This window comes from Wasmannia auropunctata, unplaced genomic scaffold (assembly GCF_000956235.1).
Source record: "Wasmannia auropunctata unplaced genomic scaffold, wasmannia.A_1.0 LD336116.1, whole genome shotgun sequence".
Lineage (NCBI taxonomy): Eukaryota > Metazoa > Arthropoda > Insecta > Hymenoptera > Formicidae > Wasmannia > Wasmannia auropunctata.
Genome location: NW_012026774.1, coordinates 2,868,905 through 2,930,058, shown reverse-complemented (window position 1 = coordinate 2,930,058; position 61,154 = coordinate 2,868,905). Strand labels below are relative to the sequence as shown.

Sequence of the window (61,154 nt, the reverse complement as noted above, 5' to 3'; positions counted from 1 at the left end):
CTCTCTTTCTCTCTTGAATTCATTAACGGCATGGCGGGCCACACTAAAACGCATCGCGTAAACGCGCAATTCAAGCGCGCGCGCGCGCTGACGACATTGACGTTAATTACTCCGACGATGAGTGAAAAGAACGTCGATTAATCGATGCCTTAACGCCGTTCAGGTACTTTAAAAAATCACTCGCGAGTACCTGATGTTTCGAATAAAGAAAGACGAATATAATCTTGTTTGCGCAGAAGAGATGCGGTACCCGAGATATTTAATCATTTCCTCGGCACAAAAAGAGACTATTTCTAACAGAGAATGTTCCTGTTGCCGTAATTAAAAACAAGAAGATACACCTCAAAGCGCTTTATATATACGTTCTTTGTTCTCTAACGAAGAGAACATTTTATTTAAGAGAAACATTTTGTATCTTTATATATCTTTCACGAAAATTTGAGAAAAATGACGAAATTTGGTAATCCGAGCTATCGAAATTAAGGTCGATCGGAATTTCGGTACGCGTTTATCATACCGGAGATCTGTTAAGTACGCCGGCGAATACGCGGGTATTCGCGAGATGCCAGCGAGAGATTTTTTTGCCGAGCGAACGGGCGAGCGAGCGAGCGAGTGAAGCTGCAAGAGCGAAGCGAAGCTAATTGATTCCTCGCATTAATGGCCGGCGAAACGCACGTGAGAGAGCCACGCTGCATCTGTACCGCGCGGCGGCGTATGCGTACGCACGTACACAGACGCATAATACGTAATGGTGTATGACGAATGCGGTCGTCGGTATTGGCATATACACAACGGGCAAACGGGCGTTGTGTTTCGCGAGTATCGGTCATTGTTTGTTATTTCTGATATCGCGGTTTACTTCGTAATAATAGGTAATTTGCGACATTCGTCCCACATGCATACGCACAAGGGAATTATTGGAATTATTTGACAGCTGCCTCTGAAAGTATTATTTCTCTACCCCTCAACCAGTTTCTGCGAAACGTATATTGTTTTAACAACCGTATAGCGTTTTAACAACGTATATTGTTTTATCGCATAAAAGCCCCATTTTTGTATTAACATTTTATCCTCTCGTACTCCGATTTAATAAATAACAAATCAATCGAGATCGACGACAATATTTTATTGTATTTATTTCTCGATGACGATATACCGAGGTGCTTTTCTTTCCTATCTATATTTCCCTATATTTATTACAGGCTAATTATTTGCGTAATTACATTGATCGGTTTTCACCTTTTCAATAACGCAGACGCCAAAAATCGCGTCACAGTCCTGCGCTCACGTAGCCGGTCGCGGACAGGTATCCCGAGGTTGTGCTGCAGGTAGGTACTACGCTGCAGGTCCACGCGTATACGCACGCACGCATGCACGCACGCATGCACGCACGCGCGCACGCACGCACGCACGCACGTAATGTACGTATTACACGAGTGCACACACGAGGCGATTCGCGAACTATAGGCACCCTTCGGGGCCGAAGGAATGCCCAACCAACCGGTGGTATAGTTTATGCATTGACCACATTCCTCTCCCATGCCTCGAACTCTCCTCTTCCTTCATCCCTTTCATTTAACGCACACCTACGTCCGGTTGGCCGGCCGTGTACACACGCGCGGCCCGCCTGTTCCTATAGTTTCGATTTAGGCACGGCTTTGCCCCTCTCCCTCCCCCCCTCTCTCTCTCTCTCTCTCTCTCTTTCACCCCCTCGCTCTCTTCTTCTCCTTATTGCACGGACAAAGGCACGTATACGTCTCCTCACGCCACGATATTGGACTTAATCGTTCTCTCTCTCTCTCTCTCTCTCTCTCTCTCTCTCTCTCTCTCTCTCTCACCTCTTTCTCTCTGCGAGAACTCAAGCCCGAGGTGGTTAACAAACCCGAGCAACTTCGTTCGCTGCTAATCGCTCCGCGCGGTCACGCTGCGCGTGCGGATTATGCAATTAGTAGCTATTCAGGATAACGATTACGCGCCTAAGCGATGTCTGTTACACGCGCAAGATATGAACCATCAGCTACGCTACGATATGTTGGATTCATCCTTTTGCTCTCTCTGATCTTCGATTGATTGAACCTTAGATCGCTTGTCACGAAGATGTGTGGATATAATCCAGCGTACATATAATTACGTTTTAAAATTACTAACTTAATGTAACTTTATACTTCTAATTTTATCCTTATAATTCGAGTCGATTTCGCACGCGGAAGGAGAGCACTCAATGAGCTGGAAAGCGATAAGCATCTAGGCTAATGATGGATATCCGTGGCAATAAAATGCACTAACGAGCGGCAAGATTAGTAGATCGGAATGGCAGACTTAAATAAACCTGCCTGCGCGTTCAAACCTGTATATAAGCTTTAGACGCACGTATACACGAATTCCTTCGACGAGTTGTACCAGCCTGTTGCTGCTGCGATTGCACTTGTAAAATTAAGGACACTCGAGCAGACGGACCGGCAACTCGATGCGCGTTAAAGGGAAACATTCAATTGCGAGAGGAAAGTGTGTACCAAGAATCTATCGCTGCCTGTCGAAATACCTCTTATTCAGAATTTTATTCAAGATCAACGAACTGAATTATTAGACATAAAATGTTTGAAAAACAAAATCGAGTAAGATTGATTTATTTCTTATGCCAATAAAGAGATAAAATGCTGCACAATAAAATTGTTTGATATATTTAAAAAATTTCGAAAATTATTTGTTTTTCAAATGTTGGTGTAAAATGTTATGTTCAAAGGATGATGGAACGATTCGCAAAAGTGTCGAAAAGTCCTATAAAGAGTGACGACGGAATAAGTGCTGCAGGAGCCGAAGAAAAAGACGGGAAACTACTAGAAAGACGAATCCGAACAGAGGCTCGAGACCGCTGAGACGGTGGTGGACCCATTGACTCGGAGTCATTGTCGGCAGCCGAGCATTGGTTTGGCCACACACACACATACATACACACGCGCGCGCGCGTGGACACGTACACATATACCTGGCGCGATCGCATGCACGATGTCAGGCCGAGCGTATAGTTAAATGTGGGAGCGCCTTAGGTCAGACATAATAGTGTGTTGGACTGCAGGTTAAACTGGCGGCGGGCAGGCAGGTTGGAACGGGCAAAGGAATGCCGCGGGATTAAAAGAAAGCAAAAGGACCACCGCCGCCGATCTCTCTTCTTTTTCTCTCTCTTCGCCCCCCCCCCCGTCTCTCTCTTTCTCTCACTTCATCGCTCCCTTCTCTCCCAATCGCTCCTCTCCTCTTCCGTCGTCCTTCGTCCTCACGCGCACGGAGCACGAGACCGACATATTCGTGCTCATCCTCTCTCAGCTGTTCTCTCGTACGCCTCTCCACCCGTTCTTCCCGCTTCTCCCGTCTCTTTCCTCCTCGACAAGAGCCCGGAGACTTTTCGTCACACACCGCATATCCTCCTCGTCCTTTAACCAGGCACTGCCGAGCATTCGGCCGCTATATACTCTTTCGCTCTCACGCTCGGAGAACGGCGAGGAGGATGATAGTGAGGACGAAAGCGAGAGGGAGAGAGAGAAAGAGAGGCGCAAATATTTTCGGAATGCGGCCCGCGAGAATCCGTTTCGATCCGTTCGTTACTTGTGTTTTATTACTTTTAATTAAACGCAGACTTAGATGGATAGCATACTGAATAATCCCACTTTGCGCGTTAACAGCAGATTCTTCGCCGGTCTCGAAGAGAAAGTCGTTTCCCCCGAAATTCGGACCGTAATCCCAAAAGTATTTTCTCAATGCGCCGAATGTCGTTTTAAAGTTTTAATGCAGAGCTAAAGCGAATCCGCCGTGAAAAATCGAGGAAAAGCCTTTCCCTTCCCCTCTTCTTTATCGGAAATTCTCCGCGCTCTCAATAGCCAATATATGACTTTCTCGCAGGTCGCTTCGTCACACACGTTGCGCCGCCACTTGTTCCTCCTTTTGGCATCCTTCGGCCGTTGCACTCTTACTCTCGCGTTCGAGAGAGGTGAGAGAAGGGAGGAGACACGGAACGGAGGAAAGAAACACGAAAAGTTTCTCGGGATATTAGTCATCCGGTGCAGTCGCCTCGAATTTCATTGTGATTCAAATGTATTACAAAAAGAATGCTTCTGCAACTTCGGATATATTTTCGAAACAGATCTCAACGGCACGTACGAGGAATCATTTTTTATTTCTATGCGTTCGGCATAGATACGCTGAGTTTTCGGCGTCGCTCCAAGCCGGCGACAACAAAGGAATACCGTAAAGAAAACCGCAGTGGAAAGCGCTGCTCAGGAAGGGACATGATGCACACCATTCAGCCCTATGGACTCTTCCCTCTTCCGCCCTTCGCCACCTGGAAATCCTGGCGGCTCTTTCGTCAGCCGACGGTCTTGCCTCGCCGCCCGCGTTGCCGAACTCGAAGGGCGCAGGGAGGGACGAAGAAGGAGAAGAGATAAAACAGGTGCGAGGCAGGGAGACCGGAAGATTTTTCGGGGTATTAGTCATCCGAGACACCGCATACATTTCCCCCCCCCCCCCAATCCGCGCGCTAGACGTTCGACTTTCTTTCTCGTATTATTTACATCGGAATCCTGATTAATTCCCGGCCGACGAGGTGCCGAGTGTTTCCCTTCTCAGGAATCCACCCTTGCCTGCCCGCCAGCTTTTCTATCCTGAGAGATCCTGACGAAATCTCCTGACTGTGTTATCCGCGAGGATATCTCACAACGTCGAGAAGACAGATACTCCCGCTATAAATTCATAAATATTCATGCACGTAATTGCGTATGTATAACGCATAGTATATGTAACATCATGTTTAACGCATTTCCTTAAGTGGCTACTTCCACTTTAATAAATGAACCTTTCGGGAAAGACCGTTCACTTAATCTCCCTAATTTTTCCCGGGCTTTCCTACGCGGCTACTTGTATCGAGAGTGTTTTGAATTTCGTTTAGCTTTTCATCTTTAATCCATTCCAAATAAAATATATATACGTATTTAATTACTTTATCTTAATTAATTATATATAAAATACTCTTAATTAATTGTTTCATAGAAAGAACGATTTGGCTGAAAGGTCTAAAAAGTTTGATCTGACAATAATTTTGTTGGACTGGTAAAATAATTTCATTGGAAACTCAAAAATGATAAATACTGCTGTAAAACGTTTTAATATTCTAACAGTTTGAATTTCCAACAAAATTATTTTGATGGCCCAAGAATTACTTTCATTCATTTAATTCAATTTCAGATCTGTATCCAGCAAAATTTTCCAGTAAATCTTCCAGTAAAATCGTTCTTTTCGTATTATTTTACTGCATTCTGATAATTTGATTATTATACGCTTTGTGTCTTATGGTTACTTGTTACACGCGCGCGTACAATGCAATTTACACGTATAAAAACTTTCCTTTCTCACCCCTATGTAAAGAACTGGTGCACGTCGAGACGTCACGAATTCGCAATACTCGAGTCCGTGGCGCGACACGGAACTCCATCAGAAATGTCATACATGACGTTATGAGGCGACGAGATATCCCCTTACGAATGTCCGACATAGCCCGACGATACGTTGCGACGACGCCCGCATGATATGCTTATGCGATCTGTTATCAATGACGTCGAACAGTGAACCATTGATCCTGGTATAATTGATTCAAGATGCATTCACATCCTGATATCGCGGGAACGATAGCCATTGGGAGGCAAACCGAGATGAATTATCGGTTGCATTTAAATAATAATGCAACGTACCCGTATCTCTAAAAGGAAATATGCAGCGCAGATGCAATTGTCCCTGCTCACGTTCATTATTCACCATCTTCAGTCGCGCTGATAAATAAATCCGCGATAAAGATCTCGGTTTTGAGGACACACACGGGCTCCTTTATCCTATCGATATTTAGTATCATAAATCTATACACGCTCATGAATTCCTTAGAGACCGAATTATAGATCTGTAGATTAATAATGAAACGTATGGGCTTTCTACCTCTCCTCTCTATCCTGGACGAGTCTTTTATATTATTTATACAGCTTGTCCACATATGTACATATGTACTAACGGTGTATGTACATTGGATTATTCCGAGCGGTACTTTTATTCCCGATGCTATCAATCGTTCGCGTCGCTCCCCGACATTTCTAGACTTTGCCGTAAATAATGGCAACTCGATTACGGATTGCGTGTGCACGTGTAGTTGCTAATTCGCGTTTGCGGAAAGCGATGAATTACTGCCGCGCGGTGTTTTTCCTATAATGACTTCGGCGCTCTGAATCCGAACGCGAGATACAATTTGTAATGCCGTGCACACAAGTGGCGCGGGGTCCCGGACAAAGAGCGTATTTAACGCGCCACATTGTGTTGTGACGCGCGCCGGGGAGAAGCGCGGAGGAAAGTCCCGCGAGACATATATCTCGCGACGCGAGCGCGAGCGACTCGCGAGGCGAGGCAAGAAGAAGGCTTGCAGGGTTCCTCCGAACTAGACTAGTTCGCGAACTTGGACGCGGGACTAGTTACGCGATTGTTAAAGCGTGCAAAACGACGCCTCTCCAACTTCGCCGACGCATCTACGCTACCTAGACTGCACGTAAGGCAGCGAGAGAGAGAGAGAGAGAGAGAGAGAGAGAGAGAGAGAGAGAGAGAGAGAGGGCGGGAAAGCGTGCTATATCAGCGAAAAGAAAGTTACGTGATGAAAATATCAGTCGTCCTCATTCAAATGGAGACAAAGAACATTATCCGACGAGAATCTTCCTAACAATGTCAAAAAAAAGTTAAAATAGAGCAAAATGTATAACACGAAAACGGGGAAAATAATCACGCGCACCGAAGTAAAAAAAAAAAAAAAAAAACTAATTTAATGCTAACTTTGGATATACTGATCAATGACATTGATTATCATTTGCATTTTATTGCAGGTAACAACGATACCGGACGAGGGCGAGGACAATTTCAAAATGCCCAGGGCTTCCGTGGTGCACATGACGTCGGCGGCGAGGCCGCATCACATGTCACAAGTACGTATCATTGATTATAGAGGTGTCACTAGTCCATTAAGTTTACGCTAATAATAAATGATCATCTTTATACCGATTAAGTGAAATTAGATAGTTCTCGTATATGCATGTCTTCGGCCTAATTGCATGCACCAATGTTATTCTGACTTTAAGCGAAGCTTTATAAGTCTCCATATTTCTCTCTTTGTTTTAAGATTTTAAAGAAAGACAGAATTTTAAGCCTCACTTAAAATCAAAATAACGTTGGTTGGCAATCAGGTCTCAGAGATTTGTACGGCGAGACATAAGAATGACGACGAAAGACCAGCTCGTCGGAAGGTGCGACTTAAATCTGTATATCTTTCGCAGCTATCAAATTTACAACAATCACGGGTATACTTTTTATATTCGGCGAACGCGGCGTAACCTTCGGAGCAATTTGTGCTCCTCCGCCATCGGCAAAGGCACGGCGGTTCTTAAATAATCGGCCGGTGTGGTGCGACGAATCTCTTTTTATTTCTGCTTGGCAAGGGGCCATATTGATATGCAAACACCGAAGATAGCACCGAGGCGTAATTGAGTGGTCCGGTTTAAAATGGATATCGCGTACGGAGGACGAGGGGAGGGGAGGGGGGGGGAGAAGGGTGCTTCTCTCTTTCGGAAGGGCGGGTGAAGACCGCCGTCGTTACACCCACATACACACTGAGGGACGCGCACTTAACACACAGCATCCGACCGACCATCCTCATAATCGTATAAGCGGGGGACGACTTTTAAAGCTCGTTTTTCCTCTCCCTTTCTCTCTCTCTCTCCGCGCCTTCACCCCCGACTAATAGTTTTAAGCTAATGGCTCCCCCGGCTAACTTCGACCCCGGGACGGTCTGACGCACATGCCCCCGCGCTTGCGGAACTGCTCCCGAGCATTTCGCACGGCTCGATGCAAACGAGCTTTTAACGCCGTGTCCGAGAGTGAGAGAGGAGAATAGGCGGAAAGAGAGGGAGAGGAGGCGCAAACGAAGGGTGGTAGAACGCGCCCAAAAATAATATCGCATTAGAAGCGTTTCGGAGCGCAAATTTCTTACGTTCGAAAGGAAAACACGCTCTCGTCGCGCGAAAATACGTATGTGTCTTTTTAGCTCGTTAAAATCCCTCGTGTGTGTGTGTGTGTGTGTGTGTGTGTGTGTGTGTGTGTGTGTGTGTGTGTGTGTGTGTGTCATTAATAGAAACCGTTCGCCTTACACATTACAGCGATATCGCGGATCGCGGACAGATAAACGCGGTTCGTATGTGCCCTCTTAACGCATAACTCGTAAACCGTAATTAATATACCAAATTCTCCATAGCCGCTCTGTAAGAAACGGGAAATGTATCGGCGCCTCGTTACCGTGCGCCCGTGCGTTTTCCAGTGAATGCGCTATTCATCGCGCGGCCCCCGATAATTAGTCGAAGAAAGCGACTCAGGCGAGCGCGCTCGTAAACTCGTGTTCATTACCGCCGTTGCCGCTCGCGCATACCGTATTATACGAATAATTAAGATTGACGGCATCCGACGTGCATTCTCCGCCCGGTACGGCTCGAAGTCTCCGGAGACACCTTCCCTCCCGTCTCAAAAAAATCGATAGCGCAAGTCAAATAAAGTGAAAATTATTAGAGAGATTAAGAACACCGCGGACTGATAATAGCTGATAACAAAAATCCAAAAAACTGCGCACGCAATGCAATTCGCTTTTCGCCGCGAGGCAATTAAATAATTCGAATTCTCGCGACACGTTGGCCGTACAGCTCGATGTACTATCGTAATTACGAATCTCGATAGCACGGAATGGAAAGCGGTAATACAGTCGTAAATTCGCCCTTCCCCTCCGAAGTCAGGACTTTATAACCGTATATCAATTAGAATTAATCGGTATAAGGCGCAGCGGAATTATGTCTCGGATCGCATTCTCGTATAATTTTCGCGCGTAGACGCAAGGGAAGAAGAGGTCGGAATTGCAAAGTGGCGCTTGAAGCGACCCACGCGTTATTATCGTCCTCAGGAGAGACAACGGTATCGTGCGCCTCTCCGGCGAGACGATAGAAAGGTTGCACATGGCGACACGTCTAATCGCGTAATACGACTGTTTTACGCTCGCGCTGCTCCTAATGGCGCGCGCGAGAGAGAGAGAGAGATAATTGAAAGTGCATGCAAATTTATGTGGGATCGGCGCGGCGCCGCTTGAAATTCCTTATCGAATACGCCGGTTCGTCGTCCCCCGCTCGCCATGGAATATGAATTATGACGGGTCATCGCGCATTAAAACCGAACTACCGGCACTTTCGTTGTTCGCATTATGCTGTAAATTACACGCCGGCGAGTCGAGGAAAGGTCAGAGTTTAATACGAAATATCGGCGAATTTTTGTAACGATTATCGTGGCTTTATGGATCAACGCGAGCGCGTTATGCTTTGTGGAGCAAGATAAATGAGACTAAGCCGGCTAAACTAGATAATAATGCAAATTAAGGAAACTAGAGTTGCGTCTAAAAGAGAGGACGAAAATACTTTCGAAGAAATTTTTGACATTGTAAGAAATCGAGAATATAAAACGAACATCTCTTCTCATTTATCGCAATTCATTCTCGTAGCATAAACGAACAGAAATTACATAATATTTTAGCTCTGTATTTGTATGAATATATACCGCCGTTGTCTCGTAACAATTTTCTCATTCGTGGGGCTACATATCTCTAACGAAAAAAAATGAGAACCGGGATATCAATAAGACAGATTTTGTCGCATTCAGATTCGGAGATTCGTGCACCGCAAAAATTGCACGTAAAGATACCTATTGTGCACAAACAAACAACATAGACGGACAACCTACGCGCAGATATTCTTACGTCATCAACTCGCCGTAAGATCGCGGATCGCTGAACGTGCATGCGGTGACGAAGATAAGACCGGAAGGATTAGCTTTGACGTTGAAACTTAATGAGTCAGTGAAAAAAGTCATGAATTTGTAGCCGTAGAAAAAAAAACCACTGCCATTGGATATCTTTACTATCACTATATAAACACGTTTATACAAAATACTAATCTCGTATACTTGCACATGTTCCAAAATTTTCTTCGCGCGAGTTCATCCCTCGCAAAGTTGTATACCGTTGTTTAGAAAAGCGATACGCGTCCGCGCGGCTGCAGTAGAGAATACCCGCGAGACGAACTTACGTGCGTCCGTCGTCGAGCGAAGGATGCGTATACAGCGTCGACGTGTACACGCCGTCGCGGTACTTTGAAATTGAATCTGTGTATACGTTGCAGACGTGTACATATGCGTGCACATAAATGCGGGGGCCACGGCGAAATGTTTAGTATTCCTCGCGAGGGGCCAAGCCCGGCTTTCAATTTGCGGCTAGCAATTTGTTCGCCGGTTGCACCCCCCGTGGCAAGCACAAATGCGCGATGCATTCGCTCTATAGATGTACATACGTATATATGCATTACCGGAGCATCATGGTGCGCGCGATGGACGGATTTATACCTAGTGTTACGGTTTCACCGCCTATTCAGAGTGCCTTCTCGATTAGGAGACGCTCGCAGGATGGAGGATTTCGACAAAAGAGAAAAGGAGTTCCGATCCATGTTTATGTATATATCGATAGATTTTCGATAATGGCGTATCACAGCGAATCGAGACAGATACTTTTAAATTAGAAACGTGCGCGTAATGCAAATAGAAATATCTCACGAAGCTAGAATGTAGATCGTCATCGGAGTTACGACTCTCCTTTGGACGTCTCACCGTCAGACTCTATGATCTTTATTATAGAGCTGGTATGCGCACCTACAAAGAACGGCGGGGAATACACGGGCGTAAATTTCAGTCACTCGCCGACGGGTAAAATAAACAAACGTTGACGTTCGCACCGGTGTGTTACAACCACGCGTACACGCGCGCGCGCACGCGCGCGTTCCTGCATAAACTCTTTTCGCGTCAGCGAAATAAAAAGACCATTTTCACGCGTGAGTTCATCAGAGCCTGTTTATCTGGATATAGGTACTGGCGACCCTGGCACTGTCTATGGGAACACTTTCCTCCGGTTTGGCCAAGGGTTACACCTCGCCCGCGTTAGACTCCATATTGGATAATCAACCGCCTCATCTCTATCAGTCGTCCAACAACGAAACGTGGTAAGAATTTCTTTCGCGTAACTATTATCATTAATATGAGAGAATACATTCAACTATTCCGTGTGGCACGGATAAATATACAATTTGTCACGTTAAATAATATCGGATTTCAATTCGAAACGTGTCGAGAGCCGTGGACAATTATATCCCACGCCGTGTGGCTTATTCGAGTGTCACGTTCCCGGTTGCTAATTCCGGGATGCGTCTACTGCGACGGCAACACGCGGACTTCTACTGGGAAGCTGTTCGCAAATAATACTCGACAGTCGAGACGCGCGGCTGCCAAGAGCGATTACATTTGCACCTGACGTCTGGGCCCGGCGCTCTTGGGGAACAATACCCAATATATATCGAGAGTGTCCCCCTGTCACGCGCTCTTGGATTATACCGGGATTATGCCCCGGAGCGTCCAGATACTTATAAATACCGCGCGATCCTAATCGCGCTTATACGGCTTGTCCGGCAGGTTGGCTTTTTCGGTTACGCAACAGGAAGCCTCGTGGGTCGCGTCGCTGTCCATGCTGGGCGCGTGGTTCGGTGCCATGATCGGCGACTGGATAATGCGGCGAGGTCGTCGGGTGGCCTTACGCATGACATCCTTGCCGCTGGCGGCGGCCTGGGTCCTGACGGGCGTCGCGCCGTGCGTGGAGTTGGTATACGTCACAAGCTTCATCGGCGGGCTTTGCTGTTCGGTCATCACCATGGTGGCGCAGGTAAAAAAATTTAAAAAAAGAAACAAGAGCGATTCGATTCGATTGATTATTAAATATTGAATCTCGGTCGACGCATGAGCAAATTTCTCTCGACAGGTGTACATATCGGAAATCTCGATGGCGGGCATCCGCGGATGCTTGTCGGCGATGCTGAAGGTGCTCGGTCACGTCGGTGTCTTGCTGTCGTACATAGCCGGCACATATCTGAATTGGCGGCAAAGCGCGCTACTAGTGGCCGTCGCGCCGTCGATGCTCTTTTTGGGGACCCTCTTTATACCCGAGACACCGTCGTATCTCGTGCTAAACGGCAAAGATGACGAGGCCGCCAACAGTTTGCAGTGGCTGCGCGGAGAGCACGTCGATATAAGGCACGAGCTGCAGGTGATTGTCGTATAGAATTTTATGATAAACGGATAACTTTCGGAATAGAGCGGCTTTCTTTTCTCACGTATCACTCGCGACGCGTAATCAACGAGCGTCTGATCGCGAACGAGGTTCGATAATTGCTATAAATTCGCGACGTTTAACGACGTGCCTTCAGGTCATCAAAACAAACATTCTGGCTTCGAGGGCTAAGCAGTACGAGCTGACCTTCAAGAACAGCATGTTTACACCGAGGCTGTACAAACCCATCGCCATTACGTGCGGCCTGATGTTCTTCCAGCGATTCTCCGGCGCGAATGCGTTTAATTACTACGCGGTACTCATTTTTCGTCAGACCCTCGGCGGAATGAATCCTCACGGAGCGACCATAGCGATCGGATTTGTACAGCTGTTGGCCTCTTTACTGTCAGGTACGTTAAGCAATGATATTAAGCGATATAATATTCAATAAAATTAAATTTCATAATTAATCAGATTATTATATCGTAAAACAAATTATTATTTCTCTTATTAGAGATATCGCTCCGCGTTTGTCATATTTAAACGAAATTATATCGCTCGCAGGATTTCTGATCGACATAGTCGGCAGACTGCCGCTTTTGATAGCCAGCACGGTTTTCATGTCACTGGCGCTCGCCGGTTTCGGCAGCTACGCGTATTACGTGTCGCAAACGCAAAATCTGGGCTACGTGGACTCGGCGGTGGTGGGCCAGCACGACTGGATACCGCTGCTCTGCGTACTCGTGTTCACGACCGCCCTCGCCCTGGGCATATCGCCAATTTCTTGGCTATTGATTGGCGAACTATTTCCACTGGAGTACCGCGGCCTCGGCTCCAGCATTAGCACGAGCTTCAGCTACTTCTGCGCGTTTTTCGGGATCAAGCTCTTTATGGACTTTCAGCAGGTGAGCAGATTTTCTTTAAGATACTAACGAGTTGCCTGGATTATGAAGGCAAAGTTTCGAAATTTAACAATAAGTTCGAGATTACAAGAAGTAAAATTTTAAACGAGAAAATGTCCATGGAAACATTGCATTTTGTTTAAGTAACAATATTATTTTCTTGGAGTAATTTGTTCAGATATAAAATTTTCAAATCTCGTTCAATTTAATATTCAATTTAATATTTAATTAAATTTAATATTATTTCCTATAATTCAATAATGACGTTAATCTTGTAATAAATAATTTAAGTTGTACGAATTTCTAATTTTAGAGTCTCGGTCTACATGGAGCCTTTTGGTTTTACGCCGCCGTGGCGGTCTGCGGGCTATGCTTCGTAGTTTGCTGCGTGCCCGAGACGAAGGGCAAGCAGCTGGACGAGATGAATCCGGATTATGCGCAAGCACGGTAGTATAAGGCCTCGCTGACGGGGGGTCTCTCGAACTTGGAGAAGGCGAACAAGCCTTTACCGGGAGGCGCTTATCCGAACGAGCACGATCCGCGGGATGTCTACCGCCACGATCCGCCAATCGCGACTTCCAGCATCGCGATGCCCGCGATGTCCGCGCGCGTCGCTCATCATCGCAAGTTGTCGGATTACTGCGGCATCTTCGCCGAGAAGACCAACAGAATCGGCAGGAACGTGGAGAGCTTCATGCAGTCCCGCGGCCTGCTGCCGATTCGCCGCTCGGTCGACGAGACGTCGCGTCGCGACGCGCTCGGAATTAACGGCGACGTGATCCGGAACAACCCTCCGCCGCGAGCCGAAAATTGGGAAACGTACGAGCAACGTCGTTGCCTGCAGCTGCACGAGATTCGCGATTACGAGCGGCCGCGGAGGAACGGCGGTCAGAAGAAACGCGTGGCGTACTCCAACAGCATTTATCCGCGGAACGCGACGCGAGCCGACGCGAGTTACGTTCGTCGTTTCAACGGGACGGAGCCCCGTCGCGCCGGCAGGCTCGAGTACGCGGAAACGGATTACGACGCGGCGGCGGCGGCGGCGGCGGACACCTGGAGACGGGACCTGGACCTCGCGAGGGGTGGTCCGCGCGTCTCCAGGCCGATTCTGAGAAACGGCATCAATCACGGCGGCGCGGGGGACGAGCGGCAGTATTACTCGACCCTGCCGCGGCGCAGCAGGACCATCAACTTCAAGGATCAACCGCGCGACTCCCCGGAGGGTGGACGACCGCGCGCGTATCCGAAGAGCCTGCAGGATCTAACGGATTTGGAACTCGACGACGTCACGTATCTGCCGTCCGCCCACGGCGGCGGGGCTCGAGAGCAGCGGAGACCCGACGACAATTACCGCGGACGTAACAGGTATCGTCGAGAGGAGGACGAGCCGCCCTTCGACGACGATTATCTCAAGCTCTGTAGAAGCCTGTCGAGATTAGACAGCTATTCGCAAGACGGTAGATACCGACCGGGCCAGGTGCACTACGAGAGGGAATGCAGAACTTTCGGCAAGGACACGGTCGCCTTCATCTACTACAAGACGTGCTATTTATGATTTAGAAGGAGACGCGATACTAACGAGCGGTCGGGAGTTCTCTCATCGATAGACCGTCCATCGATACGCATGCATGGCTCACGATCTCGAGCAGAAATGCGCGCACGGCTGCCGACTGGCCGTCTCGAATCTCTTCGTTTCGGACGCGTTTAACGAGCGGAAGCATTTTCTACTCGCTAAAGTGGCTTAGATTTTTTGCGTTAAGTCGATATAATCGCAAGATTTATCAGCAGTAGAGAGCGTGTTACAAAAATTCCCTTCCTCGTCAGATTCATATCTCCTTAACGACGACATATCTTTATCAAGATGAAAAGAGCACACTCGCGTGGGGAAGAAGAAAGAGAAAAAGATCTGTACAAAGAAAACGACCGAGCAACCGAGTCACAAATTGCCTTCACGTCTGGCTTTAATAATTAAATCGTTTCTCGACTGATAATGAAGTTATATCATCGAGCGTTAAAATAGTTGCTCTCACGTAACTTCTCTAAAAAAAAAAGCGTGATATCCCTTTTTTCCTTTGAGAGATCAACTTACAGAGCTATAGATTAATTTTTGACTTAGTATACGACAAAGATTGTTATGCTCATTCCGCGCTATCTAATTACTTAGTATCTCTTTGAGAGACTAAAAAAAAAATGCAAATAATAATTGTAAAAAAAAAAATGATCAAAAACGATACCAAATAATACCTAGCGTCAGATTATAGATTAACATAAAATCTGCACAACGACATGTAAACTACTTTACGCTTGTCGTATTAGCTGCTTTATATTAATTTCCGGAGATACGGAAATTACTTTCTCCATTCAGATCAAATGATATTCTTTCCTAATAAGTATTTGATAAATATTCAAAGCTCATTCGCGCGGCAAGAGGCAAACGCTCTCGTATAGCGTATACTTTCCAAGTAAAGAAAACGCGACAATATCTTACGTGAATAAAGAATGTGTATACGTATGTACACCACGAGTAAAACGATATTAAGGGAGTCCTTAGAATAGGCTCGACATAGACTGCTCGTAGACTGCCAAGCTAGTCTTTCCGTAAAGTAGTCAATATACGCAATGAGTTTGCAATAATTTCCGCTACCTATATATTTTCAGCCGTCAATGGTGATTCGAGCACCATTTCTTTCGAGGAACAATCGCGCGAACGAGCCTCGGGAGAAAAGGTGGAAGCGAAAATTACCAACGCTAAAAACGACGTTTTTACTAGCTAGTGCGCTGGCACAGTGGGGCATTCGAGGTTATTAAGAAGGATGCGACAATATTGTAGTATTTAGAGTATATACTTTTTAACGGACGTAAGAGCAAAACGCACGGTTTTGCTAAACTCAGAATAATCGAGGCGTCTCGTTGCGTAGCACAGGCGCCAATGACTTACCCACGACAATATATCGATTTGTAGATATATCTACATATGTTTCATATAAGATGCGCATATATATTGTGTACATTGGTTATTGTATATTGTATACATATGTCTCTATCGTGGAACTTACGCAATTAGAGCGACGATATACGGTATGCGATATACCTATATATACCTAGCCGATAAACAAATTCTCGACAATATACCACAAATTGCATTGATTTCGCGAAGCCGGTAGGAGCGAATTATTCGGTACTATTTAGCTTTTATTAAGATATATCGAATGCGCATAACGTACCACGTGTAACGTTGAAAGCAGCTACTTACTATAAATATCCGCGGATGCGAGGACGCGAGAGTCCCTCATCTGTGTGAACTAATCGTCATTATTTCTCCAAGTCTTCTGCTTTCGACGATTTCCTGCATTTCTTAAAAGTGTGCGGCCAATCGAATGGCGAAGTCGCGATCGGACGAAAGTCTCCCTAATGATGTACGTATTTTATATTTTTATATAGTTTGTAGAATAGCTTCGAAAGAGAGACAGAGAGGGAGATCTTCACGACGGAGTATTTGTTAGAGAAGTTAACTACACTTTGCGAATCACAGTTTGTATCTGTGATAATCGTCGCGGGAGAAATTTCCTTAAAATATCTTTGATATTGAACCTATATATTATAAACGAGAAGCAAAATATATCGAGCATAATGAATTGAATCTGAGATAGACAAGTACGATACGATGAGGAAATTTTTCGTCGCGCCGGATCGCGCAAACAGAAACTGGTCACATCTGTAATTATCTATATCTTACCCGTGAGTCATATCCCTGCCATATCCTTATACATAACGAGTTATATGTATGAAAGTCGCGCGGAAGCACATATTAAATCCCTGTACTTAAATATTTTCGCGTGTTTCTGTAGACAGTGATCGATCGATGCGAAGGGGAAGGGGGGGCAGAAGAGAAAAATCTGCGTTTGCGCAAAGCTATATCGATTCGAAAATACATTCCATTTTTTATATATATACATATAAATGGTGCGTATGTGATACGCGAGAAAAATAATATCGCCAACGTCGAAATTCGGAGAGAAAAAAAAACCAACATATCACGTAAATGAGATATAATATTTCGGTGTATCGGCATTACTGTCTACAAGAAGCGAGTATACACGCACCTTCCTATATACAAAAGATATCTTGCTAAATATGTTGCGTAGAGTGTCCTCTGAAAAGATATATACCAGCGCATCCGAATTAATACTTTGTCGTGAAAAATTTACGGTACGATTCGATTTTTCGGTTTTATTATATTAAGCGTAGCCATTGGTAAATTAAATCATATTTTTGCTACAAGAAATAATCGATTATCTAAGCTATACGGGGTATAATTTGAGAGTATAATTTGTCGAGTGATACATTTATAAACGTTTAAGCTAGCCAAAAGAGGACAAGACGTTACAGTGGTATATATATTTTCAAAGCACTGTATATTTTATGCTCAAGGGCTACAGTATGGATGACGTCTGTAATTACTTAGTTTTAACTGTGCGGTGCAATGCTCGTGAAACGAGCGTAAACGTAGAATATATATATGTACGATCGACTCTTCCGGATTTTACGTAAATTGTAAAAGTTCTCTAATCAATAAGATTATCTCGTTCTTAGTAATACCGCGCCGAATAAGCGAGCTTTAAGTACTATTCGCCGAGTGGCATATTCGAACTATTCGCAGCGACCACATCGCGTCAGATCTTCCATGTAATAAGCATGACGAAAAAAAAAGAATCTCCTCTCCTTTCCCCCGGTAGGTATGTTAAACTGTATAAAACAAAAATCTGCACTGTGCACTCTCGTGAATTGAAAAAAATTTGTCGTAATATATGTAGCGGTAACGGTGAAATTCAGGATCAGATTTCGCATTACTGCACGTTTAGGAACACGATAGTCCGGATAAATAGAATGTGTCTGTATCGCGTATATACGCGGACATGTGTGTGCTCTCTCGTATGTGCGGAGAAAAAAAAACTCGTGGATGAGTGTGCGTGTAATTGCGGGTAACGATGACAGCCGCTTTTAGATACGTATATATATATATGCCACGGATATGTAGATCTATCCCCTTTATCCCTTTACGCAAAACAGAAAAAAAAATGGCAAAAACGTTTAGCGATCGGCGGAAGACTGTTGTAACTCGAGACGATTGAAATATTAATCTGCATTAGCGAATTAAAGATGCATATTTAGCGCGTTGCAATCAGGTTACAGAGCAAATATAGGGAGATTCAATTAGAAATTCGAATTTATATATTACAACAGAATATACTATATCTGATGACGTGATGAGAAAGCTTTTACGAAAAAAAAAAACGAATCACGTTATAATTACTACTTCTTATCTCGACAATAAATTCACTATACAATTTATTGACAATAAATAGTTCAAATGGGAATTAGCGCTGGCCGTCGCTAAGATAATTAAATCTTATGTGCATATTATATCATCATGGATAATAAAATTACAAAGACGTATTTTCAATGAGGAAGAGAGAGAAAGAGAGAGAGAGAGAGAGAGAGAGAGAGAGAGAGAGAGAGAGAGAGAGAGAGAGAGAGAGAGGAAAGAGAACAGAATAAATAAAAAGAAATAAATATATATATACACACACACCGATCTTGTTTATACAAGCCACGTTTAGCTTCGCTTGCTAGATTTAATATTTTTGTAATGACGCCTAGGAATAGCTGGTGTATTTGTACCTTCATAGAATTAATATTTAGACTGTAGTACTGCTCTACGGCCACTACAGTTGGTGCAGCATCCAAAAAGTTAAATTGTAAATAACAATAATAAATAAGAGAAAAAAAAATGTCACGGAATAAGTCTGTAAACGGCCAAGCAACGGCCATCTGTGCCAACAACCACGTACTAGCTGACGCCACAGCCGAAGCTCGTAGACTCGGAAACTTGCCGAAAGTTTCGAGTCCGCGTTAAATTGCACACACGAGAAAAACGTGCACTTACCAAGCTGCGGCACCGACATGTACGTCTCGCAATCCACCAGGAACTGTCCCACCTGCACCGCGCCGAGGGCGACGATCCTCTTCGTCAGGAACTCGATGGTCTGCGGCCCGGTCCGATTCTCGATCATCGGGTACTGCTGCAGCCTGTCGAACATGCAAATGCCACTCTTTCACTTCCCGCAGGTGCAGCCCTCGGACGAGCGTCGCCGATCGCCCGGTCGCGTGTCCGCGACGACCGAGGAGACGGCACGTGCGACATAACCTCTACGCGTCTGCCGGCGAGACGCGCGACACGCATTTTGCTTCACGCGGTCGCGCGACGAGGAATCGTACGAATCGCTTCAGAGACGCGAATGCTACTTACACGGTGACGCCCATCCTGCGTGCGGCGCGAACCGCGTCGTCGCTACACAACGAACTCCGAATTCGGGACGAACGTCGCGATTACTCTAACCCGGAGTACCCGGCGAACACTTGTCGCGTCTGCTCGCTGCCGTAACTCTCGCGCGCGATTTGAAACGTCCGCTGCGCCGCCCGACTGTCCTATCGGCAGGTGCACCAATTAAATTGTAGAACTGCAAATGCGATGCTAGATAAAATTTCATGAGGAGACCGCTGATATTACTAACTTCAGCTATTATATTTATATATTTTTTATTATTATATTCTTCTCTCTTCCATTTTTTTTCAATACGTTTGCACTTTGCATAAAAACAAAAATGGAAAATATTTATATATATACATATAGGTAGTTAAAAAAAATAAACAAATAAAATTATCTGGTTACCCGTTATAGCACGGAATAGAACCAAATAATATAATGGTAACTTGAAATCGACATATGGTAACAACATGGGAACACGTTGCAGGTTGTCGATCTATTATCTGCCGGGTATATTCGTGGCCGCATATGTATGTAGTTTAATCGTGCGACGTTTTGTGGCGCCAGTAAACGGGTCTCCACATAAACAAACAGAATCAGCAGCGCGCTTTAACAGTTCCGCGACGAATTAACGAGGAATGGCGGTCGATCCTCGTCGGTCTGCCGCTGTTGGATGCCAAACGCCAGCGTGGAGCGTGGAGTCGGCGGAATAGCGACTTGCCCGGTGACGTTCTCGACGTGATAGAGACATGGCTGCGAAGGAGCCGATCGTCGTCGAGTCGATCGACGACGGCGGTATAGCCGAGCCCGGAATCGAGCCCGGCGCTTCCACGGAGACGATGCTCGTCACCACCGACAGCTTCGACGAGTACGAGCAGGAGATGAGCAGCAGCATCGACGGTGACAGGCAGATTAAGGAGAGCAGCACCATCTCCGAGATCCAGGAGGACGCTGTGCAGGACAATTCCGCGACCCCCGCCGTCGCCGCCGCCGCCGCCGTCGTCGCCGTCGCCGCCGTCGCCGAACCGCAGGAGTCGGAGAAAACCCTTTCCCTCGACGACGCGGAGATGGTTAGGCCTCTATGCGAAATCACCTCTGTATTTTCCATGAAATTCGAGGGTGCCTGATATCGTAAAATTGCCCACGAACTCGTTTCGAACGTAAACCGGATGAATTGTCACATTTTAGGATGACGTCGCACACCGTTTGGGCCAGAGTAACCTAGACGGGGACCCGTTGCGTTGCAAAACGTGGCTGGCGCAGAAGAAGCATATCTTTATCTTGAGTCAGGCGGGAAAACCGATATACTCTAGATACAGTTCGGAGGACAAACTAGTCACGGTTATGGGAGTCATGCAGGCTTTAGTGTCGTTCGTTCAAGCCGGCAGCGATATGATCAGATCGGTGCACGCCGGCGACACGAACTTTGTTTTCGTCGTGAAGGGTCCACTGATCTTAGTGGCGGTGTCCAAGACCTTGGAAAGCGTACCTCAGCTCACTTTACAATTAACGTACATGCTATTCCATCTTTGAGATAATATCCTCGCTTTCTAAGTAAGATATCATATCTGACATTTGTGCATATTTAATTTGCAGATATGTATATAATCAGATAATCTCTGTGTTGACACAGTCGCAGTTAAATAGAGTGTACGATCAAAGAAGAAACTTTGATCTACGACGGTTATTAAGCGGTAGCGAAAGACTGATAGATCATTTGTTAAACTTTATGGACAGAGAGCCCGCCTTCTTTCTGGGAGCCATCAAATGTTTGCCCCTACTACCTTCTATGAGAAGTTCCATTACGCAGACCATCATACAAACTTGCGCTAAGATTAAGGTACAAAGCCAAACATATGCTGAACGTTTGCGTAATCGAAATGAATTTAAGTATTCGCTTTATTAAAAGAGAAAATCTATGTCTTTCAGAACTTAGTATTTGCCATACTCCTAGCTAACAATCAGTTGGTTACACTAGTTAGAATGAACAAATTTTTCCTACATCCAATGGATCTACATATAATACAAAATCTGGTGGACAGCTCGGAGTCGCTCAAAACCGCCGAGAGCTGGACGCCGATATGCCTACCGAAATTCGATTCCAACGGATACATGCACGGTCACGTGTCGTATCTGGCAGAAGATTGCCAGGCGTGTTTATTGCTGCTCACAGTTGATAGGGATGTATTTTTCGTGCTATCGGAGGCCAAACAAGTAAGAGTTATTGCGGAAGATAAAATCGATTGAATAAACAAGAAGTCGTTTGTACGAATGTCAATTTATTGATAAATATTTGGGTAGAAAATCGTGGAGAAATTGCGGCGAACAAATTGTCTGGAGGCGATAAACGAGTCTATGAATAAACCGACGATAACAACTGCCGACATTGGGTTACCTGAGATGCGTCACGTATTGTACAAATGCAAAAGCACCGCGCAATTCTGGAGTCCTGGACTTCAACCACCTTACACGACGGACGAAGAGATAGAACGGTAAAAATGTGAATTTTTTTCAATATATGACGTAAAATACCTGTATAACATATAATAAAAATAATATATATTTTTTTAGATTATTAGGGCTTTATCAGTGTTTGCATCACAGATTGCATTCTCCTAGTCGGCCCTTGAAACTTATATTTCAGCAGCTAGATAAGGAAACGATGTTGGCGTGGGTGAGTAAAAGTTTACGTGCAACTTGAGATCGCGAAATTTTTTTTTCTTTAATTAAAAAAGGTATCTTATTTTTCTAGGTGGCTTCTGGTTTCGAATTATACGTAACGTTTGAGCCTCTGGTAACGAAACCAGATGCCATTGAGGCAGTGAGCAAGCTATTAAAGTGGATAAAGAAGGAGGAAGAGAGATTATTTATTCTGAACTCGCCTACGTTTTAGACATTGCCAAGTATTTTTGTTTTTATAAAATATATGAGAGAGAATATATAAAACCGTTGTAGAGACATTTGCCGACCAAATTTCGAAAATGTGCGAGATGCATCGAAGGATTCCGAAGTAAGAACATCGTTATAAGTTTCGAAAGGCAGGTATAACAGTTATTATTATTCGTCCATTATTATGCATCGATGTCGCTATTTTTTTTTTATTTAATAAAGCAATTGTAATATAACGTAAATAATGTGAAAATGTACATACATTTGAATATGTTACAAGGGATTTAATTCCGTGTTGTAATTTTAATACGAAATTCTTATAAATGTCATATACTGACGCTAAAAATATACGAACGAGAGTATAAGGAAAAATTGAAGAAACATTACCAATTGGTCTATCTCTCTTTGCTATTCGGGTTTATATAAATTCGACAAAAACACACTTCAATGTCTAGCTCTATCGCGTTCTCTTCTACGATCTCGCTCCCTTTCTCTTTCCCGTTCTCTCTCCCTCTCTCTGTCGTCCCTTCTGTGACGATCCCGGTCCCTCTCCTTGTCTTTGTGCGACGACGAGTGCGATTTCGGCGATTTGCTGCGTTTACGTTCTCTCCTGTCCCTATCTCTGTCCCGCTCCCTGCTCCTCGATCTTTGCTTCTCCTTGTCGGACTTCTTCTCGGATCGGGAATGCCTCTTATCCCTGTCTCTGTGACGGTCCCTGTCCCGCTCGTGGTCGTCCGGCCTCTTGCGCGGCAATTCTTTAACCGGTGGAATCTCCTCTTCCTCCGACGATTCAATACCGTCATCCATATCGTCCTCCAACGCCGATATCTTCCCTTCTGTGTAACATCAGGCAATATGTAGTAGAAAAATAACTGAGTAAAAGTAACGTATCAATTTCCAGAAAAATCCCGAACGTACCTAGCTCATTATTTTCCTCTAAAACGTGCCTCTTTTGTATCCTCGGTAAGATAACGTCGCAACTCCGCTCGTCCCTGAGAAGATTGTCAATGAATTCGTCCATGTGTATGAGCTCGAATACGCCCTGTTTGTTCTGCATTCTGAGCTTTCTGTTGTCATTGAATAACGGTTCGAGATACTTGTAACAGTCCAGGGAGGAGCCGGTCAATCTCATGTACAGTGCACCAAGCGCTCGAACATATTTGAACTCTTCGTTCTTTATAAACTCGACTATGATGTCCTTCTCGGGCTGTATCTGGAGCATTTTCAATATGAGACAGAGGAACGGCGTAGGCTTCACATTGCCACCGTACACTCCTCCTATAAACCTAAAGGGATAAAAATAATTAATTAGAAAAAAGTTTTTATACATGCTAACATTTCTTTCCATAAATGTATCCGTTAGATGCATAAAAAAAGAATGATTTTATCGGCAAGGAAAATTATTGTAGAGGTTATGTTTTGTTTTCACTAACCTCAACTCCATCGCCTTGTCGACCAGCAGTTCGGCTGTCAGGGCGAAACATTCTTCTTTCCAGTATTTAGAGTCGTATATCCGAGATCTGATAATCTTCTCGATCAAATATTGCGGATTTGTTCCGCGAATAGATTTAGCGTCTTTCACCGTGCGGTTTGCCATTTTCGAATTTTACTCTGTGAATTGTCGTGAATCTTCAGTAGCAAGTCACCAGAGGACGCCGATTCGCTGGAAATGCACTTTACGCGATCGATAAAAACTTTACGTCAAAAATTTGACAGGTGACAACACGCGAATCAGCTGTAATCTCTTTGGAATCAGCTGAAAGCTGAATGTGCTGAAAGAGAAAAAAAACAGTACACAGTAATTATTTAACGCAAAAACTTGGTAAAAAATATATTTTTATTAATACACAGTAATTATTTAACATAAAAACTTAATAAAAAAAAATATTTTTATTAATATATATAATTATATTTCGAATATTCTCTATATATGTATAGATATTCTATATATAACTCTGTATATAGAAAGTTTTAGTAGAAAGATGTTAATTATATCGTATTTTTTATGAAAAATGTAATATCGATGTCTTTCGCTCTTAAAACTTTCAAACACTACACGGAGAAAATTTTTTTTAATTTACTCTGCAAATCATGTTAATTATGGGACAATATAGTATTTAAGCAAATTTTACTGTGCATAATAAATTTTACTACATTTTACTGCTGTAAAATTTAATGTAGTGCACAGTAAAATTTGCCTAAATACTATATTGTCCCACAATTAACATGATTTGAAGGTAAATTTAAAAAAAATTCTTTCCGTGTATTAATAATATACTTACAAATAAAAATCTAATATATACGTATGTTTTATATGCATGTACATACATATGTATACATGTACACAAGGTGTCACAAATGCTGTGCATATTTTTGTATGTACATATAAAATAATTTTATTTTTATATGTACATACATATGTATATTAATATTATTTATATGTATTTTCAGAGAAGACGTATAGAATTACTTTCTTTTCAATGATATCTTTATGTCTTATGATATGACGACTCATTAAAATACCCAGAAAATAATATTAATTCGTTAATAAAATAAGGAATATATATATACACATTTTTTGTTAATTAGAAAAAATAATTCGTACTTCGAGACTTGTAAGTCCCAACGAATAAACCCGTTATGTCCAGACGGAGAAATCCGTTTCGACAAAGCCAATAACACAGCGGCGTGCCACCTTTTCGGTGTCACCTTTCTCTTCGCAGCCGCCTGGGGTCCGTGAGGGTCCCCTGACGGCGGTCTCCTCTCTCCCGAGTCTCTCTCCGTCCTCGTCTTTCATCCTCTCTTTTTCCCTCCTCTCGCACATTCACCTGGCAACCTGGCTCACCTGAAACGGCCATCTTGAAGCGCGCCGTCGTATCGCGCTCCTCGTCTTTCCACCAAGTCGCATTTTCCGCCTGTCCTTGTAGCCGGCCGTGCCGTCGCATGTGCCGTGGCCGCATGTGCAATACCTCGCGACGTGCAGCAAGGCACCAGCGATCGCGCCGGGTAACATTCGCCGTGCTTCAATCGTGCCGTCCACCTGGCCCGCGTCTTCTTTTCCTTCGCCGCGCATTCCGATGAGGTCCTGACGTTGCTGACGTCACTGGTGTTCTCTTTGGAATTTTTTCAACATTCCCGAGGAAGTGCCGCTTCCGTTACGGTAAGTCGCATTTTCCGCCGGGTGAAGATTCGCACGCGGCCAAACGTGGTTTACTTTTAATCGTCATTTGTGAATAATCGCGATTATTCTTCTAGATCTAGATTAGATTTTTGGCGTATTTACATAAGAGAAAATATTTTCTTTTATATTCAAGATTCGAATGAATAGACCTTAATCAATGAATTAATATCATAAATCAAATTTAAAAAAATCTCTTGTTTAGAAGGAGCTATTCGTAAGTCTTATTTCGTCCACAGGTCACTCCGTTCTTATCTGTGTTCGAGCGGAGGAAAGGTACTCACGCCTAACAACGTGGGTGAACGTGCCTGAACGTAAATGTCACGGACGGCGCAGCCGTTGGTTCGACGCGGGTACGAGCGTGCGATCGTTTTGCCAGTCCCGGGCGCACAGTGCGACCGGCGATGTGATTAAGAGACGGGCTGGGAAGTGAATAGAAGAGTCTATTGTGTAAACCAAGAAAAGAAGAAAGACAAGTTCCCCCGAATTTCGGAGAAAATCCACCGTCAGGATTCGCGAAGGGAGCGCGACTTAATCGCAAAATCGTCGTGCCTGCGCAGTGCGCTCGTTAGCGAAAGTACGGTTCTTTGTTCGTTGCGGGAAGTTACCTCCGCGAGCGAGACACGCGCGTCTTTTACACACGGCCGGTCCCATTGTTGTCGAACAATTGGACCTCGTGGAGCGAGCGACGTTTCCAAGAGCGACGACCTTCTCTCGGTGTGATAACCGCCCGCGAGTCGCGCCGCGAGAGGAGAATCGGCGAGAGGAAACCGCTCAGAGGTCTCTCAACATCTCTCGATCTCCCGTCGATTTAATCGGTGATTTACTTAACGTCTCGCGGTCGCGCCTGCGTTCCGCGTACGGAATTCGCGGCGCTGATGTTACGGTCGAACGGTTACGCGAGGTGGAATCGCTGTTAAACGACGCGCCGCGCCGGCGATCGGGACGATCAAGTTCGCGCTGAAAATCCGGGAAATCGAGAAACTCGGCCGGCAATTGTCAGAGATGGGTTCGAAGATCGAGTACGTCGAGTCCTCGCACATGTACGCGACCAATTACATCCGCAATTCCAAGGCGATCGGCGTGCTGTGGGGCATCTTCACCATATGCTACGCCATCATCGGCGTCGTCGCGTTCGTCACCCCGGAATGGCTCGGCGATCTGGAGCACGAGAATCCCGGGAGATTCGGTCTGTGGACCAGGTGCAGCTACGGCGGTAACGGTACGTTATATATTTACATCGCGACTCTTATTTTTATTCGACGCGAGATGAGAATTTTCGTTTTACTTTCCGCCTGACTGCAAGCGATTTCGAAATAACCCATTTTATATTATCTTTCGTATGGCAGTGCAAATAGGTTTAATTATAAGGCAATACGTAATACTACATTTTACATTGCTTTATTGCGTATAATCACTCGATAACTTGATATATTTCCCGATAATTTGTCGACATTCCAAGACCGGATGGGAATAATTATTTAAACATATTATTAATTCGAAACGCTTCGTAATTATGTAGGCGAGCTAGGCGAGGAATGCATCGGCCGGCTGGACGACCTGTCGAGCATCGCCAACGTTCCCTTCCGAGCCAGCACGATTCTAGTCGGCATCGCGGTGATAATCGCGCTACTGGCGATCTGCGCGATGCTCATGTTCTTCTTCTGCCAGAGCACCACCGTGTTCTACATGTGCGCCTGGATGCAAGTGGTGTCAGGTAATTATCCCACGAGGGACATGCACGCGTCGATCGACTTTAAAATGCCAAATGTTGCACCGCGCGCGCGCGCGGCAAGACGTTCCGCGGCAACTGGCGCGTCCGTTTTAGAAAGCGCAACATTAGCTAGGCTAATATTCTCGCGACCCGTTACCGCAATCTCACGACCGTAATTCCTTATCAGCCAGATGCAATTGCAAATTGCGTTGATGCGCCGCGCCGAGCCGAACCGGGCCGGATCCCATCACTTCGCGCGGAAGTGACGCAATCGTCCCGCTTAACGCGCCTTTATTGTGGTGAACTTTATCGATCGGTTTCATCTCTGCAGCGAACGGCGGAGATAACGGCCTGTAAAACCGATGCCGATCGTCGCCGGAAATTGCTCTCGTGCCACGGTCCCGCGCCCGCGAGAAAACTCGATCTCTTTCACAAAAATCTCGTACAGAGATCTCGTTAAATATGTGTGCCAAATAATAATTAAAAGTTTGTCAGTCGCGATGAATCTCTTGTTCGCGCGAGACTATTCGTGAATTAATGTCGCATCGATCTTTTTACTCGGTTAGAAAGCGCACGGTAACCGCAGGATTGTCCAACGTTAGCTTGCGTAACGGCTGAAATAATAATAATGGTATTGCAAGAATAACTGCTTCATTGATGGATGACGTGTCATCCAGAGAGACGTTCACGTTGGCTGAATCGTTAGAAGAATTACTAGGCAGTTTTATTATTAGCATATTTTTTTTATTACATTTTTTCTTTATACTACAAAGTTATAAAGATACTCCTTTTAAAAATGACAAAATAAGGAATGTTATGATAAAATATTTCGCTTCTCGGATTCACGCTTAAACTTCCTTTAAATCAAAAGACAATTGTATTCTGCATTTAAGATTCTAATTGGAAACGAATGCAGCTCATTCGCGCTAAATAGGTAGCTCTGATACTTTCTCCTTGATGCTAGGTAGCCCGCATTATCCGGGCGCATGTATAACGATTAGCATTTCCGCGTCGCGATTTCTAAGCTCGTTATCGGGAATCCGCTTCGTGTCACTGGAACACACCATGTGCGTGTGCGTTTTCCTGCTTCGCAACGCACATATACGTGATGTGCTTCTCGAGACATCCCGCCGCGCATCGTTGCGCATCAGCATCTCTCGGCGATTCGAAGGTTTTTCCTTTTTGCAATTGTAATCGCGACTGATCGTCGCCCGCGGGTCGCCGACGAGTCGCCGCGCGTGGCGGCCGCAGCGAAATGTAGAATAGACCGTTATAACGTGCCCAAGCCAGTCTGCATATACCGTTCGTCAACGCCTCTATACATGATTAGCGTATAGAACCAACGCCGCGGTCGAATCGATATCGAATCGCTCAAGTCTATCTATCGAGGACTTTATCTCTGTATGTATTGGCTGTATCCTAATACCGGATCGTTAATTCGTATCCATATTGTTATAACTTTGCAACCAGGTGACCTACTCCCTTAATAACGACGTACTTGGTCACGATAAGATATACGTACATGACTCATAAGCCATAGGTTTATCTCTAAATTACGCGCCTCGGTGCTGAATTTGCGTGTTTCGTCGTCAAAGTTGTCATACAACGCGCTTCACCCACTATAGTTATAAATAGAGTAAATTAGCAAAGTTTTTATTTACTTTTTACAATGACGATAATTTTACGATGACTAAACTCTCGGAAACCTGCTCAGTAACGCAGTTTATTAGCGAAAAATTGTATGAAGAAGAATAGGTATGCGCCGTGCAGGATATGCTGACTAACGAGTTGACGAGCGTGTAATTTTTATTTAACGGCGCGAACGCGTAGACTTACGCAAGCCTCGAGCGTCTCGGCAACAGAGTTTCGGCGGTGTCAGCGATTCATTACAAGCGAGCATCGTCGTCGTCGTCGAGTCACGTTAGTGAAAGTCATACCAAGCCGGTGTCGCGCGCGGATCCGTAGCGTGAAACACGAAGAGGAAAATGTATATCACCGCAAGAAACTAAATGACGTTTCAAGTATATGAATTATCTATATAGGATGTATAAGCAGAGCGTTTACCATCAGCTTATGGAGCAGGCTCACTGAACCTGGGGTATACAGGAAGATTGCGATATCTGCGTTACAAAATCGTTAGAAAGTATAAAGAGCAAGAGTAACACACGCACGGGAGATATTATACAACAGGCAGGCAAAGCCAAACAGAGCTAGCAAGAATAAATAGATTTAAATTACCCGAGCGTAGACTATCAAAAAGAAGAAGTCCATAAAATGCGAACAATGAAAGGCAAGAGTGAAAACTGCGTTGGGTTTCCGTCCATTATCTATCTCGATAATGAATGGAAAGTACATGAAAATAGAGCGCAATGAAATCGAAGGAAATAATGATTGAAATCGCGAGCTCTGTGAAGACAATGTTATAGCGCGCGTGTTCCACCGCGCGTGATTCGCGCATTGAAATCGCTCGCTCGCTCGTCGGGGAAACAATATCGCCTCGCTGGTAAACGTAGCAGAAAAGTTACGGTTGTTCACAAGTCCCTTTCACTACCGGCCTCCTGCATAGCAGGCATGCACAATTACGGCCCGTGTAAATGCGAGAGCGGCGCGATCCACGCCTGTGCTGCATCTAACTGCAGCGATGTGGCAAATAATAGAGCCGTAACGGGAGTCCGTATTATTAAAGTATTATTAGATTTGCCGCCGTAATAGGTCCGTAATAGACATCGATCATTTAATGTTTATCATCGAACTTTTTTTCACGTTTTTGCGCCGTATAATTATCCCGAGAAAGAGTTAACGCACGAGTCGCAGAAACGTTTATAATCTGTCTTTCGACTTCCATTGCCTTCCATCGACGCTGAATATATAACTGTATACCGTTTTTTTTTTAGATAACAATAATAATACTCCGGGTGTTTTTTTTCCCCCCAGCAATTTGCATGGCGATCGGAGTGTGCATTTATCCTCTCGGCTGGGACTCGCCGGTGATCCGCGCCGTATGCGGCGCAGCGGCATCCAGGTGTGAATATTTCTGTATAGTCATTAAAAAGTCTACATTAGCGAGAAAAAATTTCGCCTTCTTTAGAAGCTTTATACTGTAACGCTAACTATCTCAATTAGACGCGCCTTTCGCACGCAAATTATTGCGAAGTGATAAATAATGACAGCCTCATATGTTGGAAACGTAATCGCGATAACAATGAACGTGTGAAAAATAGCAATCAAGAGAAAAATTTTTTTTTCGACAGATACAATCCCGGGGCGTGCGCTGTGAGATGGGCGATACCGTTGGCTGCGATCGCGGCTCTGGACGCGGCTACTTTGTCCGCCCTCGCCTTCATTTTGGCCTCCAGACACGTGAGGCTACAACCGGAGCCTTTCAACAACGGATCCTTGTACAAAGGTGATTAACAGCGAGCAATTCGTTCGAAAAAAAAAGTATTCTTATTTCTCAAAAGATTTCAATTTTGATTTAAATCGTTCGCGAATGTGCGTTTGCTTTGACTCTTCGACGGGAAATATAAGCGGGTCGTCAATTTTTCATTTGTCTCAGGCGAAGTAAATCCGGGCTACGTGAACGAGGCTCAGAGCGTAGCTGGCTCCCGCAAGTCCTTGTCCTTGAGACCGGTTCTCCTAGTGGCGCCGCCCGAACAGGACCGCTACAGCGAGCTCTCCAGAGCGAAGTCGCACTCCCATCACAGTCTCTACACACCGGCGCCGTCGCATCCGGTGCATACTCTGTCTACGAATACTCTCAATCATTCGCAGCACAACTTTCAGCTTTAAGCCGGCTGACCGTTGCGAATAAAAAGGATAAAAAAATGGGCCTGTACATAGCCGATGAAATATGAGGATATATTGTACATAAGATGAACCGGCGGAGCGTGAAACTTTGCTGGAATTTGCGCGAATCGAGCGCAATTGCTCGGTCATCGTTTTTTTTTGCGATGTTTCTACGAATGGAATTTCTGTTCGTGACGATGAAACTACTGTAAAACAGCATACGACTGACAGCTGTTTCATTCAACGACTGAACATTTATTATACCGTGTGCCGTGAACATTCCTACTTCTACGTGGTGTATTTTTAGTCTACCTTATCGATATAAAAAGAACGTGCCGAAAAGAACTGTCTTCCTTAGATTGTAGACTTTTTACAAATATACAATTATTATATGAATAAGTATCGCGAAGGTAATAAGAGACTACAGGAAATCTATTAAACGTGAAATTAAATATCGTTTAATTATGTTAACTTGTGAAATAATCTCTTTTATTAATGGCAAATGGAATATTTTTTCCATTAAAATCTCTTAACTCTACCCTAAGAATCTCATGTTTGTATTTATATATTAATATATATTACATTTATGTAATTAGAAAGATTAATCGAGCAATTTCGTAGTTAGTTTTGAAATAGCTGTATATTAAGTTTTCTAAACATCGTCGTGCAATGCCTATGTTAAATGATAATTCGACAGAAAATTACACTAAAAGTTTTATAGACACTATAATCCGTGCCGTATTATCGGAGCAATATATATATTATTCATATTACGTAATTATTTAAGTCCCTAAGTACTTATTGATGTGCCTTTACGATGTAGTATCGAGAATAACTATGAATTAAATTTTTTTGTCATGAAGTTAGTATTCTGTAAATACTTTACACAGCTATGGAACTCTTGCAACTCCGCAACTTGTAATCATTCCGTCGAAATGGTGTATAAAGAAGCATAATTTGTAAACAGATTCTCTTCTTCGGTATGCAATATTATAATAGAAGAAAAATTAATGATTATTCATAAACTGTAGATCGTAAAAGTCGTCGAAAATGATGACTGTATTGGCTAATACAAACGCGCATCTTGATACGCGACTTTGATTCCCGCATCGCTGTCATTTTCAAACATATAAAGGGGGTATAAAGACACATACAAGGGTAAACATGGGACACATTTAATTTTGACTAGTGTATTTAATGATATCATACAGAATAAGTTTATATTACGAGTACTATTTAATCGATAACTTGCATAATTTTACGCAACGGTCTCCGTAGGTCTGCGACGGCAATACTTGGCGCGTTATAATGATATCCGTAATTATCTCGCCACATTTTTCACCTTAACTTCATTAATTAAACCGCGATTAAATCAAATGTTTTTATCGTTTGATTTAAATCGCGGTTAAATTAATTTCTTAATTTTCTCTTTTTACCTTCCCGATTCCTAACTCTAGAGAGATCATTTTCCGAAGCTTGCGGACCAACGAGACTGTTCGGGCGCAATTATTGTTGTACAGAACTATTGTTCTAATTATCAGATCTCCGTATGAGCATTCTGTGCAATGAAGTCGAAATCTCGCGGGGAATATCCAAATTCACCTTTGACAAGTCAACGACAAATGATGCATTTTATAAATTTAAATTTCACCGTGTCGTTTTTTTAATTATTATTACAGAAATAATTTGAATGCACGGAATGCTCACAACTTCACGTCGTCTAAATCTAAAATAAATATTTCAGGCGAATGCCTACACGAGTAACGGGCCTTTTCCTCTCAGGACGTGTGCTCCACACTCATCTTAAGATCTAATAATCTCCGTGTATGGCAAATAAAAGGGAAGTTTGAGCGTCAGCGTAATAGCTTCCGCTTTGTAAGACAGCCAGTGTTAAGTACAGGGGGGTGTGTTCCCCGCGTTTCCCTTCACGTCGGGCTGATTTGCGGCGGGAATCTTTCTCCCTTCAGCGGAGGGAGCCATAAATAAAAGGAAGCGCGAGAAACGAGATCCCTTCCGCGCTTCTTGCAAGATCGAGACGTCACCCCGAAATAGCCCGCGAGCATGCAATCGGCAGGCGTGATGGAGCAAAACGAGCAAATCGTTCGGCATTTGAAGCACTAGAGTTTTATAGTGCATTAATTAGTCCGCGATGAGGAACGAGATACAAAGGTTTACAACGTTGTAAATGCAAAGGGGATAGGGTAGAAGGGGGACGAGGAGGGTGAGGGGGTGGAGGGTCGGGGGAGGCTCTACCGCTCGGTAACACCGCTATTTAATTCCAACTTTTTTTTTTACGCGAGCGACGCATCGTCGTATTTTACAAGGTATACACACGGCGTGTCCACGTATGACACCCTCAACCGAACCGTTTATGGCTTTACTGCGCGCCGCCACCGCGCGGCTTCTTACGCGTACATCTCCATCCGCGTGGTTTACAGCCGTTTGTTTATTAGGCTTTCGTTTAATTGCCCGATCTCCGCGCGCCGTGTGTGTAACGGCACATCGCGCGGCTATTTCGCGCTGGGCTCTAAAGTGCGAACTACAATGGAGATGCGGACGCGCATAATTGCCTGCCCGGACGTTCCCCTTCCGAGCGATACCGCCGGACTTGCCGAAGAACGCGTTTTCGAGATTCATCTTTCTCTCTCTCTCGAGCCAAGCTAGATTAAAGCATTTCCGCCGTCCGAGACTCTTCCATCTAGTGTTTTTCTCTTCGCGCCGACGATTATTACGTATACGGGTGTCGGAGGTTTATGTCCAGTGTATTCTCAAAGGTGGGAACGTACAAAAATGTCGAATTTTATTGCGTGACGCGATAGCCTGGAAGTGCTGGATTTCGCTTGCGTCGACGTCGGCATAGTAATTACTCCGCGCGGAAAGACCCGGCAACGCTAATTGATATTTCACCGTCAGCGATTCGCGATCGACTATTCGAGATAAATCAGTGAAAGTATTGGAAACTCCCGGATTTCCAAGCACTTCTTTTCCTTTTCCTTTTTTTTTTTCGCCGGTCTTAACTAGCCGTGCGCAATTACAGAGTCAAGCAAAATCTTAGATTCTCGAAGCGGTTAACAGCCGTGTACCGATCGCCAGCGAGAAACGGCGGTCGAGATTGTAGCAACGCGGAAAACGGGAGGAATGAAAATAATTTAATTATATATAAGTTAACTTACACAAGGATTACATTATATACCTCACTACATTATGGTCGACACTACGGTGTTTTTTTTTTCCGATCCTAATATTACATATGGCGCTATCTTTTTAGTTTTACTTCACAAAACAGCCACGTTCTCTCTGTCTCTTGCTCTCTCTTTCTCTCTCTTGCATGAGAAATAAGAAGTTTCAAAAACCGTCTGATTCTAATCTCTTCTATCAAACTCCTCAATTCGGTAGTCTAAGTTAGACATATCTAAGACATTCGCTACTCTCACCGCAAGAGCTACTCAGGTGCAAAGAAATTTACTTTCAAGTACGCGTGTCACGATAGTGATACTCAACCTTCTTCTACTTCCATCCCGCTATTCAATTTTCATCGTACGGCTGTTCTTTGCACCAATTAATACTACACACATACCTATGGCCGACGGTGTACATACGTTCACACTGTATAACGTCCACAGCTGGTGAATCCCGATATAGTTCGTACTTCGTGTAAATACGCCAAAGCAAACGTAGATTTCCTCCAGACGTTCCGCTCTTTGAGTTGAGATCGACATCCTTAGATTTCCTTGTTCACGATGATGCCGCACGGTTGGACCACGCCGATGTTGGGTAATCTCGGCCTTCTGGACGCGGACTTGCCCTCGTCCTTCTTGAGCAGCTCCTCTATCGAGTAGGGATTCTTCTTCTTTTGCGGCTGCGGCGGCTGATTCTCCACCGCCGCTCCCTCGTTCGTCGTCATCGTCGTGCTCGGATTCGTGTTCTTCGCCTCGTGGATCCTGTGCGACGCCGGCGGGTCCCGCTTCGACGTCTCGACGATCGACATCGGGCTCTCCCGCGGATTGTCCGTGTTCGCGGCGTGCGAATTGGGCGTGCCGTGCCTGACGAACGCGCTCCGATCGCTGCCGATTTTCTGGCTGAGCTCCAGGATGATCGGCGTGCTCCGAAAGGACTTGTAGTGGTCCTGCGACTCCACCAGATTCTCGTCCAGGTCGCTCTTGTCCAGCGAATCGTCGCTGCCGGCCGTCGAGCTCGAACTCGACTTCAGCTCCAGCTGACTCTGCGCGCCGTTTTGCTCCGACAAACGTTCGGCATCTAAAGGTCTGGAAAAAATAAAAAATTGCAAACTAATTATAGAAGTGCGTCCGTATGGAATAAGTTATTTTGTATCGTTAAATCAATTCTTGTTGGACTTACGCGAAGGACTGCATTCCATGCTGCAAGTGCAAGGTAGTCGCTTGATAGAGGGACGAGTAGAAGCTTTGATTCCACGACGGTGTGCCGGTGTTGTTAGTGTTCGTGGAAATATGCAACGGCCCTAGAGCACCCGGATAGAATAGCTGATAATCCGTTCTCATGAGTGCATCTGCGGGAGAACAATTGCAACTGTTATTGCTACAGTTTTCACGTTGTTTTGCAGTTGCTTAAAAAAAAATATCTCTTCTTAAAAAAATGCGGGTATTATAGAAACATTGAGGTGTCAAAAACTACGCGGACACGAATTCTTATACTGCATACATGTTGCGTATTGGCCATTATTTTTTATTTGTTGAAAAATAAGCCATCTCATATAGAACTGTCATAATCTTTCTTGATCGTCGAGATTATCAGATATATTTTTACTTTAATTTTTATCCGTTTTAAGTACCGCTAGTTCTTACCTATATTTTTTAATAGTTATTAAAAAGTTATTTTTATTAGCAGATACTGATTGCTCCTATTTATTACGATGTTCGTGTAGCTTCAAATATTTTAATGAGCACACAAAAATTAACTTCTTTCGAGATATTAGAAAGAGAACTGTCACTCGTAAGCGAAATGATTTGAGAGAAAGATGAAGACGAAAGAGAGCCCGGACGCTCGTTTCGTAATTAGCTGCTCAAAGCCGGTAAATTGAACACCGCTTCCAGCATCCAGCGGCACAAATTGCGAGGCAAATTTTCCGTTTCGACTGCAACGGGGGGTTGCGTGTCTGTTGCCCTGCCTGGTCTGCGTGGCTTTTGCTGACGAGTCAATCACGGCAACGGGGTATCTCGAGAGATCTGTCTCCCCCCCTTCCCACCCTCCCTCCCGCTTGTCACGATCATTCTCGCTATTCTTCTCCTTCGGCGCGCTCGCCGTCGCCGTTTTTCGGACATTTATCGTCTTTCTTCTGGAAATAACCGCAAGAGGAAAAAAAAAGAAGAAGAAATCCGTCGCAGCGAAGCGGCGATTCCACGCTAGGGACAGGTGTTTAAGGCGTTATTAGTCTGTAATGGTGCATTCGCAGCAACGCGGTAACGTGTAATGATTCACGAAGCTTCGCAACGAAAATATACGCGTCCGCGTGTTCCTTGATCAGCGCGCTCGAGCTTATTGTCATTTACTATTTAGTTCAGTAGCCGAAAGTCTATGAATGAGCATCGGTGTCCGGTAACGCTAATGAAGAGTTATCTTTGGTATATCAATTGCTGCTTCTTTACCTCTGGCTCCAGCGTTCGACGGGATTTGCGACGTATATCCGCCGGATGCGCCGCTCTCGATGGCAGGGATGTCGGTGTGAAGCCCGCCACCTCGGAGAATACGATTGACCGACGATACGGAGGGTAAGCTCTGGGGATCGCAAGCTCCCTGTCGTGCGAGCTGTTCGCGGATCTCCCAGGCGAACATTGTCGGCTGCTCCTGCTTCATCCGTAAAATCTTTTTCACCACCGTCGGCGTAGCTACTTGCTGCAACATATACAGAATATAAATTAAATACATATGTATAGATTTTAAGGAAATATACAGAGGTAGATATACATTTCATATGTTAAATGCATATCTCACATGTGTATTATTTTTTAATGACAAACTTTTTAATTAATTTAAAATTATTTTTTTCTTAAACGAAAATACCAGAAATCTTCTAAATCTTTGACATTACATATTTCTAATTAGTAATTAAGCATCAAATTTTTAAATGATTTCTCACCTTAAAATAAAATAAAACTTTAAAATTAGTTGTAAAATGTGTAGTTTTATAAACTGTTTATCTCTATAAAACTTAATTCGCAGAAAACTCTTTTTGTCGTTTATAACTCGAAAATTATCAATTCCTCGAATTTTACTAAGAAAAAATTATCTGTAAATTGATCAAAGAATCTAAAAAGTAATGCGCGAGAAGTGAGACATCGCATATAGATTAGTACAAGAAAAAACTGGAAATTCTATAAGACGTCCGGCCGGTGATTCCAGCTTTATCAACGATTTTACGATACAAATACGTTACTTGACATTTGTTGTCGTACAGGTAAAAATTTTTATCAATTTTAGATGCGTTCACCTTCTAAGGATGTTTATCGGTGGCAGGATGTTGTTGTTAATCAGTTTATCTTTTTTTTTTTCGTTAAAGCCGAAACCGCGCGCGCGTTATCTCATCGACAAATTAACACGAACGCGGTCACACCATCGTCGTAGCGGGCCGTGCACGCATATGTCGTTCACAGGTGAAGAGCACGACGGGGTCGTCAATCAGATAGCGCGGGGAGCCCGTCCGGTGCGGTGGGCGAAGGCACCTACCCACTTTATTTCGGTTTAACCCCCGTTTCGCCAAAGAAACGGGTTGTGCGGTCGGTTGGTACCGTCCACCGGACCGGACCGGTGCCGTTGCCTGCCACCGAGGCCCACCATCGGTTTCGCTCCTCCGAAATGGGGGGCGGGGAGGGGGGGGTCCCAGTGGTGCTCAATCTGGCCGCGCGCGGGTCAATTTGACTTGCTAATGAACGGTAATGGCACGCGGATAATTTTATGCTAACGCGATGGAAATGTTATTCCGGCCGTACAGATTTCGAGATCGCCGATCTCTTTGGGGGCGATGGCAGGCGCGACGCGGCGGCGCGAGCGAGACGCACCGAGAGGTCTCGCACGGGTGAGAGATGATCGTCTTCACGGGTCCATGCCCGAGCCCGTGCGGGGGTTCGTACACATATGTGCCGTGTATACACGTATCACCGAGCGGAACGGTATCACCGAACCTGTCGATTACCGGCACCGATCTCATTTCGCGCGAGAAGATCGATGCCTCCGTGCGCCGGGGTAATCTGTGCTCGGTTGCGTGGACCTGATACGATCTTTTTCTCTCTATCTCTCTTTCTCCCTTTTTCTCTTTCGACAAATTGTTTCGAAGAGGAGCAGAATAAATACCGACAACAATCGATACGATCGGCATACAAGCAAACGGTCGTCACGGACTGATGTGCTCGGTAGAGCCAAAAGAAATTACAGGGTCGCCGTAAATGTTCGCGTGATTGCTTGTCCTAATTAATTTCTTTTCAAGAAAAATGTCATTCGCGAGCCATTGATATAATAATAAGTTTCCGTCGTGAGCACAAGTCAAAGACCAATCAATGGCAGAAAGTATCCTCTTATTTCGAGTTTGGATAGTATAACAGGCAGTGAGTTTAAAATTACGTTAAGATACGGAGTTATAATAATACGAAAGTATACAAGATGTCATTACTCGGAATGCAGGTGAAAGCACCACTGGCGGGAACGTTTAGGGGCTAGTGCCTCCGGGGGTAGCGAAGAGTTGGGAGAGGGCCTGCCTAATAGTTTGAGGGGGTTAGGACAAGCATCGCGTGCTCCCGGGAGCATCTCAGATTCTAATCTGACACTTCCGTCGTCGTCGTTGCCACAATTACCCCTGCTGCTCCGACAATATATACGGTGCGTCCTAATGCGGACCCTCGCGTCGCCGTCCGGGCACATCGAAGCGCGGACACGCACGTGAGCATGCGTTGCACGTGTGCACGTACGTGTATGTGTGTATGTATGTGTGCTACCGTCGGAGGAAATTGGCTGGACAGAATGGACATCTGGCACTAAACGTTAGATAACCCGGGCCGTGTATATACGAACAGGTTCACCAACTCGGTAATTATCGCGCGTAAGTTGCGCGCCCCGCTACATGCGCGCCCCGAATGCCCCGAGTGCTCGTGAATGATAAGGCCGACGCCGAGCGTCGACACCTTCCGCCCCATTTTTTTTCCCATGCCACCTACGGACGCGCTAGTGTCGTCGGAAATGAGAGACGATTGATTTGTCCTCAGAAAAGTGAAATAAAAGGCGAAATGGCGAAAATGAAAGGTGAAAATAAAGCGGTTATTTAAGATGATCGATTAATCGTAGTACGCGTATACTCTCTAAAAGTGAATCAGTAAAATTATCACTGATTTTCAGTGTATATCATTTTCCGGTGGCATATAACTTAGAACTGTGAGTACTTTAATGTTCTTTTAGTAAAAATATGAATATATGAATACTGATTCAAACAGTGAATATCACTAAAGGACAGCGAGTTTCACTGTCAAACAGATGTGAGAACTGAAATTCGCTGTCTTTCCCTGATATTCACTGTTTGAATCAGTAGATTATCACTGGAAGGACATTAAAATACTCACTGATTATCATAGTTCTAACAAGTAAACCTCGGGAAACGTCAGACGCCGATTTTTCTCAAATTTTTTACAGATGTTTCTTAGATTTATTTTTGTAAGAAATACAGCTTTAAATAGGTATGTGTAAAGTTGTGTATTTACGTAAACTAAAAAAAATTTATTTTTAATTGAAAAAATAAATTTGAGCTAAAACCAATGACAGATTCTTTCATATTTTGACATAAGAAACATTTGTAAAAAATTTGAGAAAAATCGGTGTCTGACGTTCCCCGAGGTTTACTTGTATTAGTATGCCATTGGAAAATATACCGCAAATGAGTAATTTCCCTGATTCACTTTTAGAAAGTATTAAGTTTATACAAAAGGGTTAAGTTTTAGATGCAGTAAAGTTAGAAAACCGAAACAGAAAAAAAAAATTAAAAAATTGCTCCTTGCATGAATGAAAAAAAAAAGCATACAAGAAATGAAATTGTCCTTCTGAAATTTATCTTCTACTTTATTTGACAGACTGATAAACCTTCTGCCTGTTTATATTTTTCTTATCCGCAGTTTCTAGACAAAATAAATCTTCCATACGCTGTCGATTGAGAACTCTCTCGTTTGAAGCGCGACCTCGTGTGCGCGTCGTATGGGGAACGACGCGCGATTCGTTCCCATTTGTCGCGGTGTTTCAAGCGCTGTTAAATCATGCATCGGGAAAATAAATACATGTCCATGCGCCAAGGGGACGGTCAGATACGCGGGTATTTCCGCCGAGCGAGATCTTAATTGCCAGATAAACGGGGAAAAACGTCCGATCGTCGAGCGTGAACCGTACGCGGAGAAAATGAATGTGTCTCGCCGGGGTCGAAGCCGTGACAATAATCATTTCCAGAGTGGGGAAGGAGCGGGAATTCGCTCAACGGTTTCGAGAAAGCCGCGAGATCGCTATCGAGTTACCGGGGGTAAAGAGGGCTAAAGCGTCACGACGCCGCGGGGCACTTTGTCGTGATGTTACCCAGTTGTTATGCGAGAGAGAAGGAAACTTTGGACGCGCGTTGCGCGTATACGTACGTGGAGAACGGGGCGGATCGCGGCGGATTTTTTTTTCCCTGACGTTCCACTTTATTATCCGCGGCTTCGACGCGGCCTGTGCATTTTTCATGAGACAATTTTCTCTGTCGTGCCGCCGCCGGGCCTATTATCCGACGCGTATCACATTGACGCGCGCACGCGTGCGTATGACAGACAGAAAGAGGAAGAGAGAGAGAGAGAGAGAGAGAGAGAGAGAGAGAGAGAGAGAGAGGTAGCAGAGAAAGTACGTGGGACATGCCTCGAAAATGTTACGTACCACATTTGAGTACACGTGTAGATTCGCCGATAGTTGGTCGATTAATTTTGCGAGATCGCACGCTAAATTGCATCGCACGATGCTTGCAGCGAGAGAGAGAGAGAGAGAGAGAGATAGAGAGAGAGAGAGAGAGAGAGAGACAGAGGAGAGGGGAGGGGGAGAGACGGGAGAGACTGGGATCGCAGCGCATCGCTGAAATTAATCTTTCACTCCCGAGAGCGCGAATTTAATTAAACACAGGCTATTGGGTCTTACTGCAAATATGCGCAGTCGCCCGAGGTCGGGCGATTGATATGAAACACCTGAGAGGCACGCACTTTGCACCAAATTTGCGCGCGAGAAGATCATCTGTGTCCGAAGGGCAATATGTATCGTGGGATACACGCGCGCGCATGGGAGGGCGCGGAAAGTCGTAATAACAGACTTAAAATGGAGAGCAACGTTATCTCGACCGAGAGCGTCGTTCATCTTTCGTTACTCAGCAGGAAAATCGGAGCGTTCTCCATCGATGATGGAAATCGACGTGAGGAAGAGGGGGAGGAACCGGGGAGGCGGTTAAATGCCGGTTCTCCCGAGGGAGCCCCGACGAGTTAATACTGCCAGGCAATCAAAGGGTTTACCTAGTAGCCATTATTTAATTATCGGCGTAATTTTAAATCGCTGTAAAAGCCACTTACAGACAGGGGATAGTGACGAGCCGCCGACTCGGTGTGTTATCTAACGATCTCCTCCGAGAGAGGAGATCTTTTGTGCGCACGACGGTGGGCGGGCAAGGATACGTTGCGCGTGCAAGGCGAGCGACTTGATCCTTTTCGTGCATGCTCGCATCTCCCTCGAGGGAAGAGGAGGAAGAGAAGGAGGAGGAGAAGAAGGGAGGCTCGTATGTCTTCCTAATTTCCCACCCAAATTACCCAAAGGTATTGCCGTTTACTTGTCGTAAAGAGGAAAAGAAGAAGCAAAGAGAATTCTGTGTCTCGGCTGATCGCGTATTAGATCGCGGTTAAAAAAGACTTTAGGACCAAGCCGTATTAAGCGCGCAACCATTATTCCGCCACGACTATTTTGACATACGTGAAATAAAACGAACGCCGGTAATGGCAGATGATGACTATCGTTTACATGCGCACGTAATCGGTCCCCTCCCTCCCCGTGTTATAGACGGAATTTAAATGTCCTCTTCAGAATTCTAAAGGCCACCTCTCTTTCTCTCTCTCTCTCTCTCCCTCTCTCTCCGTCTGTTCCGTTCTTGTGTGCTTCTCTTTCGTCGGCGTACCAAACCTTCGGCTCGCAACTTGAGGAAGGTCGACGCACGCCGACGCGCGGCGTTATTAAAATAAATTCATTAAGCGCAGAGTATAACAGTCCGCGGTCGGCGCATCGTAAGAAATTCCCAGTGCATATACGCACCGTGCAATTATATTGTCATTAGCGGCGTGTGCAATGTGCGCGATACCGCGAGTGCACGCACCGTCGATGTGCTGCAGCTTCGCGATGCACGCCCGGGGGGCGCGAAATGGCGTGGCCCGAGCCGACCAGACGCGGAGTATTACCGTGCGGTAAAAAAAACTGCGTTTCGTCGTTAAACTTCACGACGAGCGCGATTACGATCGAAAACGATAGAAACGTCGACGTGCGTCCTGCGATTTCGCGAGATCGATTTCGATTACCTGCAGGTGTAATTTCCATTCGCGACGCGTCGCGACAAGAGGAGGCGGCGGCGGCGGCGGCGGTTTTCACTTCAATCTCACCGATCGACCGACGGATCGATTAATTTATTATCGAGCGACGCCGGGGCGCATCGCGTGATGTCAGCAAAAGAAAACCGTGCAAAGCCATGAAATTATGCAAATGCTGATTACGCGCACCGCAAGGTGTTTGGATAATTGCACGCACACGGTCAAAAAAACGCAGCCCTTACTTAAAATCACATCAGGATTTTGCTCCGTACGCGCAGGGGAAGGACTGACTCTCATCAGAGCCACTGCCCGCGAACGCACGCTGATGCGCGATCGCTCGTTTTCACGTGTTTTTGCGAAGGCAACCGGACATTAATCTTTTCCTGAACTCGCACTCTTACTCGCGCATTTTATGCCAAATGTCTCTGTGATTCTTATTCTCAAACAACTTTCATTCTGCTAGCGATTAAATTTTCTTCGAGGAAATATTCGCAAGTTTTTTAAACTCGAATTCATTAAAATATATCTTGGACTTTCTGAATACATTTTAATTATTCCACACTATTACGTAATATTTAAGTTACTATAATAAACCATAAAAAACAATTAAGAGAGGTTTTGAGATATTTCATACTTTATTCTAACATATTTTTACATAAAATATGAATTATTTTTATACACGCATTGGCAATAATGACAATAAAACGAATCGATAGGCGATGTAAAAAAAATAACATAATCGCAGTTTAAGGAGGTATGCGGTTGTAACATATATAGATGTTCTTCTAAAAATTGCGGACTCTCAGATCAGGCCTTACCTTCGTCTTGCTTCCGCCGATGCTGCCGGGTCGGATGCTTCCCGTCTCGTAGAATCTCGTGAGTATCTTGGAGACGCAGCCATGAGAGACGAGTAGCTGTCGTGAGATATCGCATGGCCTGACACCGACCATGGCGAGTTGCACGATTCTCTGGCGCACGCAGTCCGGCAGCGGCCTGCCGTTCACAAAGACGCCGCCTAATTGATTCACCCCGGCTTGCCCTGTAGGAAGAGTAGTCAGTCAGTCAGTCGCGTTATTGTGTTAATAGGGCGACATAACGATGGCGCGCGATAAGCCGGTCCGAAGTCGCCGGGCGGCGGCGGCGCGGCGGCGAGTCAAGATTTCGCGTCGATGGAACGGCAAAAGGTGTTTATCGATTCGAGAGGAGGACAGTCGGAAATCTGCAGCTAATAATGCTCTCGCGGTCGTCCGAGAAGGTCGGCAGGTGCATTTCTCTGACGTGCGGTCCTGGCTGGGCCCTCTAATGACATTGTTACGACGAATATCACGGAAAGAACCTTCTCTCCCTCCCTCCCTCCCTCCTTTCCTGCCTGCCTCTCCGTCCGGCATAGACGTGTTATTATTTTCAGTAATATTAGGAAGATCGTGCGTAGCGCTTGCAGCGAAATCCCGCGACGTATTTACTACTCCCGAAGGTCGTTTGCAATTAACGTAGAATCAGGTAATTAGTTCGCCGGTTTTATACAACAAAGATATTAAGTGTTCGTTAAAACGGTGTGCCACCGTCTATTGTTTCGACACTCGCGGAAGACATCTTCCACGAAATATTAAATTCATTTCGTGTGAAGAAACGTAAAGTACTTCCTGTTTATGCGCAATATCGTCATTTCTCGTTTCTCTCGCTAAAGTTCATCCAGAACTTCGAATTCTAAATTCTAAATATGTAATTAGATGATGTTTCATTATATGAAACGACTTCCTGTTCAATAAAAGTTGACGATTTAAAAAATGTCGTATGTTAAAATCGTAGTTTCGGGGACTGATAAAAATTAACATAATTCGAAGATTCGGAATGAAGTTCAGGCCCATCGATGAAGCGTAAAAGTTAATTGGAATGAAACGTTAAGACGAGAGACCCCGCAAGTGGTCGTTTTAGAAACCATTTCGTTCTTTTTTCCCCTCTTCTTAATGACATTCATAAAACGTGTAATCGCGTAATTTTCATATTTAGCAGCGCGCGAGTGCGAAAAGCACAATGTGTCCCGCGGACTTTAAATCACGGCGTTACGGACAAGTTATTTACGCATTGAATGCGCGACACGTCGTATAATCAACGCAGCACACACTTGTCGAAAATTTTATAAAACCGATATTATTCCCCTCGCGGTGGTGTCGTAAAACCAGTAATGACCGTCTCGTCGCGCGCGAATAAAAACGCCAATTGATCACCAATTTTATGTTCCGCCGTTCGAAAATGAACGCTCAAACGATCCACGGTGCGCATTAACGCGTCGAATAAAATCTGAATTATACGCGATAGTTTTCCGTGTGTTTTCTCGTTACACGAAACGTTAGACGTTCGATTAGAAGGATTGTGGAACATTGTATTGAAATCGCGCCGTAAATTTCTTCGATCGACTTGTTTGACGCGCGAAGGAATCCTCAATTTTCGAATCGTCTGGGTGAGTTTTTCGAGACGACGATCAGTTATAACGGCATAATTATTACACGCGGCTCGGAATTTCATGGGAATCTCTCGTCGTTTAATATTCAGCTCGCTATTCCTAAGTCGAGCTCTAGCCTTAAAAGTCCGCACCGTCCAACAACTTTCGGCAGCGTGAAATTCGGATTCCAAGAAAAAAAAAGCGCTCTCGCGTGTCTTAATTAATCTGCCGCCACGCTAAAGAATGACCACGTGAAAAGTATATATGACACATTTTCGTAATTACAATTAGATTTTAATAACGTAACTCCATCGCGATATCAGTTAGAAATCTTTGGTCGTAATGATATTGTTGCAATACAGGGCGAAGGAGGGAGGGGAGTCTTAAGGATGTGTGAGCAATCTGGCCCGGTTCTGCGGTTCTGCATCGATGCGCCGCCGGTGGAGATAATCGTCGGCTATATATAAGTTTAACGAATAATAACTTGCCGCGTAATGAGAATAATCGGTTTTATTCCCCGGCGATCATTATCGACGTAACCGGAGCCGAGAAAGAGAGAGAGAGAGAGAGAGGGGGGGGAGGGGGCTTCTTACACAGAAGCGGCGTTACTAACGACGGCTTCTCCCTCGTGAAAGAAAATATGTATAGAAGGGCAAAAAAGACCAAAAGCATAAATGCCATGGGCGACTTATATAAATCGAAGCCACGCGCCTTCACGTAGACGCGTCCGGATGCACGGGCGAGCCGCGAGTACCAGGACGATCGCTAATTATTATCCGCGCCGACTAATTATGTCATTACCACGATCACTGGACGCCGACAGACCTCCGAACCAGCTTGAGAAATAACGATCTCTCCCCCGAGCGGCCGCCGCGCGCGTATTCGGGCCAAAGAAAAGGTTTTCGTCAATCATTTCCACCGGCATTTACTCTCGGATTCCACGAATCCGAGCTTTATTTGGCGTTTTACGGGCTAATTGACGGGACGATCGCGAGATCGCTGACCGTGATTCTCCGTATTTCCCCGAAACGAGCTTCCACGCTCTGTGGAAGCAAATGATCAGCGCGATTATACTCGCGATGTCGAGTTGTTTTTTTAATGTGCCACCGAGATTTTATATCTCGGGATAATTCCTAATAATTTCCCTTCCTAATAGATTACATGCATGCAGTATACATGTACATATACGAGTTTTAAATTGGGAGATAAAAATCGTCTTCCAATTAATGCGCCCATTAGCCGTTTATTCGTGTAAGCGCAATCTGCGAAAGAGCCATTACATGTCCCGCGGCCGAAAATTACGAAACGCTCCTACAATTTCACGACGACGTCCTCCGCGAGAGCGGAGAGGAACGGACGGACGTGACGCTCGCAGCGGCGGCGGCGGCGTATAGCACGAAGTGGGAATTGCTGATAATGACCACCGGTCGAAGGCGTGACGGATTGTCCTTATTGGATAATTTAAGGGTCTTTCGATTGGTGACAGGGACACACAGCCGGGTAAGACTCATTTTCGGAGAAATTACTTTTCGGAGAAATTACTTCCGGGGAATGCGCGTCTCGCGTGTTCGCATGTGTCTTATTCATTAGCGGCTATACCGAGTATACTCGCACATGTACTCTCGATTCATCGCCGCGAGCGAGATAGAATTTTTCTCATAAAAAGAATAATTAAATAAATAAAGATCGGATCTCTTTGTTTAAACGCGAATTGACAATGAACGTGAACCCTTCGACTTTGAGCTTTACGCATATACCGCTAAATTAATGTTCGTTCTCAAACCATTTTCATATAATTGATTAATTATTTATCCCTTAATGTGCCCTTCATTCGTTCTGCCGGGGGGCACACCAATCTCTGTGACGCGATTGCATGCACCACGAAAATTATACACGCTACGGCATTTCGGGCAACGGGAGACGGACGGCGACGCGCAAGCGGACGGACACACAGCGGGCCAAATTATTATTACGGCAAAAACCGGCCGAAATGGCGTCTTTATCTAACTGCAAATCTGCCGGTGGATCCGCGAAATAATGGAACCGCGCGGTAACGGCCGCGCCGCGCCGCGCGCGCATCATAAATAGCACGCGGGACCACTCGTTTACCTGAGACAAAAAGCGCACGCACGGAAATCGGAATACCGGAAACGCGCGATCTGCTGCAAAGGGGCCAAAGCGAAGAGCGGCGAACCAGGATGGAAATTGGTTAAAAAAAAAGTCGCTCTCGGAAATACGTTATAGGCTGCTATACGTACGAACGTAGTCGCGGTCGAAATTACTGTTATCTCTGATAACGGCATCGGATGTTAATAAAGACGCGTTTGCAATAATTAAAGGCGCGATAAACCGCACGCTTCTCTCGTATAAACGCGGGTCGGATGTGCGGACGATCTAGTTTATTAAATAGATGCTATACGCTACATTAAATGCGCAGTTTTTCCACCGTGATGAGTACTTTAAGTGCACTTTCCGTTCGCGGAACAACCATTAGATTTTTTTTCAAATTATCTTGTTTTCTTCTTAATTATTGCCAGGAAAGTTGCAATTTATTTACGTCAGCAAATGTTTATAAATTTTAGTTTCAAATTTTATGATTTTATATTTGGAATTTGAAATTTGGATTTTTTTATTTTAGATTTTTTTTAAATATTGCCACTGCAAAATATTTAATAGTCATGTTTTCTAAAATATCAATTAATTTACTAGATCTTGATTAAATCTTTAATCAATACTGCAAAAATCCTGTCAATTTAGATTAAAAAGATTTTATTAAATAAAACTGAAACTAATATATATATATATATATATATATATATATATATATATATATGTGTTTCCATAAATTTGTTGTAGCAAAAGAATTAAATTTTTTTTCGCCGTATTAATACGTTTTAACCTTGACTTTTGACCCATTGTCGACTGAAGATATAGGCAGCTTGTTAAGCTACATTAATTACGACGAAATAAAAGTATGGAATTTCTTGTTATCTAATCGTGCACGCCATAAATTTCATTACGATTAAAAGAATTAATTTTAGTATTACATTATTATTGTTTGATAAAGTAATTAAAAATTAAGAATATATTTATGTTATGCTTCAAAAATATTTAAAAATTATTTAAAAGTTATTTTTGAAATATAAATACTAATATTCTTCCAAAAGAAATATAAAATATTTAAGAATCGTATGAATCTACTTTATATGATGATTCTCTTCTATCTTTTTCTTTCTCTTTTCTGTTTTTGTTATATTAAAAAAAATTTATAGAATATTTATAACGATTGATTGACCAATTTTCAAAGTAATTACATATACTAGAGATTACAATTTTATTTAGGATATCAATATTTTTAATCTCCTCTTATGTTTCCGCTTATATTTTCTCAACAGAGTGCAAATTGTCAAATTACGAGCGCAAGGTCCTTTCGCGAGTGCATAAAGGGATATCTCTCAAGATATATAATACTGGCTCAGCTTAGAATTAGCCGGCTAATGCAATCGCCAACAACGATCGCTATCGCACCGGCCATTTAGGCCCTAACCAAACTCTACACCTGCCTACCTGTAATCACGATCCGCGCCCATGCTAACAGATTTTTTTCTCTCTGAGCGAGAGCGAGAGCAACACGTCGTACCGGGGAATCGCAATGCGCCGATTCGAAATCGATGCCGAATCGGCGCGGATCGGTCACCGGTTTAGCTCGCTCGCGCGCTATCGGCCCCGTCATCATCTGTCTTAAAAGGAACACATGCGGGAGATAGCCTTAAATGGAAGTATATCAAGATGGTTAACCACGGCGGCTGTTATTAAGCGTTTATCGCTCCAATGATTATCCGCGACTTGGATGTTGCAGATAATTAAGAGGTAACATATGTAACATGAGCTCGCTGATAATTAAAAGGTAACATTGAATCTGCGAAGCGCGCATTACGAACCACGATAGTTATCGCCCGACCAAATATAGCCAGCATAATCTTGTAAATAATTTTTATTCGATGCAATAACGAACTTGAAAATTATCCACGTTATAGTTAGTTTCACATTTCCACATCGAAAATTTTCTACGATTTCGCTAAATCATTTCGATACGTTGACCGTGTAATTTGCGTAATGTTTTGCTTCGCGGCGACGTGATTTAGGAAAGCTGCTAATGACTGTCAGCAAAACATTACGCAAATTATATGATCAACAAAGATTATGCATTAGCGAAGTTAATCAATATTAATAATTCCCGAAAGGCCGCACGAAAAACCGGAACGGGGAATACTTTCTCTAATTTCGACGACTTCTCTTCGCCGGTGTGCCTCGCCGGAAGAGCGAAAGATTGATCGCTCGATCGGGCATCCGGGCAGGATTCTTTACACGGGCAGAGCAGCGTAGCGAGGAGGGAAACAGAGAGGAGAGGCGGTGGATTATAATTATACTCGTTTAATAATAGGCCTATAGATGTCGGCGTTCGATCCGCGGTATAAAATTCTTCGTTAATTACTGTCAAACTGCCTTTCAAAGCGTAATTTAGCCTTGAGCCGGCCGGGCTTGAGAAGGAGGACTCTCTTCGGTCGTGGAAGAGGAGGAGGGGGGAGGGCAGAAATTTTTATTTTCATCACCGATTTCGACCTGTGATCTCGCCGACGCGACGGTAGCTGACCCCGTCCCGGAGAAATCATAACGATGTGTTACATTCCTTCTCACATAAATCAGGAAGCGAAGACGACCGAATTGCGCGGTGAGATTGGCTGTTTAGCAAACTAACTGCTGTTTGCGACGTGCCGACGTCTCTTCTTCGGCATTAATAATTAGCATTCAGCTATGCGTACGCTGCTGAGGCGATTTAATGATTATCCTTTAGCCGCTACTTTCTCAAAATTCTCGACAAAATGGAAATGCACTAGAAATAGTGCTGTCATAGATTAACGAGAAGCTATATAACTAAATTTATTGAAAACTTTGCTTGATATTATAGGATTTTCAATTCCAGATAGATGTATCCCACAATTCGCGATTTTAATGATAGATTTTTTAGTTTGTATGGCTTCGCGCGATTTTCTCTCAGTGAAAATCACGCGACTTCAATAATCTTTGAATAATGAGCGATTCAAGAAAAAGATTTTTTCGCAAATTAAATTTTAAGGGAATAAACAGATAGCGAATTATATTATATTCTTTAAGTTAAGAGACGTCAATTTTTCACTTTAACAGAATCTCGGTTTGAAGTTTAATTATAAGATTATACGACGTAGAAAATTGGAAAGTTGCAATAAATCACGATCTCCCTGACATTTTCGCCAAGAAAAAAGATCGACTCCAAATTGGTCGGGAAGGTGATTGTAAAAATTAAAATCGCGACCTGTGGGACATTCTGTGAACGGTGTGTGTTTCAGTCGGAGAAAGAATGATACCTTCAATCCGAAGGAATCTGAGAAAAGCAAGTGTTGTCTACTCACCAGTGTGCGGCATGGCGACGAGCGATCACGTGCTGCCGTATCTGAAACAGAGCAAGTACGCGGTCTTTAAGACTTTTAACGGCAAACTGCAAGTCGGTACACGGTATGCACAACGTGAAACGTAATGCGCATCGCCGTATTAGATCCTTCGGAGTGGCGTATCGCGAGCACACTCCGTGCGCGCTCCGTGTGTGCGTGTTTTCTTACCGCGCGACGTATTATAGAGTATATAGGCGGGAGTATAGCCTTCGCCGTTAATGAATTTAAATGTATTCAAAGGGCGCGCTTGACGCTTGACATGGCAACCCTTAAATATGCAACCGTACCGATAAGGGAAAGCGCGGCAAAATATTGCCGCCGGTAGCCGCAAACCGTGACTCTCATTCCCGAAACAGATCGCGGCGAGATCGCGGCGCGGTCTCTCCGCTCTCGCGAGCCGCGCCGACAACTTCATTTTCATATTTCAGTTTTTTTTTTTTTTACGTTAATTGCATAAATTACACCGCGTCGCGACACGAAATTCTGGATCGTGTCGCGCCCAGGTGGACGGGGATTCGCAATCTCTTCCTATATACAGTCACTCGTCAGCCGATGTCCCTCTGACATTTCCCACGTCTAACGTAGGCGTTTAGATTCGACGTCTAATGATTGTCGCGGGCGTCTAGAGAAAGAAATCGCGATTTGAGAACTCGCGCCGGACAGAAGAAGGAGCGAGCGGAAAACTACGTGGAATGCGTGCGTAGCGTGGCGGGTGGCGTGTACTTTGTGATGCAAATTAATGCACGATTACCGAAACACCCCTCGCCCCCGCCCTTACGGCGGCCACCGGCGACTCCTTACCCTCGTATAGTTACCCTTGCCTACCTTCGCGCAGGTGTATGTGTGGCACAGCGGGGACGTGTTTCGAGGTATATACGTGTAATAAGTACGATCCGCCTCCACCCCCCGTGACTCGATGCTTACCCCGGCATTAGGCCTGGTTACACGCTCGACCCCTTTCCTCTTCCCCAGCTTCTAATCTGATGTAACTATTACATACGTTACGCGGGGGTATCCATATAGACGAAATGGCTGTGCGCCGCGCGGAGTCTTGATGAAAACTCATTTCTGCCCAACCATCATCCGCGCCGCGTCCTCGTGGCGATGTACTCCACTTTCCAGCCAACCGCTAATTTATATCCTCGATCGAGGGAACGTACGTTCTTTCTTCATGCCCCGAAAGACGTGCCCCGGCAAAATAATTTCTAACCACCGTCCTCCCCGTCTCTCTCATTAATTCCCTCCGTACGTATACATTTTTCCCCGTAAACGTAAAACGAATCCGTAAAGATCCGGCAAATCCGCGGCCACGCGAAGCGACGAAGCCTTCGGCCTCTCGCGAAAAAAGCGGATTGCACGTGTGTCGTCGCAGCTCGAAAGACTACTAAATTCCACTCCGCGCTGCGATTTCAAGGTGTCAAGTTTTACTCGTTAAAGGTATATATACGGTCTACGATCGCGCGCGTTGTCGGCTCGATTCTCGACGACGACGACGACGAACGGCGAAGAATGTATGAGCTTTTTGTCACGAGGCGGGATTACTTTCGGCCCGACGTCGACGCTCGCCGGGCAATCTCGTTGGTCCGCGTCCCGCGGGGATGAAGGTAGCCTCCCGTAATGAGGATTGAGCGATTATTATAAATCAAACGAACCGGGGGCCCGCGGTGAGCCGGAGCGTCGCGTTTCTCGCGTGCCACGTGTTTTGCCGATGTTACTCTCGCGAACACGTGTTCCGCCCCCTTGCCTTTTTCCCCGTTCTTTCACCGTTTGCTCTTCTCGCTACCGTAAACGCATGCAAACGTTGCGAATGAGCGTTGCATTCTCGCGCGACGCGCGCAATTTTTATTCTCGTATTAACCATGGAAAAAAGAAAGATAAGAATGAAGATTTATAAAAATGATGTAGATTGTAGATCACTACTATAGCCAATTCTTAGATTCAACTCGAATTCTTATTAGACCGTCATTATTCGTGAATGATTAAGAAACCTTTTCTATTCTTATTTAAAATACGTTATTATTATATATATTCTTTAAATATATTATATATTCTTACTTAAAATATGTTGTATTAAATATGTTTTTCTATTTTTTTCTATTTTTGATATAATCATCATTAATAGAACAACCTCTTTTTAATAATCTCTTTCTCTTATAACTAAAAAATATATAAAAATTATATTTTTTAGCGTTAAGAAAGAAAATAAAAGCACGCCACTTATATGAAAAACATAAAATCTCAATCCATCGGTCATTCCCGATCGATTCGCAGATATGAGATTTCCGGCAACGGAGCGAGCAGCACGAGTCGATTTGAGAACCGCGGCAGAGTCGCGGTAAATCGCCGGTAAGGTCACGCTTTTACGTGTAAGCCCTAAGCGAAATCTAGTTTTTGTTTATTCATTAGGCTACCCCGCGCTTTAAGTGGTACGTGAAGGAAGGCCTCCGCCGCAGCAGCGACGTCGGGGAGAACGCGAACGGGGGAACCGCGGGGGAGAGGGTGGAACCGACCGACCGACCGACCGCTGCCGTATCACCGATACGCCACCAGCCATAAAAATCTGAATATATTAGGCCTACATGCGCACGACATCTCGCTCGGATCGTGAACACGTTACCCGCGATAATCTACGCTCGTTTCCAGCACACTTTGCACGTTTATGCGTATACCAGAGGCGACTACCGTGCGAATGGGTTACCCTTCGTCGTCGTCGTCGTCGTCGTCGGCGCTTCTTTCCTCGCCACCGGTTTCGAATCGAATTATCCTGTTCCAATTAGGAATTGTTTTGTTGGTCGCGACAATTTGCCGCGACAATTTGATGGGGGGAATAAAAAATTCAGAAAGTGCAAATCAGAATCGTCGAAATGATCTTGCTTGATTTCGTCGTGAGAGAATTCCGGAGAAGTCGAGTTTGTCTATATTTCTCTAGCAGGATCGCTTAACAAATTAATCAGGAAAATTAATTTTCAAGCGCATGCTTTACGTGCTCTTTATCTGCAACTACGTTCAAGGTTAACATTGACGTACTGCGCCCGAGCAACGTTCATTTCATCTTTCGCAAATCGTGTCGTGCGGCATTATCTCGTTCGTCGATGCGCCGCACCGACGACGAGGAGGGGGACTGACTCTGAAATTCAAGATTTTTCGAGCTTCCGCCGAGAGCGGATAAGCTTTCGAGAACGCGGTAAGAAAAATCGGCGGGAGGCGCGGGTGGCGGAGGGAGAGAGAAAGAGACCGTGGGGGACGGGCGGGAGGGCGGGTAATTAGAATAATTCGGGCCGCTGTGGTTCACGCCATCCGGACGAATTTGCATTTTAAATGAAGCGATGGCGTGCCAAGGGCCCCACCGTGCAGGCGGAGAGAAGAAGTGAGAGAGAGAAAGAGAGAGAAAGAAAGAGAGAGGAGGAGCGAGAGAGCGAACGAGAGCGGTAGAACTTTGTGCTTTATAAGGAACTTTAATATTTATCGCTTATATCCCGACCGAATATAAGTATATGTATATATCCGCCCTTTCCTTCCTCGCGCGACCCGCCACCGTCGCCGCCACAGTCACGGGGTTCGCTCATGCTCATGCTCGAAGCCAATCGAGCCCCCGCAACTTCCTTCTCGGTTCTCGTCTCTGTCTCGCGGCCCCCTCGCGGTCCCACTGCGTCGCCGCGCCGTCGGATCATTATCGCGTAATTAGCACCGCTGATTTTCGTGTCGCGTCATCGCACACACGCACGCACACGCAACCAATGATTTCAGCTTCAATCTGTTCCGCGCGACGCACCGCGAGGATTCCGTCGTCGATTCCGTCGCGCGATAAGACCGGCTTCTTTTTTTCTTTTCTTATATTATTTCGAGCGCCATACAGGGTACTTATACACGAGATAATCTGTCGTCGCATGTATCGATAAGTGTCGGGAATTTCCGATGCGAGATACCGGGGAGGATGCATCGCCAGCATACACGTGCGCCGCACGAACGCGGAAGTACCTTCAAGATGCGTAATATATTTAGGTCAGAGATTTTATTACCGCGTCTCAATGAAGAATAATTTCCGCTTGCCAGGAATATATATAGTATATAACCTTTTCCGTTAATACGCAAGAACCACTGCAAGCGGTAATCGCGGAAAGCGCGTCGATGCATAACGAGATGTACAATATATATACTTGAAGAAGGTTTAAAATCAAAGTAAACATTTCGAAAAAAAGTGCAAGATAGCTTAAAAAGGTAGATACAGTTGAACGTCCGCTAAGAATCATTAATCGCCGTCCCGCCAGCCCGACCACGGATTTTACGTCGGCGACGTTCGTCGCCGATGCGCGACTCGTATATTACGACGAGGGGTGAGTTTTTCTGGATACGCAAATACACGGCGTATCGACATTCATGAGAGTCGACGTTGAGTTACCGTCGGGCGTTACGTCGTAACGCGATAGGTACCGAGCGAATAATGAGACGCGAGGCGGATCGGTCTAATTAGGGGGCAAGAAACCCGCCGGGACAATTTATTTATCCAGCCGGGGCGTGCACGGCCACAATTACACGTGGAAACGTCCATCACGGTGGGTTTTCCAGCGAGATATATAGAGAAAAAGGGAATCTCAGCCCCTTTAAAGTACGTACCTGTTGATTTTTTTATGGTATCGGTCCCTGGTACTCCTCAGCTTCCGAGTGGCAGGGTTTCGATCTTCTCGAGGACCTCCCTCGTAACTATAGCTTCGCATTCGAAGATGTCCCACGTTCTCCGTTCACCTCAGTTTCCTCCCGATATGCCGTACTTTCCCATTCAATTCGCCGACATTGCATACGTATACGACGTCGCGTTGCCGCGCCTCGAGTCCTGGCGAAACGTCGTCGTCCTGGCGTGCGTCGCGCGCTCGTTTCACGCAGGAAGTGACTCCGCTTTCACGGCAATGGAATCGTGGATGCGACACGAAAGCCGGAAAGACGGATAGAAAAAGAGAGAGAGAGAAATAGGGAGGGAGAGAGGTTGATTGTGTATAATGGTGCACCTACGAGGACACGTCAGATGACAGGAAGGTTTCTCCCAACGACCACCTTTCCCCGTGTGAACCGATGATCCGCTCTTTATCTCGGCGCTTCCTTCCGTGCGTCGTCCGTTCTCTATTTTTATTCCGCTCCGATAGCCGCCGCAACGTCCGCGGCCGGCTGTCCTTGATGAAACCGCGAGGTGGATGTTCTCTCTTTACTTGGAGAACGCGCGCATTCCCTGGCTCCTTTAAAGGCCCGAACAATCATCGAGATCACGTCTTAACCGTCCCGTCAGCAGGATCGCACTCGTAAACTGTTCGCACGTCAGAAGCAGTATCCCAATGTCGAATCTTATATCGGTCAATCTTCCTTCAGGTCAAAACTGTCCTCGTCGAGACTTCTTAACAATCCGTCCTCGCTGTTCCACTTCCACTTAAGTTGGGCTCACTAACCACCGCGCTCCGGACTTCCGACTTCTCGGGAAAAGCCGTAACCGCCGGAAGTCGCAGTCCCGCGATTCCTCGACCGTTTCCTCCTCTTCTCGGCAGACGACCGGCGCTCATCACCTCTCTCGTACCCGTGGCGCAGAGAGCACGTGCAGTTACTCCTGGTAGCCGGCGGAGTGGCAGGTCCGCGCGACGCGAGGGCAAACTCGCGGTGGAGACCGCAAACTGCGGTCGGCCGCGCTCGGCGAACGCGCTCGAGGAGAAGGACGTGGAGCGTCGACGAGGCGGAGGCAGGAGGGAAGACGCGCGCGGCCACAGGCACGGGCTGTGCCAAGCGCGAGCAGAACGCGCGGCAAGGGCGCGAGAGCGCAGCGAGAGATACACGCGCGCGCGAAAGAGGTAAGAGAGAAGGAGATGAAGAGAGAAAGACGGGAGCGCAGAGTGGAGGCGAGAGAGAAAGAGAGGCGGTCAGAACAGGAGGATGATGTGGACCACGCGGAGGACACGGCGTGTCTGAAGTGGGCTCGGCCCGCAAACGGGGGTTACGGGCTTTGCTTTCGGTCAGGTCCCCCGTACCCTCTGCCACCGCCCGTGTCTACTCCCTGACTCGGTCGTACGCATCGTGTGTGTACAGCGAAGTGAGGAAGAGAGAGAGAGAGAGAGAGAATGCGTGAAAACGAGAAACGGACTGAGAGGGAGAGACCGAGAATGAGAAGGGGGGGAGAGAAGGTGACGGTAGCGTGTCGTCGCGTGCTGGATGTTGTATCGGGCAGGCCCGCGTGGCCCGTGGCTCGTGGCCCGTGGCCCGGGTTGTGCCCACGGCGAAACGCGGCCCGTGGCCCCTGCCGGGAGACAGAGAGAAAGAGAGAGAGAGAGAGAAAGAGAGAGAGAAGCCGCAAGATTGGAGGGGTTGACGTCGAAGTCAAGGAGAGCGAGAGAGAGAGACAGAAAGAAAACCCGGGGGTGGGCGGGCAGAACGCGTTCTCCCTCGTACATACCACTTTGCCTTGCCTTCTCGTCGAAGCTCCTCCGAAGGGCTCCTACTCCTTCCTCCTTCTCGTGCCCTATCGCGTTCTCTCTTTCTCTCTCTCTCTCTCTCTCTCTCTTCCTCTCCGCCTTTCTCTCGCTCCCCCGCGCGCTCATGTGCGCGCGCACGCACGCACGCTCGTGCGCGAGGGTAGTCGGGAGAGCCGGCTCTTTCTCCCGGAGGTTGGTTCCGTGACGTCCCCCTCTGCCGCGTATCGTAGATGTAATTAAAGGGTTTCCACGCGGGGCCCGCCGCGACGGCGTATTTCGTATAGGACCGCACGAGATCCTATAATACGAACTATGGCCAAACGATAGCTTTTCGAAGAGAGTATCGATTTACGCGTTAAAAAAACGCTCCCGCGGAAGAATTGACCGAGCGCCTTTTCGAAATACTGATGTGTTTCACGCAAAGTATTTCTTCATTCCATCACGTTCGCTTCATTTCAAATCCATCGCTCGCTTTGCATCGCTGTTATGTGCGATTCGCGCGATCTTAGAGCCTTTATGCGTGACAATTATATACGTCTTTAGAACACGCCGCGTGTTATGTCGAAAGTTCTTCGACGCTGCGAAACTTTTCCACTGTGACGCGCACGCGAGTGCAAGCACGATTGCTCGCTTGCGCTTCGCACAACTATAGCCTTGAGTATCAAGTGTTAAAGAATTTATTTTATAAAGAAGATCTTTTAGGACGTATTATTTAATTTTTCTTTTCTAAATAGCGGCAGATAATATTGAGAATTTGAAAATTTGGTATTGGTACAACACCAGTATTAAAAAGTTATGAAGCAATAGGGAAAAGAGAGAGAGAAAATTGATAACCGTTATATGGAAACGTCAAATTAATTTACTCTTAAATGTGCTTAGTGGCAAGTGGAGAACGCCTGTTAATTCATAAACCTTTTTCGTTACTACACATTATTGATTTAAGGGTTTATATTTCCTGCAATATCATATGCAGTTCTTACTATAAAAGTTTTTTCTTTATCAGAATCCTCGCAAGGTATTTAAAAATTTCAAGACACGCACCCATGTTTACTAACTCATAAAAAATTTAGCATCGCAAACTGTGCAATATTAATTATTATCTGTTAGGTTAATCTGTTAGGTTATCTGTTAAATTAAATGACAAACTAATTTATACTATATTCCATGCATTATATACATTTGAAATTTTTTTAAATCTAAAAATGACATTAAAATAACGAACATTCAGCGTTAAATCTGGCCGGTCCTAAATTTTACTCGCTAACTGTAAGGGGTGACGTTCAATGTCAATAGGACAAAGAGGCGGGCGGTCGCGTTTAGCGCTAAATGTATGGCGCGAACACGGACCTTTGTCTCGTTCGTTAAACACGCGAGATGTTTGTAAGCGGGAGAGGTTGTGTAATACCCGCAACACCGTTTGAAGAAGAGACGTAATCGGCTGGATGTGTCGAGACACGCAAGAATCCATATACGAATCGATAGTCCGTCCTCCCTCTCCCCCACCCTCTCCCCATATACGAATTCCACGAAGATCGAAGTACGAGATCGCCTCGCGAAGCTCCTGGCACGGACGCAATTTGAGTCCAGTCCTTGGCTGAGTTCTTACGCAAGAGGCGTATCGTTTTCTCGACAATTATATACCCAGGACCCCTTGTCTCGTGCGAGCCGGCATCGCCGTATTTTAAAACGATCTCTCCTCCAGCGGGCTATCCGCGAAATGCCATGGTTCGACATACCTCGTCGAGTCTCGGGGAAGTCTTTTATCGATCACGAAGGACGCGAAGGTCGGATGGACGGTATACATCCGCACGATTCGAGAGGTTTCGTCCCGCCGAGAAATGGTAATTTGCGGGTATACTCTCGCGCGAACGTTAGCCCGCTCGCTCGGCTTTCGCGTGCCTCTACGCTGATCATCCTCTCGTCCTCTCGCTCTCGTTTCGCTTCTCCCGCCGGTTCTAGATCACGTTCGCGCGGCAACGGAAACATTATTTCGAGAATCACAGAGACTCGAGAGGCTGCAGCACCGCGAACGTTTGTTGTCTCGTGTATAGGCAAAACAAGCGAAATGCTGTTTCGAGTACATATCTCAACGGAGAGTCAATTTCTCGTTGACAAGATGAGTTAGCGCGTTTCGCAAGTTTCGTGGCGTTTAATGTATTGGAGTGTCGAATGACAAATAAACACGAGGGTAACCCTCGGCCGCGTACCCCGGTTTCCTGTAACGACCCCCCGTGGAGTGATTGTAGGACCCCTGGACTCCCGATACCCTTGCACCCTCGTCTCTCTCTCCCGATGTTGGCGCAGGTTGCGCTCTTTCACGGATCATCGCCCGTTAACCATGTATTTCCGACTCGTTGCGGTCGGTCCAAATGTTATGTATACCGTTGGATCTCCCCAACACCTTTGTCCGACTACTTTTCTTTTTTTTTAACTCTTTCTAACGAGGAAAGAATTGATTTCGCTGAAGTCAGAGAAACGGACGTATCTGACTTAAGTTTCATTTTGGATTGAAGATTAAGAGCAGATTAATTCTTTTTTGCGTACGTCGATATGTGTCGTCTTCGTATTTTGTGCGTCTTTTGTTTGTTTGCTCGGCTCGCGTGAAAGCCGTTAAAAAACGGAAAGTGGACGTAAGAATTTGGGCGATTATTACCTAGATATATCCGCGCACGTATACGGTTGAGAACGGAAAATAGGATACGAAATTACGTTACCGCATTACCTTATCAGATTCGACATAATAGCGGCGACGGGACAACCCCTAACAAGGTAGAGATCGGATCATTACGACAAATTAATTTATGGCCGCCGCGCGGAATACTCCAAGGAGGAAGGTTGCGAGGCGTATCTGACTGGGCTTCGAATGTGTCCTGTGTGCTTCGGGACAGGTGAGCGATTTTCACAACCCTCGAAGTACCATCCCCTTTGCGTCCGCCCGGGCTTATCTGACAGACTTCGGTTTTCGCTGACGACATATTTCCCCAAAGGGGCCCGATATTCTTCGTCGTTATAATTAGGTAATAACGTCGAAGGGTGCCATTAAGATTTCCGCCAGGCGCGTCTTTTCGTTGACAAAGTCACGTGAGATTTGGATACAATTGTTGTTTGATCAATTTATTCCGCACGCGTATAATATTTTATTGGAAAGAATGAAGGATCGCAGAGAGATGCTCGCAAATAGAAAAGATTCCTGTGTTTCTCTTTCGTGTTGATTTTTTTCAAAAATGATCTCACCTAAAATATGCAGCTGCCGCCTGTCGATCCATCAAAGATATTAGGAACGCGTCCCTTCCCTTTTCGTTCGTCTAGAAATCGTCTTTTTACCGCGGCTATAACGCCGCAGATTTCACGGCGGCGGCACCTCGATCAAATATTAATCTCATGGATGAAATTGTAATTTATGGAGAGGCGACGGAGAGGATAAGGAATCTACGAAAAAAAGAGTGTGCAAGGTGCACCCACCATTTCTATAAGGCTATTAGGACGGAGGCAGGTAGGCCGGGCCAACGGATTTCCTTACTCTCTATCTCTCTTTCTCTCTTCGAGGACGCGTATAGAAGAGAGTCTTTAAGCCCTCGGATCTCGCTCCCAAACAGCTAATGATTTTTCCGCAAAGTCACTTTTTGGGAATTCGTTGGCGTTCCCCGCGTATGTAGCGGCCGTGCGGCATCGCGTAAAGATAAACTAAATTATCATTCGCGAATAGCGTACCATTTTTGGCCGCACATTACGCGCGAGTATCAACGGATATGGCTGGCGGCTGGATTAAACTGTTACGTACGCCCTCTTCCACTTACTTACCCCGTCCGTCAGATATCGAGCTTCGAATTCCGGTCAAAGCTACCCTGAGGCAGCGTCGATTCCCAGAGTCGTAGGATCGATGACCAACGTACATCACCACCACCCTCTCCGCGTCCCACGTCTCCCCTGCCGACCCCGCGCGCCGGCCGCCCCGCCGGATCTCCCCGGCTCTCTTAACGACGATGATAATATCGCGCGGTCTGAGTGGCCCGATGACACCCGCGCTGATACACCCCGGCCCTGTCATTGGCCGACCCGCCGGATGGATGGTATTAGGGGGTTTCGCCGATTGGCGGCCTCTTTGGAACGCCCAGGAAGGATGCGCAGCTGCCAGGACATGCGTAATCCG

At 45.4% G+C, this 61,154-nt stretch overlaps 6 protein-coding genes across 6 annotated transcripts; 3 read left to right on the top strand and 3 right to left on the bottom strand.

Moving 5' to 3' along the window:
• Window positions 1–6,938: 6,938 nt before the first annotated feature.
• On the top strand, window positions 6,939–13,597 carry LOC105462965 (facilitated trehalose transporter Tret1-like). Its single transcript, XM_011709919.1, has 7 exons — window positions 6,939–6,998; window positions 11,014–11,147; window positions 11,614–11,860; window positions 11,957–12,241; window positions 12,402–12,654; window positions 12,809–13,149; window positions 13,460–13,597. Exons 1-7 carry the CDS (start codon window positions 6,939–6,941, stop codon window positions 13,595–13,597), a joined length of 1,458 nt encoding a protein of 485 aa, XP_011708221.1.
• A 6,497-nt stretch (window positions 13,598–20,094) lies between these two features.
• Window positions 20,095–22,711, top strand: LOC105462948 (vacuolar fusion protein MON1 homolog A). Its single transcript, XM_011709895.1, has 7 exons — window positions 20,095–20,544; window positions 20,663–20,985; window positions 21,071–21,314; window positions 21,404–21,688; window positions 21,776–21,966; window positions 22,046–22,148; window positions 22,227–22,711. The coding sequence occupies exons 1-7, from the start codon at window positions 20,224–20,226 to the stop codon at window positions 22,365–22,367; spliced, it is 1,608 nt and encodes a 535-aa protein (XP_011708197.1). The 5' UTR covers window positions 20,095–20,223; the 3' UTR covers window positions 22,368–22,711.
• On the bottom strand, window positions 22,543–23,985 carry LOC105462957 (pre-mRNA-splicing factor 38A). Its single transcript, XM_011709907.1, has 3 exons — window positions 23,797–23,985; window positions 23,282–23,649; window positions 22,543–23,199 (listed from the first exon to the last, which is right to left on the bottom strand). Exons 1-3 carry the CDS (start codon window positions 23,958–23,960, stop codon window positions 22,808–22,810), a joined length of 924 nt encoding a protein of 307 aa, XP_011708209.1. The 5' UTR covers window positions 23,961–23,985; the 3' UTR covers window positions 22,543–22,807.
• Window positions 23,986–24,021: 36 nt separating this feature from the next.
• Window positions 24,022–25,451, bottom strand: LOC105462933. Its single transcript, XM_011709875.1, has 2 exons — window positions 25,209–25,451; window positions 24,022–24,135 (listed from the first exon to the last, which is right to left on the bottom strand). The coding sequence occupies exons 1-2, from the start codon at window positions 25,434–25,436 to the stop codon at window positions 24,040–24,042; spliced, it is 324 nt and encodes a 107-aa protein (XP_011708177.1). The 5' UTR covers window positions 25,437–25,451; the 3' UTR covers window positions 24,022–24,039.
• LOC105462940 (lipoma HMGIC fusion partner-like 3 protein) lies at window positions 24,789–31,903 on the top strand. Its single transcript, XM_011709884.1, has 6 exons — window positions 24,789–25,523; window positions 25,781–26,763; window positions 27,064–27,258; window positions 30,190–30,277; window positions 30,507–30,661; window positions 30,812–31,903. Exons 2-6 carry the CDS (start codon window positions 26,547–26,549, stop codon window positions 31,042–31,044), a joined length of 888 nt encoding a protein of 295 aa, XP_011708186.1. The 5' UTR covers window positions 24,789–25,523; window positions 25,781–26,546; the 3' UTR covers window positions 31,045–31,903.
• Window positions 31,904–34,205: 2,302 nt separating this feature from the next.
• Window positions 34,206–48,802, bottom strand: LOC105448403. Its single transcript, XM_011686930.1, has 5 exons — window positions 48,637–48,802; window positions 43,445–43,665; window positions 36,666–36,912; window positions 35,401–35,569; window positions 34,206–35,306 (listed from the first exon to the last, which is right to left on the bottom strand). Exons 1-5 carry the CDS (start codon window positions 48,800–48,802, stop codon window positions 34,763–34,765), a joined length of 1,347 nt encoding a protein of 448 aa, XP_011685232.1. The 3' UTR covers window positions 34,206–34,762.
• Between the last annotated feature and the right edge of the window lie 12,352 nt (window positions 48,803–61,154).

What these genes read in the sequence shown, in the direction of transcription:
- LOC105462965 (XM_011709919.1), top strand. Translation starts at nt 6,939, where the DNA reads ATGCCCAGGGCTTCCGTGGTGCACATGACGTCGGCGGCGAGGCCGCAT. An exon ending in TCGTCCAACAACGAAACGTG is followed by an intron (nt 11,148 to 11,613) that starts GTAAGAATTTCT and finishes CTTGTCCGGCAG; the next exon opens with GTTGGCTTTTTCGGTTACGC. An exon ending in ATATAAGGCACGAGCTGCAG is followed by an intron (nt 12,242 to 12,401) that starts GTGATTGTCGTA and finishes ACGTGCCTTCAG; the next exon opens with GTCATCAAAACAAACATTCT.
- LOC105462948 (XM_011709895.1), top strand. Translation starts at nt 20,224, where the DNA reads ATGGCTGCGAAGGAGCCGATCGTCGTCGAGTCGATCGACGACGGCGGT. An exon ending in AAACTTGCGCTAAGATTAAG is followed by an intron (nt 21,315 to 21,403) that starts GTACAAAGCCAA and finishes TATGTCTTTCAG; the next exon opens with AACTTAGTATTTGCCATACT. An exon ending in AGGAAACGATGTTGGCGTGG is followed by an intron (nt 22,149 to 22,226) that starts GTGAGTAAAAGT and finishes TTATTTTTCTAG; the next exon opens with GTGGCTTCTGGTTTCGAATT.
- LOC105462957 (XM_011709907.1), bottom strand. Translation starts at nt 23,960, where the DNA reads ATGGCAAACCGCACGGTGAAAGACGCTAAATCTATTCGCGGAACAAAT. An exon ending in GACAAGGCGATGGAGTTGAG is followed by an intron (nt 23,650 to 23,796) that starts GTTAGTGAAAAC and finishes TTATCCCTTTAG; the next exon opens with GTTTATAGGAGGAGTGTACG. An exon ending in AGAGGAAAATAATGAGCTAG is followed by an intron (nt 23,200 to 23,281) that starts GTACGTTCGGGA and finishes GATGTTACACAG; the next exon opens with AAGGGAAGATATCGGCGTTG.
- LOC105462933 (XM_011709875.1), bottom strand. Translation starts at nt 25,436, where the DNA reads ATGCGCGGCGAAGGAAAAGAAGACGCGGGCCAGGTGGACGGCACGATT. An exon ending in CTTCAAGATGGCCGTTTCAG is followed by an intron (nt 24,136 to 25,208) that starts GTGAGCCAGGTT and finishes TTTCTCTTTCAG; the next exon opens with CACATTCAGCTTTCAGCTGA.
- LOC105462940 (XM_011709884.1), top strand. Translation starts at nt 26,547, where the DNA reads ATGGGTTCGAAGATCGAGTACGTCGAGTCCTCGCACATGTACGCGACC. An exon ending in TGCGGCGCAGCGGCATCCAG is followed by an intron (nt 30,278 to 30,506) that starts GTGTGAATATTT and finishes TTTTTTCGACAG; the next exon opens with ATACAATCCCGGGGCGTGCG. An exon ending in CAACGGATCCTTGTACAAAG is followed by an intron (nt 30,662 to 30,811) that starts GTGATTAACAGC and finishes CATTTGTCTCAG; the next exon opens with GCGAAGTAAATCCGGGCTAC.
- LOC105448403 (XM_011686930.1), bottom strand. Translation starts at nt 48,802, where the DNA reads ATGACGGGGCCGATAGCGCGCGAGCGAGCTAAACCGGTGACCGATCCG. An exon ending in TCGGCGGAAGCAAGACGAAG is followed by an intron (nt 36,913 to 43,444) that starts GTAAGGCCTGAT and finishes TATATGTTGCAG; the next exon opens with CAAGTAGCTACGCCGACGGT. An exon ending in GTCGAACGCTGGAGCCAGAG is followed by an intron (nt 35,570 to 36,665) that starts GTAAAGAAGCAG and finishes GTTCTCCCGCAG; the next exon opens with ATGCACTCATGAGAACGGAT.